The sequence below is a fragment of the Callorhinchus milii genome, unplaced genomic scaffold (assembly GCF_018977255.1).
Source record: "Callorhinchus milii isolate IMCB2004 unplaced genomic scaffold, IMCB_Cmil_1.0 Scaffold12, whole genome shotgun sequence".
NCBI classification, from domain to species: Eukaryota; Metazoa; Chordata; class Chondrichthyes; order Chimaeriformes; family Callorhinchidae; genus Callorhinchus; species Callorhinchus milii.
In genome coordinates, this window is record NW_024704753.1 from 16,628,713 (window position 1) to 16,680,977 (window position 52,265).

General features: G+C 46.5%; 3 protein-coding genes across 6 annotated transcripts; all 3 read right to left on the minus strand.

Annotated features, from left to right (window-relative positions):
- Positions 1-229: 229 nt before the first annotated feature.
- Positions 230-9,659, minus strand: LOC103176704 (mitochondrial-processing peptidase subunit beta-like). The gene is given in 13 exon segments (NM_001292097.1): positions 230-523; positions 1,871-1,946; positions 2,524-2,612; positions 3,180-3,265; positions 3,773-3,933; positions 4,118-4,261; positions 4,397-4,512; positions 5,444-5,523; positions 6,190-6,388; positions 6,554-6,683; positions 6,987-7,073; positions 8,084-8,224; positions 9,580-9,659. Coding segments are annotated over 13 exon segments (1,428 nt in total). The 5' UTR covers positions 9,634-9,659; the 3' UTR covers positions 230-458.
- A 4,682-nt stretch (positions 9,660-14,341) lies between these two features.
- LOC103176705 (hyaluronidase-2) lies at positions 14,342-30,019 on the minus strand. 4 transcript variants are annotated; one of them, XM_007890411.2, is made up of 4 exons: positions 29,857-30,019; positions 17,340-18,348; positions 16,270-16,359; positions 14,342-15,672 (listed from the first exon to the last, which is right to left on the minus strand). In XM_007890411.2, exons 2-4 carry the CDS (start codon positions 18,264-18,266, stop codon positions 15,280-15,282), a joined length of 1,410 nt encoding a protein of 469 aa, XP_007888602.1. In that variant the 5' UTR covers positions 18,267-18,348; positions 29,857-30,019; the 3' UTR covers positions 14,342-15,279. The 4 variants fall into 4 exon arrangements, with proteins under 4 accessions (XP_007888602.1, XP_042195589.1, XP_007888604.1 ...); XM_042339655.1 differs by lacking the exon at positions 29,857-30,019 and adding an exon at positions 22,613-22,717; XM_007890413.2 differs by lacking the exon at positions 29,857-30,019 and adding an exon at positions 19,354-19,762.
- Positions 30,020-38,092: 8,073 nt separating this feature from the next.
- On the minus strand, positions 38,093-49,217 carry LOC103176804 (hyaluronidase-1-like). Its single transcript, XM_042339706.1, is given in 6 exon segments — positions 38,093-38,277; positions 39,476-39,695; positions 40,960-41,049; positions 42,734-42,846; positions 42,849-43,744; positions 49,153-49,217. Coding segments are annotated over 6 exon segments (1,569 nt in total).
- Positions 49,218-52,265: the final 3,048 nt, after the last annotated feature.

Genomic DNA, 52,265 nt, shown 5'->3' on the forward strand with positions numbered 1-52,265 from the left:
TCAGTGGTCATCATAATATTCCAACTGGTGCCATTCTTTACATTCTCTGACAATGCAGCGCTCCCCAGGACTGTTATTACAGCATCGACCTGGACTGTGAGTTCAAATTCCTGAAGTGGGCTTTAACATATAACCTTCAAGAGTGCTACCAACTGAACGAGGTGTCAATTAATGCAACTTACTGCATTAATTGACACCTGAAATAATTTTGCTTGAAGCTACAAGAGTCGCTTTATAATTTAACCTTTACTTTTAAGTTCTGTACATTTGAAGGTTTACAATGCCTCGCTGTTTAATCAGTCTCAAAGCACACTGCAAGACCGTTCTGCGACCGACGTTACATAATTTTAAACACAGTACAGAATGCATTTTATATAAAAGCACAAGCGAGTAAGAGATCGTTCTGAAATGGTGGAGAACAAGAGGCTCAGAGCGAAACATGTTGACATTGACTTGGTTTACAGTCGCAGCCAGTACATAGCACTGCGGATCCGGTTGTAATCGGGAAGCTGCTCAATTGGGCCTGTGGAAGAAACAAGAAAGTAAAGTTAGTTACGGATTGGGAAAGGCTCCAAAGGGAAAATCAGGTGGCAAAGATGATACTTCGAACCAGGACTGGTTTAGATCGCTATCAATCTACACACAACAGGACTGTGTTTAAATCAGATTGTGTGAATCAGATTCCAGTGTCTGGCAGTCATGTCAAAGACTACATGAGTCAGGATGTCTAAAGACCTATCGACCTGAGAAAGAAAATCAGTATTTAGTACCCCAAACCCATTTAGGGAATTGATCTAGAATGAGGCCCACCCCCAACATGCACATAATACTGCTTTATAACCAGCATCCTCTTTAGGAATAAGAAACTTACGTGCTACTGAATGCTACCTGACATGCTACCTGATTTGTGGACAACTGAATTATGGTCAGCAGAAACGAACCTGACTGTATTCTGTCTGCAAATGAGAAAGCCCGTGACCCCGTTTAAAACCCTATCAACGTAGTGAGGAAATTCTTTTCACGCACTGTAGCGAGTGCTTCCTGTGGCTTTCTTCACTCATTCTGATTATCTACCAGTTTGGGCACTTAAAAAAAACTGATCGCTGGTTTAACATTAATCAGCTTTCCAGCAGGTACAACATCTTAATGTGTCGATGACCTTTCGTCAGAACTGGTCATCGACCTGAAACGTTCACTGGCTGCAGATAATCCAGAACTCTGCAGCCCGTGTCCTCTCCCGCACCAAACTCTGTGACCCCATCTCCCCCACTCTCGCCCGACTCCATTGGCTCCCTATCCTTCAGAGGATCCAGTTCAAGATCCTGTTCCTCACCTACAAAGCCCTCCATAGACTCGCCCCACCCTATCTCTGTGACCTCCTAACCCCCTACCCACCTGCCCGTTCCCTCCGCTCTGGCCTGCTCCACAGCTCTCGACCCACCTGCCCCACCATTGGCGGGAGAGCCTTCAGCTACTCTGCCTCCAACCTCCTGAACTCCATCCCCCAATCACTCCGCCTCGCCCCCTCCTTAGCCTCCTTCAAAACCCTGCTCTTCGACCATGCCATTTGTCACCCCCCTTGCCCTCTCCTCCCTTCTCCCCGCTGACCCCAGCTCGGGTCTGATCTGCTGTACACTCTTGGAATGTGCTCCCAACATGAAAGGCGCTATACAAATGTAATCTTGTTGTTGTTCACCCACTCTCCAGTCTTCATAGATGCTGCCTGACCTGCTGAGTGTTCCCAACAACTTCTGTTTTTATTTCAGATACCCAGCATCTGAAGTATTTTTGCCTTTTATCCTAATATGTCGTTGTTCAGTTCATTAAATATCAACTGAATTCAGTGGAGTAAAAGTACCGTGAAACTTACCGATTGCAGCGATGGCAGGACACCGGTCATAGATGTACTTGTTGCAAGCTTCCTGTAGGGCTTTGGCATCAACAGCCTGCGGTGAACAAGCACAAAGTCTCAAGTCACTCGGAGGATAATGCAGACCATTGTGAGCAAAATCCACAAAGCACCTGAACTACAACCAGAAACTGCTACAGTCAACAACAATTTGCGTTCATATAGTGCATGGTAACATCCCAGAGCTTGAGTCTTCGCCCTCTATCTAGTCAATCCTCACCCTCCTGGTTACAACCCATTGTGTTTAAAGCAGTTGAGTTTGTTTCTCCCCTCCTTCTGAAGGCCTGGCGTTCGCTCGAAAATGGTTCCAAGTGCTGTCATAGCCTAGGTAGCAATTACTGATGTGTTAAGCCCAGACTGAGTGTCAAATCTCTCGTGGTGGTCACAGGATAGTGCTTGTTCCCCCTCCTTAATCGAAATAATCTGGTGAACTGTGGCAACTTACTCCCCATGCTGAGATCAACACAGACTCGAGTTTAAACCTTGCACCTTCCTGTTCTGAGGACTCCACTGCACGTGAGGCAGTGGCTTCATCCGCTAATTTTATGGAATATATTACAACTGCTTTCGCAAAACACTGTGCAAAAATGTTGAATGTTAAATCAGTGACGTACATCAATCATGGCATCCAACTCCGCCAGAGGAATGTGGCGTCTGTAATTCATGACTTGCCGGGCGATGTCCTCAGATCGTGGCGTGGTACCTGTGAACGCACAGAGATGTTGCTGCTCTCCATTCACGACCAGGGTTCAAAGGTTTCCCCACATTCTTCCCCCAAGACGTTGGCTCATATAAGGAGTGGGAACCAACCAACCCTGCATCTCAAGCAGGAATTACTGAATGCGGATTAGAAATGGGAATATTGGTGGAGGAAGCTGAAAGCAACTGAGTTCAAACACCCCCTCCCACCCCCAGTGGTCCCACTGAGATCTGCAAATTCCGCAGCCCATGGAACCAACCTGGATTTGTGCAGCTCGGTGACACGTTAGGGGGAACAACATAAAAGGTAATTGTCATTTCTTAACATTCCTTGTTAATAAGGTCACCTCCTAATAACCTCAAAGCATAAAAGTCCAAATCACCGCTCCCCTCCCATCATGTCCTTTGTTTCAGGAACAAATTAGATAGATTTCTGCTAGAAAATACTATCTCGGGTTACAGTGCATAGTTTGGGACATGATATGTCAAGCGTCTGCCAGGATGGTTGAAGGCAAACTAGATGGGCCTCGGACTTCTTTCGCCAGCAAATCCTTATGTTCTTATATCGTACCTTCAAGCTGTCTGATCAAGTTGGTTTTCAGGGTGCGTTTAGCTCTGTTCACCTTACTCTCAGTCACACTCGTGCAAAGGCTCATCCTGCACAGAAACAAACCCACCATCACATCGCTATCAACTGAAAATGTATTCGCTGAAACTGGGGAAAATGCTAAGATAATAATAATTATTATTATAATCCTTGCATTTGATAGAGTGTCTTATCAAGTCACTGAGACGTCCCAAAGTGCTTCACAGGATATACTGTAAAGTGGATAGACTGTGCATTTTGTGGGCAAACAGCAACAGCCAATTTGCGCATTATAATGGACCAAACATGGAGTGAGTAACTAATTTTATTTGGGAGGGAATGTTGGTCAGGACACTGGGAGAGACAAACTCCCTTCTCTTTCAAATAGTGCCGTGTGATCTTTAACATCTGCCTGAACGGACAGAGGGGACCTCGGTTTAACATCTCGTGTGAATGATACAGTGACTGTGCCCAGAGAAACTGCTCCATTGTATTTGCAATTGAAAAGGAAAACACTCATTGTCTGGTTACAAGTTGATTCAGGTAATGTTAAAGCCCCGTGTGGGACGACCACTCACCACTCTGCCTGTGTAAAGTGAAGCATGTCTTCGATGGTCATCCCCTCGCACACCATGTGGATGCCCCACAGGCCCGTGTCGGAGTAACACATATTGAACGATTGGAAGCTGTGACACAACTGATTTTCAAACGAAATCCGGGCCAGGTTACTGGTCGGATTCTACAGAAAAGCAGGTGAAAAACGAGAAGTGTTTAAACGGGAACCGACAGGGTTGGAGGCGGTGCCTTAGTTTACATATGGTACAGAGCTCCCCCTACACACATCCCTCAGCTCAGTGGACTCTTGCTCCCCCACCCACCCATCCATCCATTCCCCATTCATTGATCCGTCCACTGTTCCTTACCGAGCCGCCTCCGCACGTGCGGTCCCAGTTGCCTATGAGGGTGCTGGCGATCATGAGGGGAATGGTATCAGGATCCGACCACCTGGCTCCCTCCACGGCCATCACGATGTGTGCCAGAGGCAAGTCGTCGTCTCGGACCAAAATCTGAGAAGGAAAAGAAAACAGTGGCATATTTAGACTGCCCGGGGGGGAGAAACGAATGTCCTGAAGGAGGCGATGGTTAGGATCGAGTTCTTTCCACAAAGGGTATATGGAGGAGGCGTGTGAGACAGCACTGACCTGACTCCCTGTGAAACGGCAAGGGGTCAGGAGCGGCACAGCATCAGCCTCATACTTGAAGGGAAGCCCACTGAACTCCTTCTTCGCCAGGCTCACCAGCTCATCGTGGTTGATACCTGAGAGTCACACAAACACAACAGATGCGCACTGTTAATTCAACCATATGAAACAAACGCCCTGTGTAAACTCTGGAACTCTCACCCTCTATCCCTCCAAGGCCTTACCCCTCCCTTCCCCACTTTCAGATCACGCCTGAAGACCTTCTTATTCGAACGTGCCTCAGGTCAACTCCCCCCTCCGCCCCCTCGGCTCAGAGTCCTGCTCCGCCACTGTGAAGCCCTCTGGGACACTACCGTGTGCGAAGGACGCTATATAGATGCAAGTTGTTGTTGTTGTTGCTTCTGCTTACTCTCTCAAACTCTACCAAACCCTCTCATGCTCCGTAGAGTCCATTTCAATACCCGGAAATCTCCATGGGTAGGTGGTATTTATGGAACGCTCAGTTTGGTTTGAATACTCTCAAGCATGGTGAAGTGGAGTCTTGCAGCTCAGTGGTAGAGCACTTGCCTTGCAAGCGAGATCCCTGGGTTCAATTCTAGGCAGGACGAAACCTTGGGCAAGTTTCCTTACTCCACACACCTAATAATAATCCCTCCAAAACAAAACAATAACAAATTGGCCATTTTCAATCCACGACTGCTTGTGGGACATTACTGTGCGCAATTGGCTGCCGCGTTTCGCCCACAAATATATAGTCAATTCACTTTACAGCATATTCTGTGAAGCGCTTTAAGACGTCTGGAAGACGTGAAAAGCACTATATCAAATGCAAGGATTATTATTATTATTATTATTATTATTATTTCTACATGTTAGACACCACACTGACCAAAACGAAATACTCTCTACCCACCAAACCTTCTGAACCCTTCACTGTATTTGTCTGAGCTGCCACATACTCTTGAGCACATTTAATATTGTAAAATAATGAACAGCACAGTTGCTCCCGAATCCTAATCCCTACGATACACAAGAGTTTGAACTCACCTCCAGATGCAGCCAGGACCATACGCGGTGCCTTGTAATGAGTGTTCTTGAATTCTGCAAGGTCCTTGCGTCCCAGGTGCCTTTATTTAATAAAACAAATGGCGTTTGTTAAATAAATACCCAACTGTTCAAGAAAACTTAGTGGTAACTTCACAAGCGCTTTGTTCTCAATCTGTATTAAATATAGAAATCTCACACCAAACATCACACAGAAAAAATGTGGTTTCTTTCCTCTAATACACTGCTCACCCAGTATTCCTGCTTTAATCAATGAATATCCTGTATACACTCAATCTGTCCTCTTTATTTTTGAATTCAATGTCCCCGATATAAAACCTTGTCGTATATATCGTTGGCCCCTTTTCGTGCTTTTTTTCCGCCTGCAATTTTACACGAAGAGAATTTCCAAATCCCTCCAAAAACAATTTCTATTGCATTGAGAGTCCTGAATTATATACAGTATCATATTCATAAATCCTCATTCAAGATTCTCATTGTCTCGTCTTGTCCTCCTTGCTCAGGGTGAGCACAATGCAGAGGATGGAAAAGTCAACGGATAGTGAGCTGGAATTCATATTAATAATAATAATCCCTGTGTTTGATATGGTGCCTTATCACGTCTTTGAGACGTCTCAAAGCGCTTTTACAGCCTGAATATACTGTAAAGTGAATTAACTGTGTATTTTGTGGGTGCAAAATTAAGTCGCTTTCTGCACTGCTCACCTCTTAAACCGCCCGTCACTTACTTGACATTTTCAGTGGGGCCCACAATGGTGTGGCCCAGAGGAGTGCCCTGGAAGGCTGTGGCGTGAAGGTAGTCAAAGACCACATCCTCCAAACTGCCCTCCAACTCCTGCATCTCCTGGAGAATCACCTGCCGCTCCCGCTCCACTTCGGAATCAGCCAGAGCGCTGTTCTGGATCACGTCGCCGAGAATCTCCACAACTGGAGTGAAAACACAGGTAGTTAGCGAGGAGCACACCAAGATCATAACATCAGTGGAGAATAAAAGAAACCAAGATGATATTCTCTTAATTCAGAATTTCATTGAACGAATTTCACCCATACCGAGGAGACACGTCGCTGTTAAAAGGTTAGAGGTCTCAGTACCTTTTGGTAAATCCTTGGACAGAGACTTCATATAGAAGGCAGTGTTTTCCCGGGATGTGTATGCGTTCAAGTGGGCGCCCAGACTTTCCACTTCCTGCTCCAGCGCTGATTGTGATCGCGTCTTTGTACCCTGAAAGCGGCCGGTTACAAACCCTCGTCAGTCCACTTCAAACGTCTCCTGAGCTCTCAGATCACATTCTTTGAAACTAAGCTTTACTTTACATTATTTCCCCTTCAAAGTCCCCCCAAAACTATTCTCAACTGGATCTTAAAATCCATAAATTAATTCACATCTATCTACTAAAGAACAATATTTAATTACTTCATTTTGAGCGTTGACAAGAGCTTTGTGATTTTGCCCAAATTACCCAATTGATCCAAACAAGCTGAATAACCAACAGTCCTGCCAGGTAACTGAGAAACTGACACCGACCTTGAAAATCATGTGCTCCAGGAAGTTTGACACGCCGTTATTCTTCTGATTCTCGTACCGACTCCCAGCATCAATCCATACACCAACCTGCACAACACCCGCAGTCAGATACACAATGTACTCACCGACCCACACACGGGCCCATACAGTCAGATCCGCATACAAAACTATACAACAACCACAGTGTTCCAGAACAGCCATGAAGTGAATGACCATTTGGGTTTACTGGCAAGAACAAGGGACAAAATCCCTTCTCTTTTCGAACAGCGCCATGGGATCGTTAATATCCACCTGAACAAGCAGGTGGGACCTCGGTTTAATGTGGAGTCCTGTAGCTCAGTGGTTAGAGCACTCGCTTTGCAAGCGAGAGACCTGAGTTCAATTCCAGGCAGAGGGCGAAACCTTGGGCAAGTTTCCTTACTCCACACAGAGCCTAATAATAATCCCTCCAAAACCAAAAACAATAATAAATTGGTCATTTTCAATCTACGACTGTTTGTGGGACATTGCTGTGCGCAATTGGCTGCCGCGTTCGCCCACAAATATACAGTCAATTCACTTTACAGTGTGTTCTGTGAAGCGCTTTGGGACGTCCTCCCGACGTGAAAAGCGCTATATCAAATGCAAGGATTATTATTATTATTATTAATGTCTCATCTGAAGGACGGCATCTCCCAACAATGCAGCACACCTCCAGGACTATATTGGAGTGTCAGCCTGGACTGTGATTTCAAAGTCCCAATGTGGGGCTTGTACCAACAACCTTCCAATTCAGAGGCGAGAATGCTACCGACCGAGTCAGGCTGACACTTGAAAGATCTCACACATTGCTGAAATCACCACTTGCACAGGATGGGTTTGATCCATTGACCTCTGGGTTATGTGCATGAAAATGCACAATACATACGTCGATTCACATAGAGTTCACATAGATTAACACAATCCAGAGTCCACGTAGTCAGAGGTACAATTTGTGCACTAACCTAAATAGGAACCCGTTCCTTTTGAGCACGATTCCACAGTAAAAAAACTACAAATTATTTATCATAATGTGACTCCAGGGTGGTGGTTGTAAGATCAGCAGGCTCCACACTTACCGTGCAAGTGGGGTGGTCGGTCTCCTCTGAGGCGACACGAAGGCCATTCTCCAGGGTAGTAATCCTGGTCTCTGGAAAGTTCAGCGTGGTCTGAGCATACGACACTGCACTTTGACATCTCTTTGCTTGAAAAAGAGACGACTACAAACGCAGGGAGAAAAACAGCAGTGAGTACCAACATGCGAGGTTTTATTTTCACTATAGCAAAGAATAATAAAGCACATCAAACCATCTGAAAGCAGTTCATTTGTAAACACTGCCATGCGATTCCTTGTTCTGTAGACAAATATGGCAGCAGAACCCCATCGTGCTTAAAGAGAATCCAAATCAGACAAGAGTTCCACAGACTCATGTCACCACATATGGAAATGTCCCTGTGTCTGGATTTGGAGCGCACGTTCTCCCTGGAGGGACGCACTCTTGCATTTCTTAATCCCGAAAGTATTAAGACACAGTTTGGCGGGAGACAACGAGATAATGTTGGACTTCAAGCAACTACAACTGTGCGGCCTGCCATTGAGCGCGCTGGTAAGCTTCCTGCCGTTTGCCCGTTAAGAGCTTGGGTTTGCAGGATTAACAGGAGCTGAGCGCGTAGAATCCGTGCCCCCAGTGACAGATCTGTCTCTCCGAGTCCTGCCGATGAGCCAGGCCGGCCGTACGGTCATCCGCGGTGCCCCGGAATACTGCGGATCCATGTGGCTCAGAAACCATCCGGGGACCGTCACGGAGGCGAGGCTCGATCTTGACATTCTGTTGGCAATCCCGTCACCTCGAAGTCAACTCGGCCTCAAGGAGAGCCTGTGCACCATCACCCCCCACCCCCCCCCACCCCCACCCCACCCTCACCCCTCTCTCCCCCCCCCAACCAGGGCGATCAGTAGCCGGTCATTTGGTACGAGATCCTGAGCACTAACAGGACAGTGTGAACCCTGCGGCGCATCACATCGGAGCCGGATCCAGCCTCTACCTGTCGGGGCCGACAGGGGTCAACCGGCGAGCGCCCGCCTGCTGATCGCGTTTCGGCCACAATGCACACAGTCACTACACTTTACGGCGTCTCCTGCGGAAGCGCTTTGAGGCGTCGGGAAGACGAGATCGGCCGCGATATCAAACGCAGAGATTATTATTAATAATATTCTCTGTTGTTTACTGCGGCCGAGACCCTGAGGCACAGTGACAGCTCCTACACTGTCTGTCTGTCTGACACCCCACCCCCCCCCCAAGGCCCGAGGCCTCCCCCCCCCAGGCCCGAGGCCTCCCCCCCCCAGGCCTCCCCTCCCCCCCCCCCAGGCCTCCCCCAGGCCCGAGGCCTCCCCCCGCCTCTGGGCTCGGAGCTGCCGGTTTGACCTTCCCTGTATCTCGGCTCCAGCTGTCGGGAGAGGCCGCGGCGGCTCTTTCCTGCCCTTCGGCCGCCGGTCACAGAGGCCGCGGCTGAGGTCAGGTCCCCACTCCCCGTCCCCCCCCCCCACTCCCCCCCCGGGGGCTCTGCTACTCACTCTCCCGGCTCTCAGGAGCGCCGTCCCCGTCACCCTACCAACAGCAGCCGCCATGTCTGTCCTCAGTCACCGGGAGCAACAGACCGGCAGCGGAGCCCGCGACAGCGCCACCTGCCGCCCGGAGGCTGAACAGCGACAGTGACAGCGCCACCTGCCGCCCGGAGGCTGAACAGCGACAGTGACAGCGCCACCTGCCGCCCGGAGGCTAATCAGCGACAGTGACAGTGACAGCGCCACCTGCCGCCCGGAGGCTGAACAGCTGAACAGCGCCCCCTGTGTTAGGGCAGGGGAGGGAGGACACCTGAGGATTGCTTTCAAAGATGACACAGGTACACATGGTTATTGTTATTAACTATTCTTAATAATAATAATATTCTCCGCGTTTGATGCAAACGCCTTCATCACGTCATCGAGACGTCTCAAAGCGCTTCGCAGAGTATACCGTAAAGGCTCACGTTGCCATCGGTATTATTATTATTATTATTAGGCTCTGTGTGGAGTATAGCGCTTTTCACGTCGGGAGGACGTCCCAAAGCGCTTCACAGAACACACTGTAAAGTGAATTGACTGTATATTTGTGGGCGAACGCGGCAGCCAATGGCGCACAGCAATGTCCCACAGACAGTCGTGGATTGAAAATGACCAATTTATTATTGTTTTTGGTTTTGGAGGGAATATTATTAGGCTCTGTGTGGAGTAAGGAAACTTGCCCGAGGTTTCGCCCTCTGCCTGGAATTGAACTCAGGTCTCTCGCTCGCAAAGCGAGTGCTCTAACCACTGAGCTTCTGGACTCCGCGTTGCCCCCTTACCGCAGAGGAACATTAGAGCTGATCTATAGTCAATCAATCGATCGATAGATTGATTAGCCCGAACAGTCGGGTTGAGACAGGGAGGCGGGGTTGGGTGTCGTCCCCATATGTGTGGAAATAAATCCCATTTACTGAGGACAAATCATACAGGGGAACATGTAGGATGAGGCAAGACGAGGAGAGGAGGTCAGAATGTGAGAGGGACACAGAAAATACTCTTCAAAAGAGCATCTGCAGAAGACTCAGAGCGCTGGAGGTCGAGCGATCAGGTTTTTCGGGGCGGTAATGGACAGCGGTAGTGTGCAGTTGATAGTTAGACGCCTGTAAGCGGGTAAGAGAAGTGCTTAGATATTTCTTTTGATTTCCAAAACCAACCTGTAGGCAATCTTGCTGGTGAGGGTTTCTTTTTGCAGATTTAAAAAGTTAAAGACTTATCGTATAGAACACATCTGTGAGCCAGAAACCTATTAGCAGCTGGAACTCAGCCAGAGCCCAGATGGCCAGAGAGGCTCAGATTCCCTCTCTTACTGTACTCTCACTCAGTTATTTTCGAACCAACAATCCATATTCGTCTTTTCCTCCCTTCCCTTCATTCTAATTCCACATAATTCCACAAATGCCGGCGTCCCTGCAGATACACACCCGAGCTCATTTCACATACAGTACCTTCAGGAGTGCCAGACATGCCTCGAGTTAATTGTGTTTGAGATTTTTTTTTTTTGCTTATTTTTTTCCCCCTCTCTTTAAGAATGAGGCTAAAATCATCAGCAGCTCTCTGATCTGGTTTAGCCATCGTTCACCTTTGAGCCTGGACGGTTAGCGTCAGTAATACGGAGTGGCATCACGGCCCAGTCAGATTCAGGCTCACCACACTTTCTATCACAAGGTTACAAGAGAGGTTTTGACGTATAGGCTGTGAACCGTTTCATCTTAACCTTCCCGAAAATACCCACTCTACCAGTTTCCCACCGCAGGATCAAGCTGTTTCTGAAATGAGTCCAGAATGTTGGCCTGAACCGCTCCGCCTGTAATGTGTTCCAGTTGTTAATTACCTTTGCAACCCTGAACCTGTGTGCTCTTGTTCTGCTGCTTTGGCAAATCTGAAAATACTGTTCTGGGATTCATTTCTCAGTCCCATTGAACAATCTTACATGCGTGTTTAGCAAGAGTTACTGGAGAGAGACCAAGAGCGGAATCCTCCCGTGTCTGATTTTCATATTGTTTGAACTTTTTATACACAATAATTGTCAGTCTTAACAACGGTCCGTCAACCAGAAAGAACTGCCAACATCTTACAGTTTCACAGAGCAAAAGAGAGGTAAGTAACCCTTGATGAAAGTGTAGATATGTGTCTGTTTGGTGAGACAGGATTGGATTTGGCTGTAATTCCTTCCTTCACCTCATTCCCCTCACCCACATACATCGCACAGTCCTACGGCCCATTGATGTATCTAAGATCACGTATCACAGATGACTGCTCAATGTTCTCCCAATGCCTTGGTGAGTCACCCGTCACTGCTCTCTCTCCCACTCACTAAACTTTTTCGTGTTACTCCTACATGGTGTCCAATTTAAAAAGGATCTCTAGCAGCAAGAAATGATTTTACCACCTTTAAGTCCTCCTGAAAAAAAAGCTACTACGTTCGTAGTACTACATTGAAAGAGAATCGAGATTTCCGAAGATTCGTAACCACTTTGATTCTTGGTCAGACGTGAAGTGAGAAGGGATTTATGCTCAGCCCCTATCCCAGCCTTCTTCTACCCACAGTTTCCTGTTACATAGTGCTTCTTAGAGCTGCAGATAGGGCAAGAGAAGGGTGGGGGAATAACTTCTGTTATCCCAAGTCAAATGGAAATAAATATTATTGGCCCGCTCCACCGAAACATTATTTTGGAGTAAACTGAACTCCAATTGTAAATCTTGATTTTTGTCCCACTTCCAAATAGGCCACTGGGTTCTGAGTTCAGCAGTTTCCATTTACAGAATTTGCTGTACTAATGACTGAATGGGGCAATGTCTTGTGCTGCTGTGAAGGGGCAGTGGCATCTATCTATCTCTGTGGTGATAGGGAGCGACTGTCTGATAATGTGTGTCTCGTGTGGATTGTCGTCTGTCCTAGAATTCCGAGGCTTATCAACCAATTTTAAACTCAGGAATGTCGGAAAACAGGCACAGCAGGACGCCATTCAGCCCATCGAGCCTGTTTGTTAGATCTTGGCACATCGTTTAATCCTAAGCCTTCGCCTTTAATAACTCTCTGACCCAACCTTCTTTGAAATTATGAAATAATAATAATAATCCTTGCATTGCTATAGCGCTACAGTCATTGAGACGCCTCAAAGCACTCAGGGGCAAAGTCGTAAACACAATGGAGCAATGAAGGGTGTGCCTTTGCCAAATTCGTCAAGGTTTGAGTAACTTGAGGTCTTTCTATGAGTGCTAGTAACTGAGCTGCCAGCATTGTCTGTGCGATGCCCCCAGTACGCCAACAGGAAAATGAGCCTGATAAATTTAACGAACTCCTCGTAGGTTGGTTTGAATTAATTCAAGCTCCTTAAAAACAATGGAAGCTTTGTATTGATGCTTCTGAAACTTGACCAACATTCTTGGCATCTGCTCTGTGTCATTGGCCTTCCTCCCAAGTTACTGGAGTGAAGCTCGACTCACAGAAACCAATGAAAGCCATAAATAATAATAATAATAATATTCCTTGCATTCGATATAGCGCTTTTCACGTCTTCGAGACGTCTCAAAAGCGCTTCACAGAATATACTGCAAAGTGAATTGACTGTATATTTGTGGGTGAAACGCGGAAGCCAATTGCGCTCAGCAGCGTCCCCACAAACAGTCGTGCACTGAAATGACCAGTTTATTATTGTTTAGTTTCTTGAGGGATCATTATCAGGCGTGTGGCGTAAGGAAACTTGCCCAAGGTTTTGCCCGGCCCAGAATCGAACCTCTCACTTGCGAGGCGAGTGCTCTAACCACTGAGCTACAGGACTCCACGGTGAGGCTCAGATCAGCAGCTCACAGTCTTGTATTCACGACTCCAGCTTCCTCTAAATACAAGCTATGAAATGTTATATGCTGTATTTATCGCTGTTAAAATGGCCTTTTCCGAGACATTTTCCTAAGAAACACTTGAGATGTCATTTTGTAAGGATTTATTTTTGTGGCGGCTTTGCAAACAAAACCTTATGGATTCTTTTGTTTTTCTCTTTCATCTCACAGCTCTTCACTCAATAAGGCATAGAATTTACATCTGCGAATGCTCCGGATAAGAGTCTGCTGGTCAGATACCACCAGGCTGACAGATCTTTGAATCTGAGCTGATTGTTTTGACCACAAAATAAGAGGCAATTCACTTTACAGTGTATTCTGTATAATCCCTTCAAAAAATAATAATAATTTGGTCACTCAATCTACAACTGTTTGCGGGACACTGCTGTGCGCAATTGGCTGCCAAGTTTCGCCCACAAAAATATACAGTCGATTCACTTTATAGTATATTCTGTGAAGCGCTTTGAGACTTCTCAAGAACCATATCAAATCCCGGGATTATTATTATAATGAAGGCAGGAATTTGACATTTCGAACAATGTGCCTTTTCACAGTAACCCGTCTGCTTCGCTCACTAAATTTGCGTGTGTTGCATTACGTGGTCTACCCCTGGTCTCCTCACCATTGTATTTACTGTTCAATTAATTTTAACCGCTGGGTCCAGTCCTCTGGTTAACTTTGAAGTCGAAAGAGCACAGGTAAAGAGCGCTATTTGCTCATTCACAAATACTATGAAAGGTGCGTTCACACAACACACAGCCTTCTGAGTCTATCTTGCCGCAAAAAGAAGTCTCTCACACCGGTAAAGAAAGGCAGTCGCGTCGGTGGCAGAACCGAACACATCATAAACGTCCTGTCGACATCGAAAGGTTTCAAAAGCGCGAAACTGTAATTATGGAATAAATATTTTAATTATGGACACCAAAGTTACCAGCACACAATGTATACACATACACACAAGTACACGTTTTTAATTAAAAAAAAGTGTTATTCCAGTGATTTTGCATATTCAGGAGTGTCAGGCTTGCAAACCATAAATTTCTGATATTAAGCCCCTTTCCGATTTACAGGGCCCAACTCATCCGAGTGTATTAACACGACAGCTTTCAAACGCTGCAATCTCTGCGCTGGATTTCAGTCGAGCTCGGGAATCACAGGAGACACAAAAACTTTTAAGTGTTGATTCTTTCAAAGGCTATTAATTAGATAGATTTCTTTTTATCTTGGGACACGGTATATATCTCAAGACATGGCATGTGTGTGCAACTGCCAGGATGGCGAAAGGCCAACTCGATGGACTTTTTTTTTGTCTTCTTTTGTCTAAGCAAAGTCTGATGTTCTTAAGCTGAAGGAAGGAGCCCAGGTCCAAGCCACACAGACAAGAAATTCACTCAACAGCCTCCTATCTGTTCTGGGATCCAGTACTCGATGACTTAACAAGTCTACTGTCTTTCCCCCCCCCCCCCGCCCCACCCTTCAGCCATGAGTTCGTTTTCAATAGATTTATTGCTTTGGCACTGCTTTGTTTTGCTATAATTCTTCCACTTGACTTATTTACCGCTTTTTCTAACAAGTTCAAAAGGAACATATCGGGTGATTCACCAGAACACTCGAAAACACAAACACTGAGCTATTCTATCTGACAAAGCCTTCTGAAGGATCAACACGTAAAGAATCTTGCGTTAACATTTAAACTAACGTAACTGGTATGAGTGAGCAGTCAGGCAGGTCTCAGAAGGGAGAGATTTCCTCCAACTTCCACTCCCCCTCGGAAAGGCAGTTTACACATAGAAAATAATCGAAATACTGTACAAATCTGCATCTTTTTTTTTATTTCTGGACCATCAGAGAGAGCAGGAGTGCCACAAAGAGAGTTAGTCCGTTGGCAAGTGTGTGTTGGGCAGAGTTGGCCTTTGTGCCACAGTCACTCCCGAACCAACCCACGTAACACTGGCACCGAAACCTGTCCTGGAACTGCAGGATATCCGCCTGGCTCAGCTTTCCCGTCACCACCAGTTTGGGGTTTCCGGTGGCGTTGAGGGTTTGCAGCTGAAAGCTCGCTGGGTTGAGGTGAAGGTAGCTTTCGGAGTCGCTGACCTTACGCAAGCAGCGACCGTTTCCTCCGCACAGAGCCCGGCTGCACTCCTGAGTCGCTGTGGTGACGTTCAGGAGGTAACGGCCCAAGGCGCCGTCCAGATAGTCCTTCGTGATCCTGCAGTTGACCTACAGAACAAAACCCACCAAACCTCAGTCAAACAAACACGAGCAAAGCTCCGCCGCAGTGCCTCTGCCGGCCATCAGGGAGTGCTGTTGGCTTCGAACCGAGCCCTGAATGTTTTACAACAGGACAACCCTCGCATTTGATACACCGCCTCATCGCGTCGTCGAGACGTCTCAAAGCCCTTCACAGGATAATAATAATAATCCTTGCATTTGATATAGCGCTTTTCACGTCGGGCGGACGTCCCAAAGCGCTTCACAGAACACACTGTAAAGTGAATTGACTGTATATTTTGTGGGCGAAACGCGGCAGCCGATTGCGCACAGCAGCGTCCCCCCACAACAGTGGATTGAGTGACCAGTTTATTCTTTTTTTTTTTCCGGAAGGGATTGTTACCCCCGCAAAAGCGATCCCCCCCCCAATCGACTCACAACTAACTAACAACGACGACTTCCTGCTCGGTAAAACTTCCTGCTCGTGTGTGTGTGTGGAGTCAGGAAACTTGCCCGATGTTACGCCCTGCCGGGAACTGAACCCGGGCCTCTCGCTTGCGAGCTGAGTTTAAACGCGAGGAGCCACAGAACACTATAATTCCTTACGTTGCTTTTCCCGTAAGCCACGTCTCCCCAGAAGATGATGCCGGCCGCGCCCAGAGCAGCCGTCTCGCCCACTGTCGTCACCAGATCTTGCTGTCGAGACATAAGCAACAAATCAGTAAGAGCGCAGTTCCTCATCAGCGGAAGTAATCACTATTCTTCCCACGTGCAAATAATCCTCCTCCCGCTGCAATAAATAACACAAAAGCGGGTGATTTCCCCTCGTCCACAATTAACCGCTGGGTTTCGCCCTCAAATTATACAATCAAATGCACTTTACAGTACAACCTGGGAAGCGCTTTGAGATGTCTCAACAACGTGATAAGGCGTTCTATCAAACCCCGGGATTGCTATTGTATTTATACAGAAACCGCCACATCTCCAGCTGATTGAAGCCATGTCAGATAACGGGAATGAAAGTTCCCCAGTTGGTTTAGCCGCCGGACCCAGACACGCGTTCCCAGGTTCACACAAAAGTTTGCGCTTGCGGCTTCACTGATTGAGAGGGTCCTATGGACACCGCGCTGTCAGTGTTTGCGTGCTGCGATTGGTTTGAACCGGCTTGCAACGTTATATATATATATATGGGCTGAAACTTCCCCAGACCCAGAAACATTTTACGGCCACAGGTGGTGAGGTCGCTCGTTCCTCGACTGTTTGTGGGACAACTGCCTGTGTGCAATCGGCTGCTGCATTTCACCGACAGACTGCCCAGGCAATCGTCCACTTTACAGTGTTACCCGACGAGACAAAAAGCACAAGACACCCCTAACTTGGCATTAGGTTGTCAGTTTCCCTCAAACAGACGAGTTGACTTGGTGCCCAACACCACCGCCGCGAGGGTAAAACCGATTATATGACTGTAGCAGTACATCCCGCGCTGTGTCTGAGCTGAAAGTGCACAAGGCTGACTGACACAGCAGTTTCGATGCAGTGTTCCCTCCCCCCAGTGCTAACGCCTCAACAAACATAAAGAAGATATAACGTTCTAATCCAGCACCTTCGGGGCTTCCCCCCCACCGCCCCCACACCCCCCTTCTCACCCCCCCACCGCTCAAAACAACGCCCCTCACCTCGGACAGCAAGTCCACAGAGTGCACGTAAGTGGGTCGGGTGTAAACAAAGACGGGGAGGGAGGAGTTGGCGCTGTGCAGGTTGGAAACGCGCATGGCCTCCTTGACCCGGGAGCGCACAAACTTCTTCCCGTTCGCAGAGGAGCGCAGCATGGGGTCCAGGTAGATGGACGGGAAGATGGCCGTGCTGTTCTTCCAAAGCCACATCAGCTGGTCGTTCCGAGCGATTTCCACGTCCGGACACTGGCCGGTGTAGTTGACCAGGTTATTTTTGTAATCGTGGTTATAACAGTCGGGGAACAGGTAGTAGCCCCACAGAGTCTTGGGTCTGATTTTCTTGGCCTTTTGCAGGGTCTCCGCCATGAACTTCTGGCCAGACTGCTCGAACACGAGCTGGGCTTCCCGGCTCACTTGGTCGTCCGCCCAGTCCGGGTGCTTGTCCGAGACGAGCTGCTTGGAGTTCTTTCTGTAGATCTCTTTACTCTGCCAATTCCGGATCCACAACGGCCTCCACTCCTCCCAGTCTATGACCGCCAGACCCTCCATGGAATGCGATCGGATGTACTTCTTAATGTCCTTGTCCATCTCACTCAGGTGGTCGTTGAGGCTGCTGTTCTGAGGCAGCCCCCCATTCACAGCCTCTTGTTTCTCGTAATAGGGATATTTCCCCAACCTCTCTTTGTAAAAAATAGTCAACGTCTGGTTGTAAAATCCCTCGTTGGGGGATGAAACGATGTCGAATGATGTAAGGTTCAGGATGATGGAGAACTTGGGCTTGCAGTCCTGTGTGGGCGCGTTCCAAACCGTCACGAAGGGCTTGTCGCGAAATGCCGTGGTCTGCTTGGCTCTTTCTTCCTGAGCATTGACCAGCAACAGAGTCAGAACATAAGCCACCGTCTTAAAAAGAAGCGCTGCTCTTTGGGACATTGTCTCTCCGGCTTCTCAATGCAAAACTTCCCCGTCTCGGTTCTCAGGGAAGCACGGTTTTACGTTACGCCGAGTTCAGAGCCTAAAAGGACAAAAAGGGAGAGAAAATAAACAAATACATTTTTAAAAAAATAGTAATTTGGTCACTCGAGCCACGACTGTGTGCGGGACACTGCGTTTCTGCTTTTCACCCACAAAATACAGTCAATTCATTACCGCACCACAAATCGATGCAATGTAAATAAGTGTGCGGAGGGGGGAGGTTTGTGGGGAAGGGGTGGAGGGGGCTGGGCTTGAGCTGGAATGGGGGAATGGAAAGGAAATTGTGGTCATGGGGAGGAATTTTTACGTTGTGGTTTAATCTCCTAGCTTCGAGGTCAGGTTTGGTACATCCAGACCTCAAGGTTGCAAGTGATTTTGGAACATTAGGCACAAAACTAAGAACAAATAATTTCACACTTAGGCCTTAGATTGCGAGGGGAATTTCAGTCCCTGCTGGCGGTCTGTAAGTTATGTAGCTCACGCACAGCGGCTGAAAACCAAGCACTTTTATAGTAGCGTCACACGCCCGAACATCTCAAAAAGTGTTTCGTAGAAGTTATTGACAAGCTTAGTGACTGTTTTTGTGACCAAAGCCGACAGCTATTGCGTGCTAGAGATCCCGCAAACAGCGCTGAGGGGAACAGCTGATATATCTGTTGGATTGTTGCCCAGGGAGAAACACCTTTCCAATCTGTGCGACGGGATCTTTATTGTCCACCCGAAGGACAGTAGACGGGTCCTGACGGATGCTGAAACACACAGAGTTGTTACCCGCAGGCAACGAGGCCACAGACCGAGACAAGCTGAAGGCTGTTTTCCCCGTCTGCTGCACTGGCTGAGATCAGCTAACAACAGTGCAGAGAAGCTATCTCACCCAGGATCTTCCCGTCCATCGCCAGCCAGTGCTGCACCACTGCTCAAGAGGGGAGGGAATCGAAGGAGCTCAATGGAACGGCTTGAGAAAGCGTCTCGCCACAAGTCAACGCGATGAACGTTAATCTAGGAAACCAATCGAAACCCATCAAATACAGAGCCCCATTCTCACCCCGTAGCTCGGTCCACAAGTTCATTGACCACAGAACCATCGTATGTACATGTACAGCCCAGAAAGAATATGCGTTCAGCCCATTGCGTCTGTTCCAGCTCTTTTAAGAGCAATCTTTTCAGTCCTACTTACCAACCCGTTCCCCACCCACCCCACCTTGTAGCTTACTCCCTTTTTTCTCCACAGCGTCTCAGAGATTGACTCTGAACGGGGGTGGGGTGGAGGGCGAAGTGAGATGGCCTTAAGCCATCCCGAACATCTTTTTCTTTTATTAGTTATCTGGTTCCCTTGCGAAAGCTAAATATGTATTCTAGTCAATTGTGGAAGGGAATCGGGATCAGATCACAAGTCCAATGCCATTCATTGCCAACAACCTGACTCATGTGATGTCCTCCAGCCCGGTAATAAGATGCCTCATAGAGTACCTCTGGGATTAGGAGGAAAGCTTTGCTGGGAAGTGCACCTGTGCAGCAAGTATCAGGTTCAACCCTATAATTGTCACAGGGTCAGGCGTGAAAAATGACCACAAGAGGAGAGGAGGAAGGAAGGAGGGAGGGGGTGGGTGGGTGGGTGGGTGTGTGGGGGGGGAGGTTTGGGAGTGGGAATGGGGTTGCAGATGAGGGGCAAACAGCTGTTCTGTGTCTGTAGAAATCACCGCCTTCGGTGGAGCTCGAAAAATGCACGGGAGACAAACAAACGACAGACAGTAACTCTCGCCGGGTGACTGAAAACATTCCACTCGTCTGATCAAAGGAGAGAGAGAGTGTGTATTTATATATATATATATATATAAGTACTTAACAGCTCCTACCCACAGAACCGATTTGCTCCTCAATAAACACTTTAACCGTTCGCTGGAAAAAAAATTACAGGGACCGAATTGAAGTCATGTTCAATGGGGGGGAAAAAATACCCCGATTCTCTCGGTTTCCTTGGCTCGGGGGTGGTTTGTCGGGACGGGGATCTAAATTTTTTTTAAAAAAGAAAGGGGCTTTTACACCGAGCAACGGTTTGGCAAGAGGAGATTTGAAAGCACAGAAGCCCGAGCCCGGAGATTGAGATGCATTCAACATCGCGAAGTCCGATTTAACTCCCTCTAAAAATGATCGGGATCCAAACGGGTGCAAAAACACCCGGAGCCGCTGGAACCGGTTGCTTTGTGTATCCACTCTGCCGCACCGTTACCGTGTGTGTGGGTGTGTGTGCGTGGGTATGGGTGTGTGTGTGTGTGGGTGGGTGTGTATGGGTGTGTGTGTGGGTGGGTGTGTATGGGTGTGTGTGTGTGGGTGGGTGTGTATGGGTGTGGGTGTGTATGTGGGTGGGTGTGTATGGGTGTGTGTGTGTGTGGGTGGGTGTGTATGGGTGTGTGTGTGTGTGTGGGTGTGTGTGTGTGTGGGTGTGTGTGTGTGGGTGTGTGTGTGTGTGGGTTTGTGTGTGTGTGTGGGTGGGTGTGTATGGGTGTGTGTGGGTGTGTGTGTGGGTGTGTGTGTGGATGGGTGTGTGTGTGTGTGGGAGTGTGTGTGGGGGGGGTGGGGGGGGGGGTGTGGGTGTGTGTGTGTGTGGGGGGATGTGTGTGGTGTGTGTGTGTGTGTGGGGGTGTGTGTGGGTGTGGGGGGGGGGTGTGTGGGGGGTGTGTGTGTGGGTGTGTGGGTGTGGGGGTGTGTGTGGGTGTGTGGGTGGGTGTGTGTGCGTGTGTATGGGTGTGTGTGGGGGGGGGGAGTGTGTGGGTGTGTGTGTGGGGGTGTGTGTGTGGGGGTGTGTGGGGGTGTGGGTGTGTGGGGGTGTGTGTGTGGGTGGGGGTGTGGGGGGATGTGTGTGTGGGGGTGTGTGTGGGTGGGGGTGTGTGTGGGGGGGTGTGTGTGTGTGGGGTGTGTGTGGGGGTGTGTGGGGTGTGTGTGGGGTGTGTGTGGGTGGGTGTGGGGGTGTGTGTGGGGGTGTGTGGGTGTGTGTGTGGGTGTGTGTGTGGGGTGTGTGTGTGGGTGGGGGTGTGTGGGGGTGGTGTGTGGGTGTGTGTGTGGGTGGGTGTGTGGGTGTGTGTGTGGGGTGTGTGTGTGGGGGTGTGTGTGGGTGTGGGTGTGGGTGTGTGTGTGGGGGTGTGTGGGTGTGTGTGTGTGGGTGGGTGTGTGTGTGGGGGTGTGTGTGGGTGTGTGTGTGTGTGGGTGGGTGTGTGGGGGTGTGTGTGGTGTGTGTGTGGGTGGGTGTGGGTGTGTGTGTGTGTGTGTGGGGGTGTGTGTGGGTGGGTGTGTGGGGGTGTGTGGGGGTGTGTGGGGGTGTGTGTGTGGGTGGGTGTGTGGGGGTGTGTGTGGGGGTGTGTGGGGGTGTGTGTGTGGGGTGTGTGTGGGGGGTGTATCAATGGCAAAGGGTTCCTTCCGATCACTGTTGTTACATTGTATCCATTTTTCGCGCTCCCGTTACTTTGTATCGGTTTCTCGGGTTCTTTTTATTGTTGTTGTTACTTTGTATCGAGCGAAGAGGTTCCGGGATCGCCTCACACTGTCCCCCCCACACCCCCACACCCCCTCCATCACCCCCACACCCCCCCATCACCCCCACCGCCCCACCCCCCCCCCCACAACCCGCCATCGCCCCCACCCCAGTCTCTCTCTCTACTCCGGGCCATCTCAAGCCTCAGTCCGGCTCTCACAACCCCACCCCACCCACTCCCACAAACATCAGCCCAGATACCCCCACAACCCCCCCCCACACCCCTCAACCCCCCCCCACACACCCCTCAACCCCCCACACCCTCAACCCCCCCCCCACACACCCCTCAACCCCCCCCCCCATCGTCAACACACACCGAGAGCCGAGGCCGCCACAGTCATTCATTTCTCCCTCTTACAAACGGATTCTCAGTCACTCACTCAGTCTGTCTGTCTGTCGGGGGGGGGGGGGGGGGGGTGTGGGGGGTGGGGGGAGTGGGGGGGGGTGTGGGGAGTGGGGGGAGTGGGGGGGGGTGGGGGTGTGGGGGGGGGTGGGGTGGGAAGAGAGACAGATAAGGAGAGAGTGGAAAAGAGAGAGAGAACAATTGGCATTAAATCAGAGTGAACGCTCCTGTTCCACGCGGAACAGATCGGGAAGAGGAACACATTCGGGTTTTGGTAACTAAACTAAACTCTCTCTCAAATCAGCGATCTACAGCAACACCCGAAGCTGAGAGCCCGGGGACCCCCTAACCCCCTCCCCACCCCCCTCCCCTCCCCCCCAACCCCTCCCCCGTCCTTCCCCCCGATCCTCCATCGCTGACACACCCGCTCACCTGCCGCACCAGAAGCGAACCGATCGATCATTCCGAGCTGCTCTCCCGGAGCCGGTCCTCAGCCTCGACATCCCACCCCCCCACCCGGTAACATCCAGGGCTGTGCTGAGTGGTCAGGGCCTAACAGGAGGGGGAGGGGGGGAGAGAGAGGGGGGGAGAGGGAGAGAGAGGGGGGAGAGGGAGAGAGGGGGGGGGAGAGAGAGAGAGAGAGAGGGAGAGGGGGAGAGAGAGAGGGAGAGAGGGGGTTGCACTCCTCACAGTGGATTAAGAACCAGCGGAGGTTTGTCCTCACGGGGGGAGGAAGACTGTGGGTCTCTGTGGGTTTTTTCAGCCCTTAAATATACAACATCCGAAGAGGAGGAGTTTGGGGATTTGTGCGGCTTTTGGTAAAGGTAATAATGTGGGCGGTTTGTGAAAACGTGGCCTCTCCCTCTCCCCCCTCCCTCTCCCCCCCTCTCCCTCTCCTCCTCTACCCCTCCTCTCTCCCTCCCTCTCTCCCCCCTCTCCCTCCTCTACCCCCTCCCTCTCTCCCCTCCCCTCTCCTCTCCCTCTCTCCCCCCCTCTCCCTCTCCTCCTCTACCCCCCCTCCTCCTCTCTCCCCCCTCTCCCTCTCCCTCCCCCTCTCTCCCCCTCTCCCCTCCTCTCTCCCTCCCCCCCCCCCTCCCTCCCCCCCCTCTCCTCTCCCCCCCCTCCCTCTCTCCCCCCTCTCCCTCTCCCCTCTCTCCCCTCCCCTCTCTCCCCCCGTCTCCCTCTCCCCCCTTCCCTCTCTCCCCTCTCCTCCTCTCCCCCCCCCCTCCATTCCCGATGAGGTTGGTAGAATCTGGTTCAATTCCCCTGATCTCTCCCCCCCCCCCCCCCCCCACACACACACTCTCTGTCTCTCTGTACCCCTAAACCTGTTGTGCCCCCGACTTCATTTGTTTGAAGACCTGATTCACCAGATCCTTTCTGGATTAAACTGTAAATGAACAGTTACACAACATTCACATCATCTCGGTTTCCGGAGGAATTACTATACAGTTGGACCATTACAACGGACCTTATTATTGTTTTGTTTGTATCATCTGGAGGACGCCCTCCGGAAAATCAGCTTCACGCAGCGGTTTTACTGGCCGCACATGCAAACTTAGTGATCATCGAGACGCCCTTCACGTACTTAGTGCTGCGATTTGGCGGAACGTTGCAAGCAACTTGCGCACAGCAACACCCCGCAAACAGTCATGCAATGTCCTCGGGAGTCACCACAACCAACAAACCACATTTATAATAGCGCCTTTCACAAGCGCACTCGCTCCTGTTTTGGAAAAGAATTCGGGAACATAGTTCATTCGAAGAGCGAGGAGGGTCAGATTACAGGTTCGGGGCAGGTATTCTCGGAAGGTGGGGTTATCCCCTCAAAAGAGTCAGAGAGAGGAGTTACTGGTGGGAGGGCTGCCTTCAGGTAACAGATCCCCAACTCAGCAGTCTGAAAAGCAGGACGTAGCAAGTTTCATACCTTGCTGTGTTGTAATTGTTTTTGCACTGCCATTAAGTCTGTCATGATAGGAGGGAGGGAGGGAGGGAGCGAGCGAACGAACATGAACAAGCAATCTGTTCTACGCTGTATATTTCTCTCTCTGTGTCTGCCTTGTGTAAAGCTCGGAGGCTTTGCCTGCTTCTTGCCGTGGTTGATGATAATAATAACAGTCCCTGTATTTGACGCAGAGCCTCATCACGTCTTCGAGACGTCTCGAAGCGCTTCACAGAACAGACCGCAAAAGTGAATCGACTGTATGTTTTGTGGGGGAAACGCGTCGGTTTAAATGGTTAAGTATAAGTGCGTGGAGAGGCGGGAAGGAGAGTCACCTCTCGGACTCTCCAGTCTCCAGCTCACTTGTGTTCTCAGTGAACGGGGGCCCCTAATCGAGTCTAACCCAAGCCAAAGCTTTACGTTGTAAGGTAAAGACTTGGTCGCTGTGGTGACAGCTTCCCTTATCTAGGAATGTCAATTATTAGAGAGCGACTCTTCAAACAGAGAGAGGGTCTATAGACCAGAGCAGTTGGCAACAGCCGGCCGGCTTGGCTGGGTCTGCTGCCGCTACTTTACTTACCACAGACCAAACATTTGGTCGGGCTGTAAAGTATATTTTTTTTAAAAAAAAGAAAAAGAATTTGTTTTTTTCTCCCTTGTAAGGGTTTCAGTGCGGAGCGTGGCTCCCGCTGGCACTGGGCACAGGGCTTTTGTAGTGATGCGTGTTTATAAAGTCGAAGGTCGGAGCCTTTGTTTGTAACTTGTGCCCCAGTGGCAATAAAATCATTATCTTCCGAACAGGTCGTTCTTATTGTCTTTACTTGCGGAGCCCTGCCCCAATTCCACGCCCCCCCCCCCCCCCCCCCCCACACACACACACACACACACGCCCTCCGCCCGCTCCAACTGTCTTATTTGGATTTTAACTTAAAAAAGTCTCAGTGTCTCTGTAAATCACTCAGAGACTTTATTCTGTACGTGAAGGGCTCTAAGGAGTTCCTTGTTCTCGCTGCTAACCATCTGTTCGGTGACTCCCTCCCAATCTTTGTGGTGCCGTGTAGCATTGGTTAGAATAATAAGACAGAGGTTTCGCTAGCGTCACAAGTAAGGGGACCCGGGTTCGATTCCTGGTTGGGGCAAAACTTTTCCTTACTCCGCACGCCTCTGGTTACTTAGCGGTAAGTAGGAACCCGGACGTTAGTCGATTGGCGGATCGCATTCCGGGGGTAATAAACCCCTCCAATAAAAAAAATTGGGTCACTCGATCCCCGACTGTGGGGCACTGCTGTGCGCAATTGACTGCTCACAAAATACAGTCAATCCACTTTGCAATATATTCTGTGAAGAGCTTTGAGACGACGTGATAAGGTGCTCTATCAAACTCGAGGACTATTATTACTATTGCGTAAAACCCACGTTCACAATCCCGCTCACTGATTTTTAATGTGTCTCCGGAGGTTGTGGTTTGTTTCTGGGACTTCTCCTCAGCTCTGAAATGCAACATTTCTCGAGAGACGAGCGATTGTTTTCAAAGAGCACCGTTTGAAACAGTGGGTCTGTGCATAGTCAGGGAATGGATTGTAATGCGAAGGAGGATAAACCAGCAAGAACTTGGAAACGTTCAGTGGATGAATATCAATACATTTGTTTAATTTTACTTCAGAATGCACACAGCAGAAATGCAACGAGAATTAATGTTTAAGAAGGCGATGGAGCTAGTGAGAAAACTGCTCATTGCTTGGCACTGTGCGTTCTAAGAGGTATTGAGCAATCACAGTGACCCACGATGATAAAGTATAGGCTTTTGTGCCAATTTTGCAGCCTTCTTCACTATTGCTGGAGCTGTGTGAGGCAATGTCTCAAAGCATACATTTGCAACATGAAAAGTGTTTCCTTTTCAGTCACATCTTTTCCACTGAGGCGATAGATAGCGGTAAGAGTGATGCAGCATTACTAAGTCACCAAGAGATTTGCCCAATCGTAACTTTAAACCTGAGGAATGTGCTGACTGTGACTGAAACCATATTTTGTGGACGCAAAGCATCGGTTAAATGGTTAAATGTAAGTGCGTGGAGAGGCGGGAAGGACAGTCACCTTACTGGGACTATGTGTTTGACTTAATGCCTTGTTGAACAGTCTCAAAGTGCTTCACAGAATATGCAGAATGTACTGCAAAGCGGAGTGACTGTACAATTTGTGGACTGAAACATGGCAGCCAATTGCGCACACAGCACTGTCCCACAAACAGTCGTGTACTGAGCGATCAAATTCTTCTTATGGATTTATTTTTGAAGGGATCATTACCCCCGGAAAGCAATCTGCCAGTCAACTAACACCGAACAAATTACATTTGTAGAGTGCCTTTTATGTCGGGAGGATGTCCCAAGGCACTGGGTTTCTATTTACCTGCGAGGTAAACAGAGGCATGTGGAGTAAGGAAACTTGCTTAATCTTTTGCCCTACCTGGGAGTCAAGCCCAGGTCCTCTTGCTTGCGAGGTGACTGCGCTCACCACTACTCTACAGGACTCCACAGTGCCGGTGTGAAGGTTCATGTGGCACAGTCTCACTAATCTCACTACCTTCCGACTCAAACTAAACGGACAGAAACCAAAGCCGGTCAAAATTTGCCAAATTCGAGCTCTGCCAGAACATTCTTTTCCCTTATATGTAGCAACTTTCACGTGGGAGAGTGTCTCCAAGAGCTTCACAGATATGGAGTCAGAGATAGGGGAGTCGGAAGGAGGTGGCCAAAGGCGTAGTTGAAGGAAATAGGTTTTTAGATGGGTTTTGAAAGCAGAGAGGGAGGGAGTGTGCCCGGAGGCATTTGTGGCTTGATCTCGGCTCATTAAAGCGGGGATTGCACTTGACGGTGACACCGAATGAAATGCACGACTACACTGGCTCCAGATGCAACTTCCATTTTGCAATGATATTCCACCACTGCCTTTTCTGGTGCAAAGTATGAGCTAAACTCACTGCACGAGATTCCTTCCAGCCTTTTTAACTCAGCGCCCAGCTAATTACAGGAAGACTGAAGGGAGTGGCGAACTGAGTTGTCGTTCCTTCCAAAGCGGGAAGCACGAGGACAAGAGGAAAATGGACATCCTGTCCTTGGACGTACAGGACATGACACTAGACAATAAATCAGAAGCCCCTCTGCTCTTTATCTACTATCGTTTCAGTGTTATTACGTGTAAAAGGTTCATTTTTTTTCATAGATTACCAGCATTATCAATATCGATGTCACAGTTTGGCAACTATCCCTCCATATTGTGTACCCTTAACCTCCAATGATGGTGCCCCTGCGTTAGAGATTTTGCAGAGATTGCCTTCCATAGAGTGATGATAATTATCCGCACATTTAGTAGAGCGCTTTCCATTTCGGGAGGAAGTCCCAAAGCACTTTGCAGGATATACTGTAAAGTGCAGTGACTGTGCGTTTTGAGGGGGTATGTGTGTTTTGTATTCCATGGTTTTAAATTCAATTAGTGCAATTGTAAGCCATTTTCTGTGACTTTCCTTAGTCACAAAGAGTGCAAACGTAGCTGTTGTAGGTCCTTCAGTTCACTCTGGGACCTCTCGTGTTTTACCAGCGTGAATGTGAGCTGCACCTAATTACATGGATCTAAGATCCTGTTTTTGGACATTAGCTTTAGCTGCTGCTCTGACAAAAATGTAAACTTCTCTTCCTGAAGCTATTGAAAGCGATTACGAGCTCAGCAACAACTCTCCTGAGATGCGAAGTACGGAGTTGCTCATTGTGGGTTTTCCATTGGGAAAAAACATCTTTGATCTTTGTTCTGTTTGGGATCTGGAAGGGTTAAAAAGCCGCTGTTTCTGAGTGTTGCTTTCTGCTACTTCCCCCAGTTTGGATTCACAATGAATTGCTTGGCTTCAGTCGCTCAGCTAAAGGTCACCTATCCTTTTGCAACTACAGAACTGGGGAAAGAGTTTTTCGATCGCTGGTTCAGCTAAACGTTTCAATAAGACTTAAGTGATGTCAGGTGCGAGGCCATTGAAAGAAACTCCACCTCAAATTAACCAAATCCAATCACTATATCTTCATTTGAAGCTCCCGCAATGTACAAACTCTGCTGCAGCCGTTAACCAATGTAATAATGTAGTATTCCTCGCGTTTGATTAAGCAGCTTATCATTTTTGTCAAGATCTCACAAAGTTCTTCACAAGCTTCTGCTGTGAAAGATAGTGACTATTTACAGGCAAACACGGCAGCCAATTTGCCGCCAGCAAATAGGTGTTATAACAGAGGAAGTGTGAGAAGCACTCTACCCTTTAGCAGAAACAACAGAACCATTGAAATTTATAACACAGACCCTCAGCCCACCGTACCTGTGCTGCCTCATCAGAGCTATCTGTTATGTCCCATTCTCCTGTTGTTTTTTCGCTCATGCCATTATTTCTCCTTTTTTGGATATTTATTGAATTCTCACTTAAAAAGCTAATGTGGATCGTGCCTCAATCACCGCTCTAGGAAGTGCAATCGACCTTCTTCAGCACTTACCTCTGAAAATGACCAAGTGGAAAGTACAGCGAGTGCAAAAAAATGAGGCCACTTACGAGTTTTTCCTCTCAAATTTCTTCCCCAGACCTCCTTTCCCGGGAATGTGGTGCATTCATTGTTGGTAGCCTCCACCTTCCATACCCTTCTACAGCATCACAGCCAAGGCCGTCCATCACCCAACACTCACGCACTTGCAATTTCAACAATAGGTCATTGGATGGTGAACCGTACTGAAGTTTTCACTTTCCTCGTCCAGTAACGCTGAGGCAAATTGTAGCAGCACCACTTCTGAGATGAGTTAACCCAACACATAGTTGGGTTTCAACTTAGGAACTTGCTGGTACAACAAGGTCCCAAACTCACTGAGCCAACAGTGCATCCACCAGCATTTTCACAATGACCCATGGCATATTTCATTAGTCGCTATTTCCATAAATGTCATAAACGCCTGTCAGCAACAGTTTGCCTTTTAATAACTTGATATGGATTTATTTACCCCAACGGATTCCTTAACCCGCAACATAAAAGAGATTTAAATCTACGTAGGTCAGTACGGAAAACATTTGGAAATATCCAAGTTCACCGTGATTTGATTTACTTGCCTTCAGAACGCTGCCCTGAGCACTTGCCGGGGTTTAGTTTGATCGCCTTGGGTCAGTGTAACTTCAGCTAAAAGAAATATCTAACTCACACTGCATTCATCTTTATAATAATAATCCTTGCATTTGATACAGCGCCGTATCACGTCTTCGAGACGTCTCAAAGGGCTTCAGAGAATACACTGTAAAGTGAATTGACTGTATATTTTGTAGGTGAAACGCGGCAGCCAATTGCGCACAGCGGTGTCTCAAAAACAGTCGTGGACTGAGTGAACAAATTAATATTATTATTTTCTTTTGAAGGGATTATTACTACCCCTGAGAAAATGATCCACCAGTCGACTAACAACCAGGTTCCTACTTACGGTTCAGTAAACAGAGGCGTGTGTGTGTGCGGTAGAAGGAAATTGCCTAAGGTTTCGCCCTGCCCGAGAACTGAACTCTCGCTTGCGAGGCGAGTGCTCTAACCACTACTCTCCAGGTCTCCACAGTCTTAGTGTTGCAACTCACCGATGCAACAGTTCAACCAGCGAACTACCAAACAAGCTACAGGTGAAGTGACAGAAGTCACAACACTCTCAATATCAATTGATAACAGCCTTGGGTTCTTACCTGAGTTCTGCTGGCAGAGAGCTGGTGTGTTTGGGTGGGTGGAATTGCTGCCGTCCCTCTCCTGCCCTGAAGACACGCTGACTCAGTGTGTGTCAGGTTGTGTGGCACTGGCACTGTCTGCTTGCTTCACCGCTGCAGCAACTAACAGCTGCTGAGTGCGACCATTTCCTCCTGACGTCAACACAGGCTTCCTGCTCCTAATGGAAGAGAAGCCACTCAGCCCTTGTTAATTGCCTGACCACATGCCTCCACAGGGAGCCAAAGCTGGAATGTTGCAAATGTTTCAAAAAACACGTGCCAGATTAAACAGGAAGGTAGGCTTGCACTAAGTGCCGTTGCCGATAATAATAATAATAATTATGCCGCCGTCAAGTGCGTTTCGAGCAGCACACAGTTTGAAAGTCGCAGGTTTCGATCCCAGTCGACGCTGAGTTGGCTGATCCTGGAGGCGGAAGCAAGTCTACAATTGGCCTCAGCGTCTCTCGAGGTTAAGGAGGTGAAAATCGGCCAAGATTCCAGATATTCAATCCCCCTTCACCCACAAGAACATAAGAAATGCTAATACGAAAAAAAAATCTAGTTCACTTTCTACCTACCTGTGTCATATATCCCATAATGTTATTTCCTAATAGAGAACTATCTAATTTGTGTTTGAAGGAATCAACATTTTTACTGCTTCAAACTATCTCCCTAGGGAGCCTGTTCCACAGGTTTACTGTTCGCTCACCCCTCCCTCGCCTGCTGAAAGATACACATCTTTGGATAGGATCGGGGATTAGTCTTGTCTTGTGGTCAGATATCCTGTTGAAACCCAATCCCAACAGTCAAACATAAGTACTGAGTATTTGGGTGAGTAATCGGAGGGTCACTGGCATCCATGGCACTGAAACTCCAGGAGAAGTGAAAAAGGAATCAAATACCTTCTCGAGAGGAGACATTTTCACAGTTTTGCCCACAAAATACAGTCAGTTCACTGTACAGTATATACTGATGCTCTTTGAGACGTCTCGAAGACGTGATAAGGATTATTATTATGACGTTCTTGCTTTGGGTTTGCCCACTTAAAGGACACCAATATGTCTTTTGCAACTACCATACTGGAGAGAACCCAAGTGGCTTCTGGAGAGGAGGGGAGACAGATTGTCAGATGGGTTGTTCGTTGTCAAAAACTGAAGCTGGCTTTATGAATGCCGTAGCTACAGTATATGTAGCTGAGTTTCACAAGTCCACTCACGCTCTTTCTCGGTGGCTGTGCGCTATGTAAAATCAAGCTCCAATTACTCACACGCTGGCAGGTTTCATTCAGTCTCAGGCAGGAGGCCTAACAGTGTGCCTTTCCACTCTGTGTGTTGCCAAGATATTATTAAGAACATATGGGTGATTGGCCAGAGTGCTGCCAATGAGGCAATTCAGAAGAAACATTTCGAACCCTTTTAATTGTTCGCCACACAGGCTGACTCCTTTTGATAGCTGCTTTCCCACTGGAAAGGACAGCGTGGGCAGGTAAATATACTGCGTGATCCTGAGTCCTAAGCTGCACAGATCTGGAATGTCCCCGGTTCCATCTCTGATCTGCGCTGTTAGCTGATCTCAGGCCCCTGAATTAGGGGGAGGACTATCACTCAAGATTTCCACTGCAGATCGTTAACCGCTGACCCCTATTGTGAAGTGCACTTGTGTGGGCTTCAGGCAAGTGGTGGGGATCGGGTTTAGCTGATGTGTCACTCCCCCCCCACCACCCCTGCAGTGGTCGAATACCCTCTCTTGTGCTCTGTTACATGAAGAAGGGCGCTTGTTCAAGGTCAAGGTACAGCTGGCATTCATGAAACCAGATACAGGCTGCTGTGGAAAGGCTAAAATTGGCAAAAAAAATAAGGTTGGCAAGCCTTTAGTTTGTGAATATCATGGCAGTGAATGAATCCTTGCAAAATTGCATAAGCAAGGAACTACAGCCACATTGTCCCTGGGCCGGGGGTGGGGGGCTTCATTTTGTCCAGAGGAAACGTGGTGAAGGGGATGGTTAATGCCGGTGCGTAGCTCGTGAAAGTCACTGAAAAAGAAGCGAGGGACACAAAAAAAAGGATATGAAAGTAGCAAAAATTTGCATTTGTATAATTTTAGCACACCCAGGGAAAAACTGACTCAAGCCATGCTGAGAACTGAGAACTAATGACCAGGAAATGAGTTTTATGTGAATAAGGAAACAGCAGATCGAAAAGGCCTGTTTGTTTCACACCCAAAGTTGCTCATCCGGGGAAGGTAATCTGATGATAATCATCACTCACTGAATAAGTTTCTGAAGGGCAACGTCAGCTCCAGGCATCAAGAAGTGGATGTTGTCAGCAGCCGACAGCAGTTATCATAGGAAGTCATTTTTCAGGGGAGCGCAGAAACTTACTGTGACAGGAATTTGCAGACATTTGCAGAAAACCGGCTTCCAGAATTAAGACTGAATTTAAAATTTTTGTGGAGTCCTGAAGCTTATTTGTTGGAAGATCTGGGTTTGATTCCCGGGAAGGGCGAAAAGTTAGGCAAATTTCCTAACTCCACACACGCCTCAGTTTATCCAGCAGTGATTGAGTAGAAATCCAGTTGCTAGTCAATTGCCGGATTGCTTTTCCGGGGCTAATTTTTTTTAAAAAATAATAATTTTTATTATTCTCTATCCTCGACTGTTTTCGGGAGACTGCTGTGCACAATTAGCTGCCAAGTTTCGCCCACAAAATAATTCACTTTACAGTATATTCTGTAAAGTGTTTTGGAGTATCTCGAAGACGTGATAAGACGCTATATCAAATGCAAGGACTATTATTATTAATTTCCTCCAATTCTGCACAATCTTACATTTTAGGACAAGCACCGATGCTTTGAGTTCAAACCTACAATGGACAGGACCGGGGCAGATATATTCGTAATTATCATTGCAGCTTCTGGTGCTCCTTCCGAGAAGAACAAACGGCTTCTCAAAGATTGTGACATTTCAGGCATTTCTATAAAACGACACAGGAAATAGCTTTGGATTGTCCAGGCTGTTCCCAAGCAGCGTTGGGAAACCTGTTCCGTCTTTCCTCTGAACTGCTCCTAACTGATGACTTCCTCTGCTGTACTGATAAGCACCCGAGGAAATTGACATGTTTGTCTTCTCAGACTCTGGTCTCTTTGTCTTCTTGCCTCCAGGTTTTCGCAGATAGAACATTTTGTCTTTGGCCTATTTGCTCTGGCCCTGACCCAACCCTGTAGCCGTTTATCTACAGGAGTCCTGTAGCTCAGTGGTTAGAGCACTCGCTTTGCAAGTGAGAGACCTGAGTTCAATCCCAGGCAGAGGGTGAAACCTTGGGCAAGTTTCCTTACTCCACACAGAGCCTAATAATAATCCCTCCAAAACCAAAAACAATAATTAAATTGGTCATTTTCAATCTATGACTGTTTGTGGGACATTGCTGTGCGCAATTGGCTGCCGCGTTCGCCCACAAATATACAGTCAACTCACTTTACAGTATATTCTGTGAAGCGCTTTGGGACGTCCTCCCGACGTGAAAAGCGCTATATCAAATGCAAGGATTATTATTATTATTATTATTATCTAGTCGGTGCTATTGAAACACGTAATGTCTCTTGAGTGAAGTCTACCACAGATCAGTGCCTTGCTTTACGTTAATTCCATTTGTGACAAATTTCTCTACAGTGTGCGAATGTGACTTCTTAAATTTGTAACTCAGAATCTGGTCCAGAGATCATAAGAATAATACCAATAATAATCTTTGCATTTGATATTGCACCTTATCACATCGTTGAGACGTCTCAAAGCACTTCACAGAATATATTGTAAAGTGAATATATTTGTGGGTGAAACCGACAGCCAATTGCACACAGCAGTGTCCCGCAAACAGTCGTGGATTGAGTGACCACATTTTTTTTAAAAAGGATTATTACCACTGGAAAGGATCCGCTGGTCAACTAACAACTGGGTTCCTACTTAATGCTAAACTGAGGCGTGTGAAGTAAGGAAACTTGTCTAAGGTTTCGGGGACATGAAGCAGGTCAGTGCCCGCTGAGCGAAGGGGGCAGCCAGGTTCAACAGGTTGAAGGAGGTCACAGAGATAGAGCGCAGGCCAAAACTATGCAGAGATTTGAACGTGTATCATTTCAACAAGTCCTTTCAGTTCTAGAACCACTTTTGTTTTTAAACCAAAAAATCTGATCCCTCAACCATCATGTTTTATGCGTGTTCTGTCTTGTGCTGTTCATATTACACGCACGCTATTGCGTTAATGCTAGTGGGCCAGATAGTCTCAATCCTTAACCGCCACTGGCACAAAAAAGGCAGAGAGGAACGATTGAATTTCTCTGGCTTTGAGAGACGTTAGCTGGCTTCCTGGCTTTATTGACAGATATCCAACCCCCACGTTACTGAATGAAAACAGTGAGATAATACGTGTGATTTTGTTTTGCAAATCTCACCACCAGACACCAGGCTTCCCAAACATACTTTATCGTATATCCTGTGAAATGCTTTGAGAGTTCTGAATGACGTGATAAGGTGCTATATCAAATGCAAGGATTATTATTATTATTATTATTATTATTATTATTATTAAAGCCAACTTTTTGTGGCAATGGGTGAGGAATGAGAATATCTGGCAAACTAGCATTAAGATTGTGGAGTATGCGTGCCAGGCAGTACTGTAATACGAACAGTAAAAGGCAAACACACAACGTTTTACGACTAGTTCCAAAAGTAAACTCACTGCGTATTCCTTTGCAATTCAACAGAAATCAACACAAATGATTTTAATCCACCTGCTACAGATGGCTGAAAATGGATTGTAGTGAGTGGGTAAGGAAAGGAAGCCCTGAATTGAATGAATGAACGGCGGAGGTTGGCGTTGGTTGATTAAGGAAAGATTTCAGTTTCTGTTTGTGTGTTTCCCTCGGCTTCATGTATTTCCACTTCTTACACGCTGAACGCGTTACAAGGATTTGCCAAGAGAAGAGTAGGTGAAATTGTTTGCTACGCAGGAAAGAACGAGCTGCTCGAACACAGCGCTTTTATTTGTTTTCATTTGAGTAAGAGAAGTAGAGAGTGGACTCTGCTTAACGTTTAACCCACTCACTACGGTCAACTGGAAAAGAAGCTCCTAACGTTTGGCCAGTGTTTCCTCTGCTTGTGAACACCGTATCTCGGGGAGACACGACTCTTATTGTTCCACAAATTCTGTTTTTTACTTTCATCTCCTTTAGTTTATATTAAGAATGATTGAACCCTGCCTGCGGTCCTTTAATGTTCAATGGTCTTGCTTGGAATCCCAATGCATTCCCTACAGCGAGGAGGATCCAGGCTGAGATCAGCTAACCCATCCTCGCTCACCCTGGCTCCACCAGCTCCCGAATGCATTGAGTAATTTCATCTTCACTTCCAAATGCCTTCACAGGGCCTTGCCCCACCCTACCTCCGTGATTACACTGCCCTGGTCACTCCCTGCACTCCCTCTGCTCAAGAAACTCTGGCCTATTTCACATCCGCTGCCCATTCCATCCCATCCCACCATGGGTAAAGGTAGTGACTCAGTATGTTGTAAGCAAACACGATTGCATACGGCAATCTCTCACAAACAGCCTTGACGCGAATGAGCCAATTTGTATCTGGAGAATTATTGGTCAGGATACCTTTTTAAAATATTACCATAGGATTATTAATGTCTACCTGACTCAATCCATGTCTGCTTGAGGGACATTCCTGTGTGCAATTGGTTGCTGCGTTTTGCAACGAAATACACAGTCAATTCACTTTACCATATATTGTGTGAAACGCTTTGAGACGTCTCGAAGATGTCGCTATGTCAAATGCAAGGATTATTATTTATTATTCATCAGAACGTCAGCCTGGACTATAAGCTCACAGTCCCAATGTGGATCTTGAACCCAGAAGCTTCTGAATCAGAGATGAACATACCACCAACTGAGACAGATTAACACCCGTGAAATTAGTTCTCATCCAATTCAATGCCTTGGGAGTAATGACATGCCTTGAATAACCTCCTCCCATTTAGTAATTCTTTTGTTCTTTCAACATGCATTTGAAATTTCTTCTGTTTTAAGGCATTCCAGTATTTTACCAAATGCAGCTGTCAGGCTAATACTCTGCAATTCCCAGAAACACATTTATATCATTCTTCAAAACTTGGCTGAACAAATTTCTATTGTGAAAATATTTTCTTCATTTCCTCAAGTCTCCGGTAATTTTACATCGAGCAGGAATCCATCCCCCCAACTCCTGTTTCCAATGTGTTCCTTAATTACTGGGTAAATCTTCCACAACATGACTAATTTCGTCAACCACTTCCTTAGATTCCAAGAGTGTGGACCTTGACTATCCAATGTCTTGGGACATCAAAATATACAGTTTTGCCCACAATTCACTTTACAGTATATTCTGTGAAGCGCTTTGAGACGTCTCGAAGGCATGATGAGGTGCAAAATCAAACGCAAGGATTATTATTATTATTATCATCCTGACGTGAAAGGCACCGTATAAATGCAATCATTCTTAAACATCCCAAAGCACTTTCCGTGGCGGGTGGGGGTAGAATGTAAAAAATCCAAAACAGATCTGAAACGAAAATGTTATTCCCAGATGTTTGTCTTACAGACCAGTTCCCAAGGATGGTCAAATAAGTTAAAAAGAAGATGAAAATGTGCAAGGAACGTTAGTCACTGTGGTTTGATAGCAATGTGTGGACCAGTGTTCCTGACTTTTGTGATTTGTCCTCGTGTGCCTTGGATCTCTGGTTCCTGGGATTGCATCTGAGGAAAACATCTGCAGAGATCAAGGAATGGGATAATAAAGAAAGAGCTACCAAACTCTACCAACAGTATCGCTGTACATCAATAAACTCAAGGTTTGTAGTTGTTTCTTGTCTAGTACCTTCCCTGTAAAAGTCAATCTCTTCCCATGGCTCCTAATAATTGTACATGAACAGTATTTTTCACTCATGAGTAAAAGTTTTACAACTCATTCATGAATTTCCATGAGTCCAATCCAGAATCCATTCACTCTATAAGTTAAGAGTCTTGGTAGACCAATGATTATGTATTGCTCATAGTAATGGCCCAACGGTGCACATATGTAATCATAGGCACTTTGACTTTGTGGACTATTGTCTGATTACTGTGTGCAAAAGGTCACACGGCTGTATTACAGCATGTTCCCTCCTGAAAAACCGTATCAGGATAGTGCCTGCTGGCCTGGACTCACTGATGTCCTGGGCATTAGTGGGTTGCACTTTCAGCCACTATGCCCTGAAACCCTGGAACACTCTTCCTCGAGCCCTCTGCCTTGTCTCTCCCTTCCCCATCTTCAGGCAGCACCTGAAGACCTTCCTATTCGACTATGGCCACACACCCCCCCGAACCCCCCCACCCCCCACCACCCGCCCGGCTTGACTCAGCATTGTGCTCCATCACTGTCAAGCGCTCTGGGACGCTGCCCTGTATGAGGGGCGCGATATAAATACAAGTTGTTATTGTTGCTGCGGCTGCTGCTGTGAATAAATCTCCGTTAAACAAAAGCTCTGCCGGTTTGCTGAAGTTTATTAATCTGTTTTAGCTACTGATACATAGGTGAGATTGAAAAGAGGCCGCGTTTACATTGTTTGCACGGGTTCAATGGTTAGATTCAAAGTAAATCTCAGAAATTCCAGTTAGTGTTTCTGAACATTTACAAATAGGTGTCACTTCCTCAACAAAAACACGCACAAACTATCCTGTAACTCTAGGTTTCCTCTTTGTCCCCCATCAAGATTCATATTGGTGCTATTTCACTGTACTCTGAAAGATAATTTACTGAATAATATAAGTCAGGGTGTTTCCAGTTACCATCCTTATCCAAACCGCTCCCAAGCTCACTCCCTGCCTGGCAACTGGAAATTATTATTTATTAACCATATTCACCTTAACATAACCTTTTATCATCATAAAATACCACTTTCAAATCACGCCATAGCCTTCTCAGCTCAATTGAAAAAGAAGTTCCAACGTTAACGTTCTAAAAGTTCTAACTGAATTCTGAGTTCTAATTTGCTTTTCAAAACTTTCTCGTTCAACAACAAAAATGACCTTTGTAAATCGCCTTTGACGTCGGGAGGACGTCCCGAGGCGCGATTCAAGGTACTCAAACTGTACCAAATATTCTAATTACGGTATTGCAAGTGTTCTCTTGCCCAGAGAGGGGGAAAAGTCAAGGAGCCCGTAACGTGCTTTCCAGCAAAGATCTCCAGGTAGTGATCAGGATCTTGGCTATTTTTACTCGATCCAGCACAGGGACACTGAAGTCAATGGTAGCAACCTTAGGGGAGCAATTGTCTTTTATAGACATTTCTGAACGTTTGCTACGCAGCCTCATGAAAAACAATTCCTTTAACTCTACAAACATAAAATTTAAAAAAATGAGCTCCATGTGTCACAGGCCTTTTCTTCCTCCCTTAAGTTCCACGAACAACAAATGTAATTATGGTAAGGCACCTCCCCACCTTCTGGTCTTGTTCCCTCTCTGCCTGTCTTCTTCAAACTGTGCTTTCGATCATCTCCACACCCTCCCAACCCACCTTCATGCTTGGAGCCATCAAGCTCCCGTGATGCTACCCACCTGAAGGGTGCTATATAAATGCAGATTGTTGATGTAATTTTTAAAAAAATCTATTTATTGAATAATAAATGAATGGGAACTTCTGGAGCTGGAACTGGAACACTATGCCGCCCTTAATAAGCTACACTTTGGCATGATATACTTCCAGAGCGGAGTTCCCATGAGTTGACAGGAATGCTAAGGAATCCCACCGAGAAACATCACAAATTAAATCAAACACACAACTGACTGCCCTCAAACTCCATGTCAAAACAGTGCTTGTCAACAAAAAATAAGCCAAACACAAATGCTGGGGTATGTTACCAAATGAATGGAAAGTTCAGATTCCCCGAAAAGCTGAGCTGAATACCGCTGCAGTTTGGCTATATCTGGAGTTCTGCTTAAACTTCTGGTCACTGCAACATAAAGAGGCTGACCAGATCTCAGAGGTAGTGAGAAGGTGAGCAACAAGGTGGATCGAGGTAAATAAGACACTAAATTTTGAAGCGTTCCGGGATGCGTAAGTTGTTGCTGTTGTAAATGGCTTTGGGAAATTAAACCCAGAACAAATCCTTCAGATGGACCATTATTGGAACTCCATCACCATAAGGCCCACAATGGTATAAAAAGGAGGTTCGACCTACCAACTCTCAAGGCAACTAGGAATGGGCAATAAATGTCATTAGTGAATGACATACCTGTGCAATAAACAGAACAATAAAACCCACAATGGAACTATAACTAACAGTATTAGGAGAGAAACTGTTGAAGATTTAGGAAGTTACACTTCATTGTATAATCAACTGTGTCATAAGAAGTACCAGGTTATTAAGAGGAGAAAGAAAACGGTGCTGACTCCATGGTGCAAGGATGTTGCTTTTCCGTCGAAGGGAGAAACAGCTTTACCCCTCTCGCAGTGCTTCCCTTTAAAGCCCAAGTAACATTGGCACTTAAAGTCAGATTTCAGTATCTTCCTGTCCCGACTAATCATTTTACGTTTCAGATTTGGATAAAGAGTATTATCGGCTCTGTTGACAACACTGCGATACGTGTCTTCCTTCAAATGTAGGTAGACATCGGCTTCAGGATTCTTGCGTATACACCGTCCGTTTGCATGGCATAGGGTCTTGCTGCAGAACTGTGTGGCAAGCGACACATTCACAAGGTAAGGGCCCAGCTTTTTGTCCAATAAATCCTTAACATGCTGGCAATTTTCCTGGATGCAGAAAAAATAAAACGTGTCGTTTAGGGTCACATTTAAGCAGCGTGCAAAATCTTTTTGATGCCATTCCGAGTGTGGTGTTAAAACTGATGACAAAGGCCCCGATAGTTTTATTGAATTAAGTTCACCCCCACTCCCACTGTTAGCATGAGCACTGACACCGGAAGGTCCCGAGGTTTTCCCGATCCATCCTGAGTTAACAGGAGCACCAGCTAAGGACGCTACAACTGGCTTCGGCATCTCTGAACAGGGAAAGGAAAACCTCAGCCAACATTCCTGCTCTCGTTCGCTATTCAGTGACCCTGGCTTTAAAGGTACCAGAGGACAGCCCACCTGGTGCAACTACATATTGGGGGAAAAAAATAAGACTTTGTAAATCCTTCATTTTCCAAATAATCGTTGGCTAGTTCCCTGGTGATATTTTTAAATTGACATTGCCTTAACCTGCTCAGTCTAATTTGATTTAATCAACATTGTTATAAACAACTACAACAACAACAACAAGATTCCATTTATAGAGCGCCTTTCACGTCAGGAGGACGTCCCAAGGCGCTGTACAGGACCCGAGCAGGGGGGAAATGGTCAGGGTGAGGGGAGGGAAGGGAGGGGGCGAGGAGGGGGTAGAGAGTCGAGAGGGGAGCTGAAGGCACGGTCAAAGAGAACATGATTTTAATTCCAAAATTTCTTCCCGGTTTGAACCTCCTTCAGGTTCCTGTCACCAACCTAGACTGTGAATTTGAGGTCCTAATGTAGGCTTGGATGCACAAACTTCGGACTCAAAGGAGAGAGTGCTACCAACTGAGCCGGGCCGACACCCAAAGGCAGCAGTGGCTGGGGTTAAAGGGGGCTCAGCCCCCCCACCCCCAATCATCTTTTCTCCAGTTTGGGCTAATGGGGTGCGGGGGCCGGCAAGGCATGCTGCCGTGGGTAAAGGGACATGAGGTAAAGCGAGTGTAACAGTCAATGAGTTGAGTGAGTTGGATTCAGTGCCAAGGACATACATACTTACACACACACACACACACAGAAACACACGCACTCCGCAGCCTTTAGCAAAGCCCAGTCAGGATGTACGAGGAGAACATTTTCATGCAGAAAGAATATTTTCACCCAGCACCCATGCTGACACCTAACTACAGTATTCCCATAATAAACTGCGCCTCTGTACTGTGTCAACACTTAAGACCAAATTGCTCATCAGAGTGATTCGTGTTGAGAAGATGTTTCGAACCGACGAGCAATTCACAAGCTTCCTTACTGTGCTGCGCGAGTATTCTGAACTCCCCCACAGGACGATGCCATCTCCTCCGAGTGATGCAGCTTCCCCAATGCTGTGGATAAAGTCGGTCTGAAATAAAAATGGCCATTGGCAGGTAAGTGCATTGCTCACTTATTGGTTTACATTCCCATCCGGAGCAGAGGTGAAACGGTGCATCAGACCACGATGTTGCAAGATACATGGACAACATCGGTAAATATGTTAGGCTGTAGTATCTCAAATGCTGGGCAAATGCTAGTTACAAGTAGCAGCAGAGTGCAGCTGAGGGAGAGGGTGATACAATAAGGTGCAGGGGATAGAGGCCTCCGTAATATCCGTGGTCGATCAAGCTGAGATCAACTACTGAGCAAAGACATTGTCTGAGACATTCCATGTCCATATAGCTCAGTGGCAGGAATACCCACAGATGCTTTTACAGCAGAAATCTGTTGGATGGAGTAACGTTTCATAGCACACAAAGCATGAAAGAGTGACATTAATAATAATAATAATAATAATAAAAATAATAATCATTGCATTTGATATAACACCTTTCACATCAGGGGACATCTCAAAACACTTCACAGGATTTACTGTAAATTGTAATGATCATTTTTCGTCGCAAATATGGCAGCCCACTTTGATACCACAAACAGCCATGAAGTGAATGGCCAATTTTATTTTCGGGGATTGATGCCCAGGACATCAGGAGAAATTCTCTTCTCTTTTCGAGTAGTGCCATGGGATCATGGAAAGTCCACCTGAACAAGCAGAAGAAACTTCAGTTTAACATCTCATCCAAAGGTCAGGACCCGCCAGCAATGCAATGATCCCCGAACACAGTTTTGGAATGAATGTGAGTTCAAAGTCCCGATGTGGGACTTGAATCCACAACCTTATGACTTAGAGGCGAGGCTGACACATTTAACATTTACTGGGATCAGGAACAATGTCACTTTTGTAAACTGTGACTGTTTCAGGTTTAATTGCTATTTTACTTATGGATTTAACGGTCTTACTGAAGGTTGTGTGAAAAGATTTCCTTGCTCCTGGCTGTGTAATATACATGGCCAAGCTTCACGTGTAAGTCCAGCCACATATTTAAATGTGGGAAGAGGATAATAGATGAAGACTGAGCTCAGCTAGTAGCAAGCAACAGCATTTTACTTCTGTGCTCTTGTGTGGGTTGCCCAATGTTTGACCAGCAGAAAAAAAAGGTTCACAGGTGTTGCATTGGCATCTAGTTTGCTTGGAACCCAAAGATAGTCCTTCAAAAAGGAATTGTTTATTGCTCAAGCCAACTGTTAGCTTATTCAATGCACAGAAGACTGGAACATGAAAGGACCATTTTATTTCTTCCACAATTCATACAATATAATCATGAAGTCCAGCCAAACCATTTACTCTCTTCAGGAAAGATGGGGAGCCAGTGGAGCTTGGGCCAGAACTGGTGAGACGTGGGTACGGAGTTTGGTCCGGGTAAGTATGCGAGCTGCAGGGTTCTGAAAAAGTAGAACTGGGGAGACCAGCGAGAAGGGCATTTGAGCAATCCAGGTGGGAGGCGACAAACCCATGCCTGAGGGTTTCGGCTGGATTTGGGTCGGTCGGAAAGTGGGGGAGGTAAAAGAAGGCGGACTTGGTCAGCGACCAGATCTGGGGGGAGGAAGGACAGCTGAGTTTGCAATGGGAACAATACTTTATGAGCTCAAACCATCAACTTCTGAACAATTACTATCCCTTGGATCACTGATATTGTTTTGTTGCATCCACTTACCTCTGTCATAGGTTTGAAGCTAAATGAATAGTGTGAGCGTGCGTAGAAAAAGATTGGCACAGCATATTTTTTGCCAGACATCCCTGCAGCCCTGACGGCTTCCTTTACTTTCCCCGGATAAACTTCTTTCCTTGAATTGTGGATCCTAATTTTTCTTCCATATAAATTGAAGGGAACAAAGCCTTGGCTGTGCCCCACATCCACACTAGATTATTGTTGCGACTATATTCAATATCAGGGCAATTGCCTGTGTAGGTATCAAAATTCTTTTTGTAGTCATAATTGTAGCAGTCAGGGAAGAGGTAGTATCCCCATAAAGCTTTGGGGTAAACCCCGATGCTCGTCTTCAAAGACTCTGTCATGAAATTCCTTGCTGCCGTGTCAAACTCTAATTTTGCTTGTTTGGTGATTTCCTTTTCTGACCAGTCGGGGTGTCTGGCCCTAACAATATCCTGTGATGTCCGACGGTAAATGTCTTTTTTGCTCCAGTTGCGAACCCACTGTGGCCTCCATTCCTCCCAGTCAATAATCGCCAATCCCTGGAACCCTTCGTGAGGTATATATTTCTTAATATCCTTAACCAGCTGGTTAAGGTGGGCAGGTAAACTAACGTTTTGAGGAACGGCTCCATTTGAAGGAACATTTGTATGTTCGTCAAATTTGGGATATAAACCTGCCTGATTGGAGTACAATATAGTGATCTTTTTTCCCCTAAATTGTTCCTTATGATTACTGATAATGTGAAATTTCTGGAGTGGGAGATTGACATGCCATCGTCGCGAGCATTGTTCAGTTGGGATATTCCAGTAGATAAGGAATGGTCTGCCAGGTACTTGGGGAGGAAGAGCATACTTAGGCGCTCCATTGGTGATGTCCAGTATTAGGAGAAAGCAGGCTACTTTACTGCAGCTCTTCGCTGGAGGTAGAATGAGCCATCTTGAAGATGAACTCGGCTGTCTATATTTGCTGTCATGTCCACCACTGGTGACATCCATGGGATGGTCAATAAACCTGGAAAAATCAAAGAGGTATGGTTGCAGTGAGAGGACCCTGATGGTAAGCAATGAGTTAACAAGTACAAAAGATACTTGCATGCTAATCTTTCAGTTACGCTAGGCACACAGGACTGTTTAGACCGACCAAGTTTCCAAGCTCCTGAAGGTCACACACCTGCAGAAAGCTCCCGTTCCATTTTAAAACTCTTCGCTAACAGGAGGCTAGAGTTTACAGACAAAAGTGTCTTTGCTGTTGCGTTCTCTGAGATTATCCTGACTGGAGACTGTGAAGAAAACACTCCCCTGGAGATGATTCTGGCAGAACTGATAGCATCCAGCATGATGAGAGCTTTGTTGTGGCTCAATACTCATCTATCTTAGAATTGTAGTGTCTTCTCCTCATGCCTAAGTAACCCTGAACTTGTCACATAAACTATTTGATATAAAAAACATTAAGCAGGCGTCAGCAAGACAACCGAGTGAACTGCTCTCAGCTAAGGGGGCAATAAAGGCTTCCCAATTGCTCTCAGTCGCCAGGGACAGGTATTTCTTTTAAAAACAGAGAGGGATGCCATTGCCAATGGAATTTGCTATATTTGCCCCTCCCCCCCACACTCCCCAATACTAGATTTTCATTTCAAATGGATCATTTGGTGACTTTCTTTTACAAATTCCATTGATTCAGGTTCAGTACGTTCAATAGCAGAAGGTTGCTACCGTTCTTTAAGAGCCGTAAAATTATATTGTACTGTTGTAGATCCACGGGTGGATAATAATAATAATAATCCTTGCATTTGATGTAACGCTTTTCACGTCTTCTCGACATCTCAAAGCGCTTCACAGAATAGACTGTAAAGTGAATTGACTGTATATTTGTGGGCGAACGCGGCAGCCAATTGCGCACAGTAGTGTCCCACAAACAGTCGTGGATTGAAAATGACCAATTTATTATTGTTTTGTTTTGGAGGGATTATTATTAGGCTCTGTGTGGAGTAAGGAAACTTGCCCAAGGTTTCGCCCTCTGCCTGGAATTGAACCCAGGTGTCTCGCTCGCAAAGCGAGTGCTCTAACCACTGAGCTACAGGACTCCACAAACGGTCCACAAATGGATTACACGAACAGTCTGTTGTTGGTATTGCAGCTCTGTACTGTATTTGCGTAAGGTTTCTCACTCAGTCTCTACTCTATACTGTACATATATAAGATTTCTCACTGGGTCTCTAGCTCTGTATTGTACAGCATTTTCCCAAGGCTCCTGCGTGGACGGCAATCTATTTACGTGTTTCTTTGTGTTCACTGGATCCTGAATGATTCAAAATACCTGTAGTCGCTTTTGGCAGGAACCTGCAACGTAATCACACGGGACAGGCTGACTTTACAGCATCCGAGACACTATCCTGCGTGAAGGGTGCTACATCAGTACAAGTTGTTGTCGAATCCGTGAAAGATCCGTGAATCTGTGAGTCTCGGGGTGTGCATTATTTGTACCCGTGTAAGATTTTTTCACTGAGTCGCTGGATATGTATTTTTTTTGTACCTGTGTAAGATTTTCTCACTGAACCTCTGGGTATATATTTTTTATTGTACCTGTGTAAGATTTTCTCACTGAGTCTCTGGGTGTGTATTATTTGTACCTGTGTAAGATTTTCTCACTGAGTCTCTGGGTGTGTATTATTTGTACCTGTGTAAGATTTTCTCACTGAGTCTCTGGGTGTGTGTTATCTGTACCTGTGTAAGATTTTCTCACTGAGTCTCTGGGTATATATTTTTTTATTGTATAGCTGTGTAAGATTTTCTCACTGAGTCTCTGGGTATATATTTTTTTATTGTACCTGTGTAAGATTTTCTCACTGAGTCTCTGGGTATATATTTTTCTATTGTACCTGTGTAAGATTTTCTCACTGAACCTCTGGGTATATATTTTTTATTGTACCTGTGTAAGATTTTCTCACTGAGTCTCTGGGTGTGTGTTATCTGTACCTGTGTAAGATTTTCTCACTGAATCTCTGGGTATATATTTTTTTATTGTATACCTGTGTAAGATTTTCTCACTGAGTCTCTGGGTATATATTTTTTTATTGTACCTGTGTAAGATTTTCTCACTGAGTCTCTGGGTGTGTGTTATCTGTACCTGTGTAAGGTTTTCTCACTGAGTCTCCACACTCTGTGCTGTCCCTGGTGTCAGATCTCTTCACCCAAGTCCCTTGGCTGTGAAAGGCAATATGCAGGTCAGATTTTTCAGTTGATTATCGTTAGTGGTTTAAATCTGACAGAGTTCCTAACTCGCAGGTCCATTCCAGGTCCATTCCAGGTCAGTTATAGCACGTGAACCCCAGACACTACACAGTGCAGAGAGAGAGAGTGGGGGGCAAATGGTAGGTCTCCCACCAATGCACAAAGACCACCCTCCCCAACCACCCCCCACCCCCAAACCTGATCACAGCAGAGAGCAAAAGGGGGTGAGCAATGTGTTTCATCTCACAGCAATGTGCAAAGATCTCCCCCCACCCACCCTCCCACTCCCCACCCTGAGCACAGCACAGAAGAGGGTAGAGAGTGGTAAATCTCACAGCAATGTGCAAGGACCTCCCCCCACCCCCCCACACTCCCACCTGAGCACAGCAAAGCCAAGCCTTGTGCAACTAACTCTTAAGTGATTTATAAAGAGTTTCACTCAAGCCCCCCCACCCCACCCCACCTCACCCCCACCTTCCCCTCCCAGCAGAGAAATGGTCCATGCAGATACAATCCCCTAGTAAAATATTACACTGTGCAAAGAGTTTTCTTGCAAAATGTAAGTGTTAGACACTGTATCAAGAACTTCCTTGCAAACCAAAGATTGAACATGTTTCAGGGTGGTGGTGGGGGGGAGAGGAGGGGGTCACCTCACATCTCACCAAGGTCTAATGTTTTATTTTCTGATGGATGATGATTATGATGATGATGATTATTATTAATATTGGTGGTATTATGTAAAGGCTGGAACACGCTAAAGGGCAGATTCCTCACAGTTTTACCTTTGCACTGTAATAAATATGCCTTGAAGTTTCCACACTGCTTTGCAAAGTGTCTGTGTTTCATTTTCCCAAACCTCCTGCTGGCTTGTACTTGTCCTGGAACTTATGCACCAGTTTCCATTGGGTCTCTGCTCCTTGATTATTCCAAATAGCTGTAGTTTCTGTTGCTGTTGTGTTGTTGTTGTTGTTGTCAACTAGTTGTAATGTAATGGGCAGCACAAACTGACTGTACTAACAGAGTGACTAGACAGCACTCCCCTGTGAATCTCAACAACAGTTTCATTCCCCCTTCAATCAATATGCAACACTGCACTGATTCAAGCAATCATTGATTTTTTTAAATCAGGATTTCTAATGTCCTGCATCTGGATCCAGAAACTGGGATTCCTTTTCTAGGTGTGAAGCTCAGCATCAGCCAAGAACCATTGCCAAGCCAGAGGTAGAATTCATGGCAGTACAAATCTTCTTTAAATAGCAGTTAGAGTGTTAGAGTTAGAGTGATGCCTCGCATCACTGGTGTTGCTGGAAAGTGTAGCCAAGGACTCTTCAGTTGTTTAATCTACATGTGTTTTACATTACACTGAAAAAGCCATGTGTTTTGAAAATTTATACTTGTGTATTACACCATATGATAATTAAACAAACCCTTGCATTCACTAAAGTTCTTTTTGTGCCAGAGCATCTCAACGCGCTTTGCAGGGAATTGCTGTCAAGTGCAGTAACTCTCATGACCATGGCTCCGTCTCAAGATCCTCCACTCCACTCCGACTGTTCCTTCGGATACCCTCCCTCAACTTCTCCTGATCCCATTCCCCCAGCTCGAGACCAAATCTCTGAATGTCCAGCGCCTTGGGACGTCCTCCCGACGTGAAAGGCCCTGCACAAGTGTCATTTCTTGTGGTTGTTTGTTGTTCTTGTAACTGAGTATTTGTCATGTGCAGCAAATACAGAGGAGAATGTGCGCAAACTGTCTGCCAAGTTTGCCTGCAAATGTACAATCAATGCACTATAGTATAGTGACTATACAGTATAACTTTGAAGTGCCTTGAGACATCCTGCTGACAAGAAAGGCGCTATATTGCAGGTAAGGATTATTGTTAGATAAATCACACAGAGCAGCAGGATTATCCTCTGATTTGCATCTCTTTGTGAACACAGGGCAGCTTGTTTAAAGAGTGAAAGGCATTCCCCTGATCAATAAGAAATGGTACAAATTTTATAATTTGACGACATATGTTTATTGTAAACTGATGATAAGTTAAAAGTAGCTTCACAGAGAGTGGCCTTTAATCTAATTTCCTGGAGGTGGCAGAGGTACTGAGTAAGCTAGTGAGTAGGAGCAGAGCACATGTTAATGTCTAGTAATGACAATGATCCAACTCTTGTCCAAGTGAGACTATTTTTTTAAATAGTGGATCCATGTCACTGCAGGCAGAGAGGTAAAAGGATATGATGGAGGCGGAGAGGAAGCACTAAGGGGAGCTTTTTTATCCAGGTGCAGAATGAGGTAGTGGAGGTTTACCAGAGGGGAGAAGGATGTGGGTTGAGTGCGAGATGAGGGAGTGATCAGAAACAGACATGTTAGTGATGGTGAGCTTGGAGATAGTTAGACCAAGGGGTGATGACAAGACGGAGGGTGGGGGAGAGGGGGCGGGGGTAGTAGACCAGGGTTGTGGGTGTGGGAGTGTATATTGAGAATGAGTTTGAGGGAGCAGAGGAAAGCTAGGAGTTCAGAGATGGAGGCAGGAGAAGCTAAGGTGGAGGTTGAGGCTGCCCAGAAGACTCTTGGTGCAAAAGCGGTGAGGAAGGAGCCATGTGGTTGGGGGAGTGGCCCCACTCACAATAACAACAACTTGCACTTATATAGCGCCCTCCACGCAGGGCAGCGTCTCAGAGCGCTTAACAGTGCCGGAGCCTGACCAACATGGAGAATGGTCATTTGGGCAAGAGGAGCACTTAGGTGAGATACCTGAGGGCACACACGGAACCACAACTGTGTACCAGAACATTGCAGAGTAGTAAATAAAACACTTATATTTTGCAAGAGTCTTGGAGTTAAAGAAATTAGCTTCGGCTCCTCCTGTATTTGTGTGGGATATCCAACACACAGAACACATGATCTCCTCCCCACAGTTTCTCATCTGTAATTGAAACCTGAAACACATGCCCAACACTGTCCCACACTGTAATACTGCACAAAACTGACACATAGCACATAAGATCCGCGTTAATAGGAACATGAAGACACATGCTCGGCACAATAGACCCTGTAATAGAAACCTGAAGCAAATACCCCACATGGTCCTTCACAGTCAGTCTTGTCCTCTCCAACAGCCTGGACGGTTGTGGGTGACTGTGGATGGGTGATGATTTGGTGCCCGATCCTTACGGTTTGATCGGTGCTCACATTGACACATTCCCTGTTTTAACGAGAATTTCCGAATCCCTTGGATCGTCCTGGAGAGGAGCCATGTTCCCGTCACTTAGATTCTGTCATCAGCATCTGTTTGGGTCTGCGGGCTGGAAACAACAGGAAGGAAGAATTCCTGAATCTACAATAGCACAAAAAATATTAAAATGTGAATCCAATATGGATGAATGCCATCTGTCTCCAGCTCTTACATGCTCCAGCGGTCTCTCAAGCTAACCAACCCTCCTTTGCATTCCTCTAAAACCTTACCTGCAACTGAAGGTCCAAGTGGCATCCGCAGCTGAGCGTGGCTTCCAGGACAGGTGGAGGCTCTAAGTGTCACACTTCGCTCAGCAAGTCTCTATTAATATTCACGATGATCAAGTGATGTACAGCTCACTTTACGGTGGCTTTACCTCTGTTTTAAGAATGATCAAGTGTCTGCTGCCTTCCATTGTAATGACTCACTCCAGATTCCCGGGAATCAGTAATCCAGTAATATTTTGATTTAAAAATACCAACACGTTGTAACATCAAGCTGTTTCTTAAAATGAAAGCAAAGTCCTGGACTCAACCAAATTCCATCAATTGATTGAGCTCTGTGTAAAGAAATACCTCCTGGTGTCTATCCTAAGCCTGCTCTTGAAAACCTTGAACCTGTAACCTTTTGACTTGCTGTCTTGATATATCTGAAAGTACAATTTCAGATTTATCTCCTCCGTTCTGTGTAGTGTCTGTCATATGTGCTTCTCGCCATGACCTGAGGAGCGGGTAGAAGAGGATCTTTATTTATCATTAGATTACTGATTCCTAGCAACCTGGAGTAAATAGGATAATGATCTGAGTCTCTGACAATCTCCAGAGGCTGTGAATTCTCTGGTAGTCAAGAGGACAATTTCCTTGTTGGTACAGCAAGAATCAGAAATGTGGCTTTTTCTCCCCCCACCCACCCCCTCTCTCCACTCCCCCACCCCTTCTCCCCACCCCCTCCGAATCGGCATCCAGCCTCCCAATTTCTCACACCTTCCAAACACTCCCTGTGGCCTACATAGCATTAAAATAATTATCCTACATCCTTTTTTTGCTTTGCAGAGTCTTTCCCAAGTCATGTCCTGAGCTGGACTCTAACCACAGCGTTTGAAGATAAAACCACAAGCGACGTGACCGCAGACTGGCTCCGATGGTTTGTGAGTGGTCGTGAAGTGGTCGTAACCCTATTCTGGCAGCCAGGCAAGCGAGGCTGCTCGTTGAAATTCCTACGTTTTATTCTCCTTGAGGTTTTTTTCCTTTTTTTTACGAGGTTCAAGTTTAGTCGTTATTAATAATTTAATGCAATACTTCTTCGGGGACTTGAATCATTCAAGAGTATCTGTTGTAACTCGCTGGCAGTTTTGTGACCAGAGGAAATCTTGCCGCAGATTTTGGGTTGAAAACTGTGCGATTCCCACCCGCAAAGACACAACTCCTCAGGGAGCAATGTAGCCATGGAAACAACGCTGGATTTCCACAGTACCTGTGCTCACTCCTGAGGTGATCATTCGAACTGCCACTGATACTGTGAAAGGGAATTTTATATCATGGCTTTCAATATTCCAACTGCACAATTACTGCAATAATTGAATAATAATAATAATTTAATAATAATACAATTACAATAATAATCCTTGCATTTGATACAGTACCTCATCGCATCATCGAGATGTCTCAAAGTGCTTCACGGGATATACCGTAAATACAAAATATATAAGAATATAGCCTTTTCCATTGTGAATGCTCCGTCTGTCTCTAAGTACCGCATTTATACAGATTAGCAGCTGCAAATAAAAAGTCAAACAATTGCTTGGAATTTATACAGGAGGAATCCTGAAATAAAGGTGCAAAAACAACACACAAGTTACCCCCTCCTCCCCCCCTCCGCTGTCTGTTCATTTTCGTAAATGCAGACGAGCACACATTAGAAAAAGACACTACCTGTTAATGGAGCCCAGTGTGAGAGCTGCAGAATCAATCTGTGTTCGACTGCAAGTCTGCAGTCTTCATTTGGCACCTATTGGTTTGGCACATCTTTGACGATGTACTTTCGAGTGGAAGAAAAGTTACACATTTCCACTGTGTGTGTTTAAAACAAAAATCCTTTTGTCGGATCAGCCAGTGGCTGCACACCACTCTCACTTTGAAATTTGGATCATATCAGACTGGGCTAAAAGCACTGAGAGACTTTGAAACCGAACAGTTTCCCTCGGTATAACTGCTTGCTCCGTGACCTTCTACCACTGCAATATCAACGGTCTTCATTCTGTTACAGTTTACCCAACCTGTCCTCGCAAACGGGATTGCAGCTCTTTCACAAGAGGTCCTTGAGAGACAAGTGAGAGCCACACACACACACACACGACTGTCTGTGGGGACGCTGCTGTGCGCAATCGACTGCCGTGTTTCACCCACAAAATATACAGTCAATTCACTTTACAGCATATTCTGTGAAGTGCTTTGAGACGTCTCGAAGACGCGATAAGGTTGTATTCTTTCAGTACAGCACTGAAGCATCAGGTGCTGAGAGCTGGGAGTACATCTCACAGCCAGAGTTTATTTACAAAGTGGACAGCTTGAGACCAAACTCTTCCACAGCTTCACTCCCATTGCTTTTTCTGTCAACCCTTTGGAAAGTCTCCTCTGCCCGGTGTTTGCAAACTAACAGTAACATTAGGGAGAGGCGGTAAGCGGCTGAAAAGTATTTGCAATTCAGAGCTAAATTATTACTACCGTAATAATAACAATCTTGTATTTGATACAGCGCCTTATCACAGCTTCGAGACGTCTCAAAGTGCTTCACAGAATATACTGGAAAGTCGATTGACTGTGTATTTGGGGGCGAAACCAGGGCAGCCAATTGCGCAATTACTGTACAAGCTTAGGGACACTTATTCCTCCAGGCCCGAAGAGTGTGCGTTTCCACTTGATGTCACTGCAAGGAAATCCAGCCCTGTGTGTGGCATTGTTTATAGGAAACCGTCCAGTGCCTATCGCACTGTGCTCTTGACATTAAGCTACTGTGAATCAGTGGTTGGTGAGGGGGCCATTACTGACATCAATGAGCTCCACACAAAAAC

Excerpts from the sequence above, each read along its gene's own strand:
- LOC103176705 (XM_007890411.2), bottom strand. The coding sequence starts at position 18,266 with ATGTCCCAAAGAGCAGCGCTTCTTTTTAAGACGGTGGCTTATGTTCTG. Across the intron at positions 16,360-17,339 it reads CTGTGGACTTGCTGTCCGAG|CAAGATCTGGTGACGACAGT; the intron begins GTGAGGGGCGTT and ends ATGTCTCGACAG. Across the intron at positions 15,673-16,269 it reads TGGCTTACGGGAAAAGCAAC|GTCAACTGCAGGATCACGAA; the intron begins GTAAGGAATTAT and ends TTTGTTCTGTAG.